A 69820-nucleotide genomic window follows, 5' to 3' on the forward strand; every position below is an offset into this window, starting at 1 on the left:
TGACTTGAGCTGTAAGGAAGAAATGAAGATTCAGGACATTTACAATCTATGTCGATTGATCGGATTATCAAACAACTCTTAAATGAATAGCTCCCAAAATTAATGCTTGTCGATTGATCAATTCATTGTTCTTCCAGGGTATTTACTCTTTAATACCACAAACTCTTGTCCATAGATCATTTTCAGAATCATCACTGAATAGATCTTCCAATGTCTTTATTTTATTTTTATGCTTCCAATATATCATGAAATATTGACGTGCTTGATTTGTAGCTCATGATCCAGAAGAACAGTACATTGTGTATGTTCATTAATGTTTCCAAACTCATTCACATCACTTACTTAATCCTTAGTGCTTGAGGTTGCTTAGTTCATTTAGCATTCAAGTCTATTCCAGTTACTTCGGGATTTTCCAGAGTAATTTCGTACGTTTCTGAATTTCAGATACATATTGTACTTCCGTTCAGTTCAGTTCGGTCTTCGTGGTTGATTTGTCGAACAATTATCCAATTCTTAGTACCGAATGCAATCTAGAGTTGAGCTGAGCTGAATACTTCCAAAATTTATCATCGAGCCAAACTTGAGAAGACGAACACATGTTCCAGTAATATCTATTCCATTCAGATATTGACATAGCTTTAGGGTTGATCTACTCACTTAAATTATTTTCCATTACCTTTAAAGGTAGTCCAATACCTATGCTTACTTGGATTCCTTAATTAATCCAAGACATTTACTTAGTTTAGACCATAAGTTTATTTTGGTATTCAGTTTTGTTCCATTCATTTCAGAGCTAGAGGATATCCAATCATACATGAGCTTGGTGATATTCTTGGGTCATTTCCATTATAGGGGTATTTTGGTCATTTTACAGATCTACGGTATTTCAATCTTTTCCTTCCATCCGGTCTTATTATTTAATTCAATCTTATCATTTACTTTAGTCATTTCGAACAATTCTGACAGCAGAATACCCCCGATAAATTACTCTTCTAGTATTTACTCATCATTCGAATATTTTCGGGTCAAGTGTCTTCTCAGATTTTACAAATAGAATGTCATGAATTTTTCTGTACAAAGACAGGATCTTAACAATTAAATTCATACTTAATCGAGATAAGTACAAATCCTCAAAGTACTTTCTCATTCAAGGTCAATTCAGACTATTTTATATCTCAAGGGTATTTTCGTAATTTCTTAACCAGATAATTTCGATATTAGCTCTTAACGAAAATAATTAATTTAGAGATCCTATGATTATTTGCTTTCCCGAACATTCTCTTATCTTAAAATGATTCCTTAACAGACTTCTAGTATCTTGCACAAAACCCTCTTGGGTTAAAAACCGGTTATCCAAATTTTCCAAGCAAAACTAGCATTTCTATGCACATCAGTAGTTTCATCAAATCAATATGTCTTTACAACTTCTTATCCAACTTTCATAGTCAATTCTTGTCTTTTTACAACATAAGGGTATTTTCGTAATTTTATCCTATCGGAGTATTCTCATATTTTCTCATCCAAGTACCTTTAACATTTAACCTTTGATGAAATAAATTATAAGTTACAAATCGAGGGATGATTTCTTTATCATTAATCACAAACTTGTAATTTAATTCTAATAACTCCTCAATCTCTTATATTAATCATTTGATCCGTATTCAGTTACAGAATTTCTATCACATTCATATCGAGTGTATAAATTATTCAATTCCACAAAAGTGACCAACATTATATTATTCATGCATTTATCAATATCAACATGTTCCAAAAAGCATAAAGAGGTAGTAAAGTATTACCTCGATTTTCGTGCGATACTGATCGACCATAAAAATTCCATTCGAATGCCTTTGATCTTCAATTCAACTTCCAATAATTCCTCAGATACATATCAACATAAATTATATCAGAAACGAAGCTTGATTGCGATAAACGGATCGAATCGGGTGATAAATCAATGAAAGACGGCTTACCGGGTTCGAATTTGGCGAAACGGACTTCGGATTCGGATTCAGGACGTCCAAAGAATAAAATATGACTTTTCGAAAATTTGGAATTTTCGGTCAAAATCAAAGTCAACGGGTTTGACCGGCAATTTTAAGGCCTTCGGGTTCGAATTTCGAAAAACGGACAGCGAAATCGGATTTGGAACGTCGAAAAATGTCAGGATAGGTATACTCGGTCGAAGTCAAAGGTCGTTTAATACCCGGTCAAAGCTGGTCAAAGTTTTGGTCAACAGTGGTCAACGCCGGTCAACGGGTCGGGTCAACGGGTCGGGTCGGGTTATGACCGGTCAAACCGGTCATCTATACACCAAAACCGGTCAAACCGGTCATTTGGACCATCCCCACGCGCAGTGGCGGTGCGTGGGGGTGCGTGAACAGTGCCCTGATATCGAAAAATTCTCGAAAAAATTCCTAAAAATTATTTTAAGCGATTTCGAGATACTTACAAAGCTTGGTTCAAATTTTTGAACGGCGGAGAGCTTGATTTCAATGAATCAGAAACTTTGACCACTTCACTTCCTCACGCGCCGCTATCGACGGAGACCAAGGATGACACCGGCGAACTCGGAACGATGCAACGAACACGATGGTGCGGGAGGTGTCGTAAACTGATGACCCGATAGTCGTGAATCGATGAAAAACCAACTAAAATCGAGTTATTACCGACGATACTTCTGACTGAAATTAACGACGAACGACGATGATTCACGACGAAAGGTTTGAGGGGTTTTGTTCCTCGGTTGACAATGAACATGATGGTGGTTTCGGCTCGTCGATCGGAGGTCGGACGGCGAGTAGATCGGAGTTGAAAGTTGGTTGATCGGAGAGGGAAAATCTGGAAAATTTTCCAGAAAACATACGGGAATGGGGGATTTATAATTCAACTCATAATAAAAATGGGTAAACCATGAGTTTAGTCACTGAACTTCATGCACTTCTTAAAACGGTCTGTCAACTTTGAAATGTTACAATTTAATCCCCAATTCTTTCCAAAAATACCAATTAAATTCACCAATTTATATTTTCTTAAATTTAGCCCCCAAAATTTGGGTGTTACAAAAATCTCTTTATGGTTTGAAGCAAGCTTCACGACAGTGGAATTTGAAGCTTATTGAAGCATTGGTAGCATCATGATATCAACAGAGTAAGTTTGATTACTCGATGTTCACAAAAAAGGAGGGTGAAAGATTGGTGGTAATACTCATTTATGTAGATGATCTTCTATTAACTTGCAATGATTTAGTCTTGATCAATGAGTTGAAAGACATGCTAAATTGCAGTTTTAAGATGAAAGATTTAGGGGAATTGAAATACTTCTTAGGACTTGAGGTCTTAAGGTTAGAAGAAGGAATTGTGTTAAACCAGAGGAAGTATGCTTTGGAATTGTTAAAGGAGACTGGTCTTGAAGGAGTCAAACCAACCTTGACCCATTTATAGCAAAATTTGAAACTCACCTCCACAGAATATGATAAACATTTGCAGCAAAAGGAAGATGAAGTGTTGGTTGAAGAAAAGTTTTCAAAGGTTAATTGGAAGACTAATATACTTAACATATACTCGGCCATATATTACATTTGCAGTTCATCATCTCAGTCAGTTTATGCAACAACCGAAGAAAACACATTTAGAGGCATCATTGAGAATTGTCAGGTATTTGAAGAAGGAACCATGTCAGGGGATATTGTTGAAGAAAACAGGCAATAGTCAGCTGTCAGCATATTGTGATTCAGACTGGACTTCATGCCCTATGTCACGAAAATCAGTTACTGGTTTTTGCATAAAGTTAGGTGATTCTTTGATATCCTGGAAATCAAAGAAACAAAATACAATGGCAAGATCATCAACAGAAGCTGAATATCGAAGTATGGCAATGGTTGCAGCTGAAATAGTGTGGTTAAGTGGCATTTTGAAGGAACTGCGATATGATATTTTGAGGCCAGCAAAGCTGTTCAGTGATAGCAAAGTAGCATTACAAATTTCAGCAAATCCAATATTTCATGAACAGAAGAAGCACATTGACATAGATTGTCATTTTGTCAGAGAAAAGATACAAGAAGGGTTAATCAAAGCTGAGTATGTATCATCTGCAAAACAACTTGTTGATATTTTAACTAAAACATTTGGGATACCACATCACAACTATTTGGTGGGCAAGTTAAGATGAAAAATGTTTTAATCTCTCAACTTGAGGGGAGTGTAGAAAACGGTTGTAGGAGATTATTTCTGTTTGTCTAGTTAGAGAATTAGTTAATCTGTTTTGGTTAGTTTACAAATTGGTTAGCTGCCTAGTTTTTATATAAATACACTGGTCGTATAATCTTATAATGCAGAGAAATAAACTGAACTTTCCGGTATCCTTGAATTGGCATTTTAACACAACATCGTATAAATGTTGTTTGGTTTGGATGGGCGTGCCCTCTTTCTCTGTTTTTAGAGGCCTCTTGTGTTCGTCCTTCATTTTTCTTCTCCCATTCGCAAGCTCCCCTCGTACTTCGAACCCTAACACAGGAGAAGATAACAAAAGGTTATCTTCACGGAAACCCGATTAGTTTTCCCTTGAAAATCGCCGGGTAAAATGCAGCACCCGAGGCTGAAGCAACAGGCCCTGATGCAACAAGCTCTCCTCCAGAAACAGTCTCTCTATCACCCTAGCTTTTTGGCACCTCCTCAGGTTTTCAACTCTTTCTTTTTTTGTTTTATTATCTTTTAAGTTTTTCTTCAATTTCTGTTTTCATCGAGCTTCTGATAGTTGTTGATCCGGTTTTCAGAAATGATCTGTTGGATATATTTTTATTTTTGAAATCGTGTTTGGTTTATTGTTTTTGAATTGGTGGAGATTGGGCTAGTTTGATATTTGATGTTTTTATATCTGATATTTGAAACATAAGCTTTTACCATGAGTTTTGCTTGAATTCAATCGACTTTGTTCCTATTTTGTTACTATTTCTTAATTTATGGTTGGAGAAAATTTTTCGGATTTGGTTTTGAGAAATGAGAAAAGCTAATGACTTAAAATACGCTCATTGTTTTGAGAATTTTTTTCGGACTTGAACTGAAGCTCATTGTTTTGAGAATTTTTTTTTTCGGATTTGAACTGAGGCTCATTGTTTTGGGTTTGAAATTTGACCAAAGACTGAAGTTCAAATATTCTTATTCCTCTTAGACAGAGTTCAATGGGAAAGCTACTATGTTCTTTGTTGTTTCTTCTTTCTCATTTACCGTGTTTCTTTCTTGATTGGTTAGTCTTTGTTTTGTTTCTCAAATTTTGAGAAATGATTGAGTGTATTCGAATAATGTTTAGTTTCCACCTATCTGGAACACATGCACAATCAATCAGTCTTTTGTCCATGTTTATATTTGTCTATCTTTATCTCTAATTTGGAAATATTCTGTGAAATGTGCAACTTATCTGTTTCTTCTTTCCAATCGAAGTGTAAAACATGGCTTCTGCATTTGATTTTGGGAATCTTTACATTTATAGGGCTGAATATAACAACACGGAGCTAATTTATAAAGTATATGGTGCTTTTAATCTATCTGCATTATTTCTTTGTTACATGTCCAGCAGTTCTTTCTGTTTGAATTGTGCAGAAATATATTTATTTTCACTTAGGAGGAGGGAGTAGAAAGGAACTTTGAGCATCCTTATTCTTGATTACACTGATCTGTGAACTATGGTTCTGCTAAAGTATGTCTTATCTAGATGCGGCTGAATTAATTTTGATTTGGTCGGCACTGAAAAAAAATAAAAGGGGGCTATGTGATAATTGAGTTGAGTTGAGTGGGAAGTGACTTTTTTGTACACCGTTTTTTTCATTTCCCCTCTTTTATTTTTCACTTTTTTATTCTGCAGATAGAGCCAATCCCAAGTGGAAATCTGCCTCCTGGTTTTGATCCATGTACTTGCCGCAGTGTGTGAGTGTTTGCCTAGATTTTTTTTTCCTTTCTCCATTTTGCTTCTTGTGCATACCATGCACCACTTGTTTCCCCTTCTTGCTTAAGCAACTACCCTAGCCACTTGTGTGCTAATAACCATATACATCGGAGGTGCTTTCCTTTATGAGTCTGGTGATTGAATATGTTGCTACGACCCTTCGTGCAAAATTCTAAGCAAATTGCTCCTTGATTTGATAGTTAAGATTTTTGGAGTGTGATAGTTTGGTAGATACTTAAATGTTCTTGCATCTTTTTGACAATTTATAAAGTTACTTATATAGTCTTTTGTCTCTTCTTTTTTTCAAACTTCTAGTTTTTTTTTTTTATTTTTGAGAAACTGCAGGTATGCGGGAAACGTCCATTCACAAGTGACTGAACCTCTACTCCAAGAGGTTTTTGCAAGTACTGGTCCTGTTGAAGGTTGCAAGCTTATTAGAAAGAAAAAGGTATTTGCCCTCTTCTTCTTTTTTAACCATTATAAAGCTAAAAGTTTTGAGGGTTCTCTAATCGTGCAATGGTTAACTTTCTTGACTTGGTTTTTTCTCCCTTTTACTTTCTCATGTCGCCAAATGATTGACATATTGTTTTTCCTCCAACTGGAACAGTCATCATAAGGGTTCATCCACTACTTCGATTGTAGATCAGCTGCTCTTGGTAGCAGCTGCTATATTTTCTCTAAATGGAAGGCATTTGTAAGCATTAATTTTAGTTTTTTCCTCTTATTTTGCCTTGGGTTAGCTTTGATATCGTATCATATAATCTGCAGATTTGGACAGCCTATCAAGGTTAATTGGGCATATGCTAGTGGTCAGAGAGAGGATACATCAGGTTTTTCTCATTTTTTTGTTTGTTTGGAAATTTTGCTCGAAACATTATGATCCGCAGGAAATTTCTTTCTTGTTTTACTGTTTGATGCTATCAAAATCAGTGCAGGTCACTTTAATATTTTTGTTGGGGATCTCAGTCCCGAGGTTACTGATGCAATGCTGTATGCATGGTTTTCTGTCTATCAGAGTTGTTCGTAACTGTGTTTTTGTCAATTTGATCTTGATTTAAATGAATGCATTGGCTCTAATATAACTTATTAAAAGTAAAGGCCCAAACTATCAGTAGTGATTTATTGGTGGTGACATGAATAACAACTTTGATATCTTAACTGATTTAGAGATGCGGGAGTTATGTGGGATCAGAAAACTGGGCGCTCAAGAGGATTTGGGTTTGTTTCATTCCGCAATCAGCAGGTACTGTTGCTTGGTCAAGTTTCTGGCGCCCCTATCTCTTCCATTATATTTCATCTATTGGTGTTGACCCTTTTTCCCTCTGTTCAGGATGCACAAAGTGCAATTAATGACTTAAGTGGTAAGATTGATGCTTTTACTCTACACAGATTTTTTTCATCTTCATTTGTTTGCATTGTTAGCTCATCGAATGAAGCATTTAGCTTCAAAAGTTTTATTTCATATCTTTTGTGCTTTGGAGTGTTCTTAATATGTTTATGAAATATTAGTACAAAATGCCTTCCCTTTTCTTTGTCCTCTGTTATTCTTTCATGTTTTTTTCCTGTAAAATCACCATGTGTAGAGGACCAATTCGTTAAAATATTGTGGCTGATCTGTTATAAATGTATTAGTACTATTTTTAGACAAATTACATGGATGAATAACTGTTATTCAAATTGCCGTAAAAGTTCAAATGTGCTTCTGATTTATTCTTTTAGGAAAGTGGCTTGGCACTCGGCAAATCCGTTGTAACTGGGCAACAAAGGGTGTTAGTAGCAACGATGACAAGCAAAGCTCTGATGCTAAAAGTGTGATTGAACTAACCAATGGTTCATCAGGTATGTTTGCTTCTACAGCAGGGTTCTTTTAAATCATTAACATTAATATTACTTTGTTCAATGCTTAAATAAAAAAAACTTTTATATATCTTTAAAATTTGTACCTATTTGGGAAATAAATTTACATTTGTTACCTTGGTATGCAGAGGATGGTAAAGAGACCACCAATGAGGCTCCCGAGAATAATCCTCAATATACTACTGTTTATGTGGGCAATCTTGCACCAGAGGCAAGTAATAACATGCAAGAGATCTTCTAGTTATTGTTTTTAGGCATTAAAGTTAGTGCTGAAATCGTGTTACCAAGCATTACGAGCTTACTTTACATAGATAAAGTAAAACAGGCATTTTTACCACTTTTAGCAACTCTTATATTTCCATATGCATGCAGAATACTCTAATTTTACAATAGTTTTATCATCTTTTTGAAACTCATCTGAAATGAAAAAAATTGATCTTTTACCCATCAATGCAGGCATCCTGTCGTGTATGAACCGTTAAAACATCCATCTTTTAATAAAGTTTTTACTGCATGTGAGAGATAGACTAGTGTTCTGAAAGTTCACTGTATTTTAAAAAGGAACTTTTTAAGTTGTCCAATTAAACTATTCCTTTTAATCCTGCAGGTCACTCAACATGAACTCCATTGTCACTTCCATGCTCTTGGTGCTGGGGTGATTGAGGAGGTTTGGGTCCAGCGTGACAAAGGTTTTGGCTTTGTGAGATACAGAACTCTTGCTGGGGCTGCTTTGGCTATTCAGATGGGGAACATTCAGTCATTTCTATGTGGCAAGCAAATTAAGGTTCGTCCTCTGTGTTTTAGCCAGAATGTGGCTACTGTTTTTGAGAAATATAAATATAGAAACATTGATGTGTAGTTTTTAAAGTCTTTGGAGGATGATTTGGAAAATCCGTGCATAACTTGGTATATTAATTGAATCATTGATTATTAAATATCCAAAAAATAGTTGGATGACTCTTATATACGGTAAACATTCTTTAGATTCAATCTTGCTCGTCTGTAATCTCATAGTTACTCTACCAACTTTCATTTAAAAATAAAATCTTTGGTCCTTGGATAATGAGAAATTGACAAGTGTAATTTGTTTGATTAGTGCTCCTGGGGCAGCAAGCCTACACCACCGGGGACAAATTCAAATCCACTTCACCCACCTACAGCTGCACCTTCACTGGGCCTTTCAGCAATTGACCTTTCAGCTTATGAAATGCAATTGGCTATGAGCAAAATGGGTGGCGTTCATGCCCTAATGCACCCTCTCAAGCAGGCAGCAATGGGATTGGGTGCTGCCGGGGGAAGCCAAACCATATATGATGGTGGGTTCCAGAATGTTGCTGTTGCTCAGCAGCTATTGTACTATCAGTAGTACCAATAGAGTTCGTGTGATAATATCCTTAATTCCTGCATTGGCAGGGATTTGCTTGAGTTCTAAACATAAGATTTAGGTGCCTTTTTTCTATAGCAAATTGTTTGCCTATTGTATCCTTTTACTTATTTCGAGCTTTTATCGAGTTCTAAACACGGCTAGGAAACTTTTTAGTGTATTTTATCTTATATATCATACAGTACAGCCTGTTCCATTGATATATATATATAAAGCTTTCTCTGCAGTCTACTTCTACGTACCTGATATTTCCTTTTTCTTGTTGTATATGTAAGGGTTCTTTAGAAGAAACACGATCGGAAACAATTTCATCCGAGGCAGTGAAGATTGATTTATGATGCGTTGTTTGAAATGGGGGTTCATAACTTTGGAGGGAGCATAGAATTAAAATGCAACATCCATCAAAATCATTGTTGAACTCACAAATTCATTTAAAGGCGATAGACCTGGTAATGCAGCTTCATCGGCCTGACGAATTTTCCGGCTTTCTCGAGGTTTCAGAGCTCAGTGTAGTGGTCGGCAATTGCTCCATGAGAGCATAAAACAGTTCTGGAAATCGCTTTCCCTCTGGTATTTGGCAATGTAGTAAGTAGTCTTAACAGCTGATGAATCTCAGTTTCCATTAACATCTTCAAAGGATTGTCCAAAGTCCCCTACTTTACTTGTAAAAAGGTGCTAGCTTCCCTGGTTCAACCATCAAAATTAACTCCAAGATTATTATACAACGATAGTTTCTTTTCCACCATGAACTCGATCACCCACCGTGTCTCATATTACAACTAATTCATATGAATAGTTCTGAAGTAGAGGTGTGCTAGAATTCGACAATTGAGGATTTGAGGTTGGGGTTTTGACCTCCCAAAACTTTACATTAAACACTGTTTGGCTGCATCAAAATAACTTATTACTAACATTTATATTATTTCACAGATAAATTATAAATTTAATTCTTAAAGTTTAAATTTTCATTATTTTTAATTAATATGATTTTTTTAATTTCGTTTAATTTGATTCTTAAACTTTTTAATGTTTTTAATAGAACCATCGATTATAACATTAAATTTATAATTGCGCTGACATGATAATATGTACTAATAATTTCTATGTAATTTATATTTATTTTTTATTTTTAAAATTTTAGAATAATTTATATTTTTATTATAATTTTTAATTTATTTATTGATATAATGTATAAAACAAATAATATCAAATTAATATAAAGTAAATTATACGGTTAAATTAACACTGTTAAAATTTTAATATTTTAATAAACACTTTTTTTTAAAAAAATCATTCCATCCTTTATAAAATATAAAATTAAGTTTACTAAAAAATATTAAAATTAAATTTACACAATGTATAAATGTTGATAATCAAATATATGGTTAATTCCTTTTATTTTTCAATCGTTTTTCAATGTTTTCCTTTCTCTGTCCTGATCGAGACAAAACCCATTAAATCTCAGCTTCTCATGGTTTGATTCTGGTAAAGCAGAAAAGAGTTTGACATGGGTGTTTCGTTTAAGGTATCAAAAATCGGTTCTAGGTACAAGCCCAACCCTTTTTTTCAATCCGAGGATTCAGTTGATGTTGTCTCTGAGAATTCTAGAGAGAGCTCACGGTCAAGAAAGCTCCAGGTAAATTTTATATATACCCATTTTCCCTTTGCGTTGCTGATAAAAAAACTATTGTTAAAAAAGAGAAATTGTTGGTGGAAGGAAATTATGTGTCTGTTTCGTTAAGCAGATCCCGCAGCTTGTACTTTCAAATTTTAGATATACTCATTATAAGTGTATTTTTATTCTATAGAACTAGATTTTTTGTTTATTGGTTGCTGATAGAATTTAGAGATAATTGAATTGCTGAATTTTTTTTTTTTTGTATTTTTTTATAGTTCTCTATTCATTTAAAACTTTACAGTCAAGTTTTAAGCTAAAGCATGAGCTTGATTTCATGAATTGCCCTGCTTTATTAAAATAGGTACTATAGGTAAGGGGATTTTTTACAGTTTTAATTTCCTTAATAACTGATATAAGTTCTGATTCGGTACACGTTCTCTCTTTATTTGATTCATAGTCCATAATTAAGAGAAGAGGAATGACGAAAGTAAATTAGTTTTTATGGTTTTTTTCATTTTTGTAATAGTCTTATTATTTGATTTTTGTGTGTTTGTGTTGATCCAGGGTGATATTGTTGAAGGCATTGAGCGTGTTCCTGGGGTGTCTCAATCAATAATTTCTGATGCAATGCATCGTGTTCCTGCAGGTTAGAGTCAGTCAAGCTTCAAAACCATTACTGTGTTTTTGTTTTATTTTCCCCTCTCCTGATTGTCGATAATGTTCGAATTGTGAGCATTTTTGTTTGTTCTTTCTTGTTTTTGCAGACCATGAAATTTCCTTCACCTTGAATCTTTACCCAGATGGCTATTCTATTGGAAAGCCCCAAGAGGTTCATTCAAGACAACATTGACGATACTATTTCCTCTGGAAAATGTTTACTAAAATGAAAGATTCTTTTGTTTCTATCTTTTAAGTCATTTTAAAGTTAAAGCAATTGTTGAATTTTCAGGAAGCTTTGCATACTGTTCCGGATGCTCCAAAGTTGCATCCATATGATAGGTCATCTGAAACTCTCTTTTCAGTAAGTGTTTAACAAAACATATTTATTTTTCTGCTTTCAGTTTTTGTCTATTTAAGATCAACTTTCATCTTCATGGTTATTTCTACACCTTTGTAAATTTTTGTCTTCTACATCAATTTTTTTGGAGTACGCATTGGGGAAGTTAGTTGTTGGATAGTGAAAAATATAAATCTTCAATTTCAATGGCTTGATTAACCGAGGCCTTCAGTGCTGTTAGCAAAAAAATTCTCACACTCATTAGCCTTGGTGGATGGGATAGCGTGATCTCTGTTTTCCATTTTATAGCTTATTCTTTGCATTAATTGTCTGTAAATGTTGACTAGCAGTGTGTCTGATGACATTGTTCATGTTTTAATGATCTGAGGAAACGTTGTCCAAAGATACCTGGCCATAATTCTATGTTGCCTGGTAATTTGACTTAATCTTCCTCTATTTTGGCTTGGGAGTTGGGATTAGCTAATTCATTAATATTCTTTGAAAGGTGGGAGAAATTGAACTTTGATCAATGTAATTTCGTTCTTAATTTTGCTACATTGAAACAATTGCTCTTTATCTACAAGAAAACTATATTTTCAGGGGGGAAAAGACCTCCAAGAAAACTTAGAAGCATGATTGTGGAATTTTTTGCAACATTGTAGCCATTTATTCATGTTTAATCAACTATAATTTTGGTTTTTACTATTTACCTTTTTTTTAGAGAACCCCAATTTTTTAATTTTTATCAAAACACAAGTTTTTTTAGTTTTAAAAAACAAGTACTAATAGTTACATCCAATTCAGCATCTGTGATTTTGAGTGGTTTGCTGGTGGAGTTAACCCACTCATCTCTTGGAACATGGTTTGAGAAATGAAGTCATTGGGGTATCAGGAATAATTTTGTCTTAATTTAATGAGGCTATTACTTAATATTTCATTTAAACTGCAGCATTATTATTACTCTAAATTTCTTTTTACCAAGTTTTTTCCTATGTAAGCTCTACTTATAATTTATCTCCTCGTTTGTTTCTGAACGCACTTGCAGGCAATTGAATCTGGCCGGTTGCCAAGCGATATTTTGGATGATATACCTTGCAGATATGTTGATGGGACACTCATATGTGAGGTGAGTTATAACTTATCATAATTATCCTTTCATCTAATAAGTCAATCATATTCTAGGCTGTTCCCTTGAATCTGTGTTATATCCTTTCAGTTACCAATTGTTTTGAGTGTTTACAAAAGCAAGTCTCAACTCACTTGAACTAGCCTTGAACCCAGCTCTATACTGCAGTTTATGTACAATCACTCGCAGGAGCACCATCTCTGCTTTCCTTTTCTTTTTCCCTCTAATTCCCCCCGTGCAATTGTGGTCAAATAACTTTTGACTTCTTTTTCGGTGTATCTGAGAAGGGAGCTTAGGGTGTATCAGTTTTTTCTTACTTAATTGCTACCAACTTCTATTATAGCACGAATAATGTTAATGTGCGTTTAATGTAATATAATTTTGCTTAAAATTCATGTTTTCTTTTTAAGGTGCGTGATTATCGGAAAGTTGCACCTCATCAAGGATCTAACACCCCACCAATTGATGGAGCCCCTATCATCAATAAAGTGCGTCTTAAGATGTCTTTGGAGAATGTAGTGAAGGATATTCCATTTATCTCAGATAATTCATGGACGTATGGTGATTTGATGGTACATATTGACAGCTCTCCCATCCTTTGTATATGGCCGCTGTACATGTTGCAAATCTGTTATATGTTTAATTCCTTTTGACTGCAGGAAGCAGAGTCTCGGATATTGAAAGCCTTGCAACCACAACTTTGTTTAGATCCCACTCCCAAATTGGACAGACTCTGTACTAACCCTGTTCCAACTAAGGTGATGAGTTCACAAAGTAATGCCTGTTTCGTCTTCTTTGAGAATCCAGTTTTGTCTTTCTTAACCATGTCCAAATTGCAGCTTGACCTTGCTTCATGCAGCTTGAGGAGAAAGAGATTGAGGCAGACTCCAGAAGTTACAGTCACCTCTACTAGTAAGATCCATGGGAAGAAGGTTTATATAGATAGAGTGACAGAAAGCTCTAATGGCAGGTTGGGAGAGGCTGGAATTGTTACAGGGAGTTTGATGCTACAACAGGAAAATCTGATTTCTCAAAGTATTGGTTCAAGCAATTTGCTGGGATTAAGACCTAAAAGTTTTATGCAAGATTCATCCATTCCAGCACTACCCATGGCAACACAGTCACCAAGGTATCGGATGGGGCTTGCGAATGCTAGGAGCATGCAGGATCATGGGTCTAGCTCTTTTATCACCGCATCAGCTGCCTCCCTTGTTGGGCAGGACGTGACAATGTCGTACACTGACAACATAAACTCTGGTGCTTCTCTTCTTGGGAAGAGGGAGAACCTAGATGGTCCAATGTCACCTTTGTCTGGCCTTAATAAAAGAACTAGACTTAATGCTGTTGGCGCAGACGGGGTGCAACAGCAACAAGTTGGGCCACATATGGATGGCCTGCATGGACAGGATATGAGCTGGAAGAATATGTTACTTCCCCAGCAAGCAATTGCGAGAGGAATTCAGTGTGCCAATACGAGCATGCAGAGGCACCCTCAGCAGGTTTTTGAAGGGGTTCTGAATCAGGAGGCTGGTGCAATGCCATTTGCTACAGGACATCAAGCATTGAGATATGGTGCTAAGGAAGAGCCATTTGATCCTACTGACAAGTTGGATGGCTCTGAGCTGAACCGGGAATCTGATGCAAACCATTTGGACCCACATCAGACACGCCTTCAACCAAGATCATTGCATGGATTTGCAAGACCTGGTTTTCCTCAAACAACTTGGAACAACATTAATCAGCATGTCGAGAAAGATGCGAGAAAGGAAGAATTCCAAAAATGGAAATCAGTGCAAAGCCCACGTTTATCAAGTGGAGCTTTGCCACAATCTCCACTATCATCAAAATCTGGGGAATTTTTAAGTGGTCCTGTAGGACATCACTTTGGAGCTGTTGCAGCAGCCTCTTCCCTTGGAGCATCTCTAAAGGAGAAAGCTGTCAACTCAGTTCCTGCTGTTGGCGGTACTCCATCTTTGACTTCAAGTGCAAATGATTCTATGCAACGGCAACACCAGGCTCAAGCTGCTGCTAAGAGAAGATCAAATTCCCTCCCCAAAACCCCTGTAATAAACACAGTTGGATCTCCCGCAAGTGTTAGCAATATGAGTGTTCCATTAAATGCAAGCAGTCCTTCCGTTGGTACCCCACCTTTGGGTGATCAAACAATGCTTGAAAGGTTCTCCAAGATTGAAATTGTAACTATGAGGTATGATGTCGATTGAATTATTTCTGCATTAGAGTTTTGTGATTGATTTCGAGCCATTGATTAAATACAATTGTGTTTCCATTCTGTATATAGTGTTATCATCATCTTTGTGAAACTTAACAGGGCGCGCTAGAGCCTCTTATTTACATGAAGCTTGTTCTACTTGCTTTTTTTTTTTTTTACTTTGTCCTGTTGAAGACCAGAATATGACCTCAGGCACTTGCTTGGTTATATGTTATTCATTGTTTTTAATAAGTAAAATTAATGTCTTGTCATTTCCTGTTAAAAGCTGTGTAGATGGTGATATTCATTTTATGGTTTTGATTGCAGGTATCAACTCAACAGAAAAAAGAACAAGGGTGAGGAGTACCATGTCCGGAAACCCAGCTCACATTCTCCTCAACTAATATCAGCCTGTCTAACAAGTCTTTCCAGTAACGAGGATTTCAAACATGAATTGAATCCACTATCAAAGTCACTTATTGGTGGCAGTATGAATACCTGCAAGAAAAGAATCTTGAATTTTGTACAGGGTGAGTGTGCTTTTCAAGGTTTTCTTTGTTGTTATATCTCAGATTCTGGTCCTTCATAAATAAATATTTATGGTTTATTTCCCTTGCCTTGACTTTGCTCTACTTTGATAGGGAATCTCGTTTCTCTAGTTCCTAGGGTAAGAACTAGAATGGTAATGTCTGAGAAACCAACTGATGGGACTGTAGCAATGTTTTCTGGAGACATAGATGATGGTGAAATTCTTAGTGCAGAGGATCATATTTCTCACCTTCCTACACTTCCTAATACTGTAAGTTTATTTACTTCCTGAAATAGGAGTATGCCTTTTAGACAAATTGGAAACTGCCTGAACTCGGGTGGCAAAAGCAAATCTCTGCCATCAATTAATTTTAGTTTTTTTAGTCTTTTGCTAGTTTCTCTCTCATACTACACTTACCTCCTATATTTTTATTGTTCTGCTTTTGGGTGCTTATTGTTGTCTTGAAAACATATTATCTTTGGTGTTCATTCAACTTAGTTTTCATTTGGACGTCTTGGAGGATGTCCTGAAGGTCTACGTCAACTAATCTAACCTCCCTGTGAATTTAGATATTTCTCACCATGTTCTTTTCAACTCATGTTCCCTTTTGGAGCCTACATTGAATTCTGTTAAACTCAGCCTCAGACTTTAAGAAAGACCATCAATTATGCCATTGTTTCGTTAAGAAAGTTTCTCTTAGGCTGGTATTTTATGTCATCCCATTCTGGGTTTACCATTAAGCTGCTACGCTGCAATTTGAAGTTTGTAAAATCAAACCTTTCTACTCTTCTTATCCATATAAGAATTCTTATGTTGTTGTTCTGACTTGTTCATCTCATGAAATCCTGCAACAGTACATGGCGGACTTATTTGCGGCGCAGTTTTGTTCACTGGTATGTCAGCTAATAGTCTCTGACATTCAGAGTTTGAGATTTTAGGTTACAATAATGATTTTGCTTGCTTTTTTTCCTCTTCTTTTTAATTTGTGGATGCAGATGCTACGTGAAGGACATCACCTTGTGGAAGATAATGTTCAGGCAAAACCAACTCGTGTGCTTATGGCCTCAAGCAGTCAACCAAATCCTGCTGTAGCTTTTCCCAACAATTCTGCTGCCGATATGCAGCATACTATGCAGCAGTATGCTGAAGCTGTTCCAGGTCAGGCAATCAATGAGGTGGCAAAGCAGAATAGCGGTAATAATATTTCTATAAATCCTTCTTCGAGTGCTCTAGGAAACAGTAGGATGTTGCCTCCTGGAAACTCTCAGGCCTTACAGATGTCCCAAGGACTACTATCTGGGGCTTCAATGCCTGCAAGGCCATCACAACTTGATCCACAACCACAACAACCGCAACAGCAGCAGCAAAGTCAACAGCACACTTTGCTTCAACAACAGCATCAGCAATTCCAGATATCACCAATGATGCTTACATCAAATCCTCTCACACATTTGAATGCCATTGGGCAGAATTCAAACATGCAGTTGGGTAATCAAATGGTCAACAAATCTTCAGCTCTCCAACTTCAGATGATACAGCAGCAACAGCAGCAGCAATTGCAACAACAGCAGCAGCAGCAGCAGCAGCCACCGCAGCAGCAGGTACAAATGCAGAGGAAAATGATGGGACTAGGTGCAGCTGTAGGTATGGGAAATTTGGTCAGGATTGGAGGCCTGGGCAATACAGCTGGAATTGGAGGGGCAAGTGGGATTGGTGGAACAGGAATATCAGCTCCAATGACTGCTATTTCTGGCATGGGAAATGTGGGCCAAAACCCAATGAATCTTACAGGTGCAAATATAACCAATGTGATAACCCAGCAGCTTCGATCTGGTGCACTAACGTCACCACTACAGGCTGTCGTATCACCTACACAGGTAGGCTCACCATCAACCATTGGAATTTTACAAACGAATCAGCCACCTCAACAACAGCAGGCCCAGCAACAGGCCAGCCCACAGCAAATGAATCAAAGGACTCCCATGAGTCCCCAACTGAGCTCAGGTGCTATTCATGCACTAAGTGCGTGTAACCCAGATGCCTGTCCACCCAGTCCCCAGTTGAACTCTCAGACCCTGGGCTCAGTTAGTAGCATCGCAAATTCTCCTATGGAGCTAGGTGGGAACAAGAGCAACTCTGGTGGAAATACATAACATGTTCTGTGCAGTATCATCTTAATACTAAATTCTAGCCGCATCAGTGCCAAGCTATCCCCCTCCTGGAAGAACCTTTAAAGCTAATTTTGCAGACAGATCAGCATCAGTCGATGAAAGCAGTTTGATTTGTTGAAAAGGAAACGGTTGATGTTTGTTCCAATACTCTAGCCGCCTTGGTGCCTATATATAACAGACTATTTACAACGATGGGTCGCTTTTCCTTCTCGTCCTAGGATTTCTCGTTTTATGTATAACAAGGTATAGCACTAGACTAGTTGGCGTGCCTATTTGTTATTTAAAGTTATGGGTTTGAAATTGAATACCTTCTTGCCAAAATAATACATTTCATAGGTTTTATGTAGTACTTGCACCTCTCATTAATTTTATCAGTTCTTACAATTGCAGTCTGAACAAACTTTGCTAATCTCGATTTCACCAAAATACTTCAATTTCTTCTCTGTGGTTTGAATCCATAATTTATTTTGAAGGAATTAAATGTCATAGAGAGGCAGTCTCTTTTGTCACTAAAATGTCCTAATAATTGCCGCCACAAATCACATAATGTGATGACTGGATGAACTAAAGTGGCTAAACCCGCGTTTCCTTTGGCATTTTAGTTCGCTATAGGACCTTTGAACTTTTTGATATGTACATCTATGAAGCAGTTGAAGACGGATAATTTTTAGCCTTCATATAAGGGAATAGCACAGGACTATGATGAGTTTCAATCTGATCTTATAGAGTCGTTTTATTTTATTTTTATAAATTTGACTCAGATTTTGGTTTATGGTAAAAATTAAAAGTCTACTTGAGAGAATAATGTAATTGTTCCTTACACATTTAAGAATATATATATATATATATATATATATATATATATATATATATATTTTCAATTGAATTCTTATTTTACCTTTTTGATCAGGTGGAATCTTTCAAAATTTAGGTCAGATAAGTTTCAAGTGGAGTAGGTATTTTTTTTCAAAACGGGTTAACCTGAAACCCGACCCATCCTACTTCAGATACCAGGGAAAGGGACGCTTCATAATATTGAGAAAACATTGACAAATGCAAGAGCAGCCTCAATCTTAATGCAAAAATTACAAATTATAACTAGCTCATTTTGGCTTTAATCAATTGACCAGCCACACCTGAAGGGAGCTACAGATGATGTTGAAGCTATTGCAGCAATTAAGTTGGTCAATCCAGCAAGCAAATTAGCAATTAAGGAAACATAAATCTGGGCTTTTCTTCTCAAATATAGGCAACACAAACAGGCATGAGTTACTGCTGTAGATTAAGCCAGTGAGCACAAACTTGTGGTGACTCAGTAAGTAAATTAGCAAACAAAAACTTGGACAGTGAAACACTAGAATAAGTTAATAATACTTTTCAAGTTTACTATTTGGATGTTGTATTCTGGCTTTCAATATAGAAAGATTAGTTTTGTTTTGAACATATGCTCTACAGCTATGGTCTCTCTTTCACAATTCCAGATTACAAATTTGTACCTACGACTTCGCAGAAAATTGTGTGATGAAGAAAAACCAGAATTCGCTCCAATGTTTGGTCTCTGGGTGTGGCAAGAAGCTGCTCAAAGCAACAGGGAAGCCCAACGAATTCTGATGAGTTCTTAACGCTATGGAGCATAGTTGAATCACCATAACTTTGTTTTCACCCAGAAGAGGAGGAAGACAACTCCCAACACAATGGCAACAGGAGCCCACTTACGAATCAAAGCCTACATGCAAAAGGAAACAAATATAACCAAGTATCGAACTTTGTTCAAGGGGGAAACACATATAAAGAACATAACTAATCTATCAATCAACTATGTTTTCCACCAAGAACATAACTTCGCAGTACAGCTTTAGTACCTTGAACAAAGTCAAAGGCAAAACCTAACATCTAACAGAAAAACAGTTAGAGAATGAGAGGGAGAGAGATGCACCATATAAAGAAAACTAACCTGCCTATTTAAATCTCTTGCCTTGTCAGCATACATACGAGATTCTGATGTCAAACGACTGGACATTTGGCTGACCTCTGTGTCATCCGCATAAAAGAAAAAGTTAAATACATATATAAACAAAGATACAAATCTATCAGCCAGTGAAAAAAAGATGGAGGTAGTACGACATTAAACCATATAACCATAATTAACTCTATCATCCAGTTATCAATCCATGTTCATACGTGTATTACCAATTAAGGGTAATTTACGAAATTTAAAGCATGCAGGCAGAAACAGATACAGAGCAACAGTTCGTCCGCCCCCCCTTTTTTTAGTAGATGCAATACAAAAAAGATGCACCGAGTCTAAAATCAATTGTAAAACCAGTAAATCACAGTTACCTAGGTTATGATAGTAAAATTTAGCATTCATCATGGTTCATTGATTCAAACAAAAAGCTTAATTAATTAGCATATATACTATAATATAATATTATAGCCTAGCATAATCCTGAACTTACGGTCCAACTTTTCACCAACACCAAGAACTTCTTGTACATTACGAGTCATTATTTGATGAACTTCATAGAGTTCATCATTCAACTTTGCAATATTACGTTGAGTACGAGTGTCCAGATACAATTTCTTCGTCTTCTGTATGAATGTATCTTAAAGACAAAAAAAGAAGAAGATAAAATCAAGCCTAGCAAGAGGAGCCGCAAAACGAAGTAGAAGAAATATTAGTTGCCCAGATGGATAAAAAAGAAAAGAAAGTCCAAACAATACAGAAATGGGGGTTACCAAATTTAATAAAGGCATAAGGCCTGGCAGCTGTTTCAATTTGTGATCCATTGACACGCTCAAATTCATTCTTGAGGTCTTCCAGATATTGAAAGGCAAGCTTCTTAGGATAAGCACGGTCACACATTGTCAAGTAACAAACACGTCCTTCAATGATATAGCTAGGAAATTAGGTCAAAGGTAACAATAAAAGTTTGATGCATTTGCATATAATACCAAAAACCATGCAAAAACAAGCCTATTGAATAACTCAAAACATGTCCAAAAAATTGACACCACCAAAGGGATACTGGAACACATATGGTCCGGTTTCAATAGACATCCTTGAAGCTTCATTATGCCCTTTGGACAGATTCTTAAATAAGGCCTTAACTTGTTGTTTGTACATTTCAGCATCTGCCAGATCACGACCATCATCAAGTCCCTCAGCCAGAGGAAGACCATCAGTAACACGAGCAATCATTGTCATCTTTACCATCTTTGCTCCCCTATTTCTAAGATACAAAAAAATCTGTTCAAACTAATATAGAAGCAAAATTAACACCCTTATTAGACATTAAAATAAAAAATTTAACTCAAAACTAAACCCAAATTCCATAATATAATATTCAGATTTCTTTAAAACAAACATATACAGATGCAGCAAATACCAATTGCCTATATTTTGATAATTTGGTTCACAAATCTTAATAGTACAAACAACCGATCATCACAATGATGACAATACAACATCTTCCAGTCCCACAAATATCATTTCAATCCATGAACATTAATCAAATAAAAGACATAACTTGATTCTTGTAATTCTTAATACAATAATCCCAAAATTCATCGAACTCCCGTAATCGATCAAAAGCAAGGTAAAGCCAATTTTCCTTTTTCTAATAAAAAAGGACATTAACGTGACCAAAGACAACCTATCAAATCAATACCGTCACAATCTAACAAACAAATACCATTCTTTCTGAAATTCCAAAAAAAAATCTACAAATTAAGTTGAATATTAAAAAAATCATATTCTGAAGAATTTTCACACCAATGCAAACAAAGCGACCGGTTTCGTTCAAAAAAGTCATAATCATATTCAGGAATGGATTAACAAAAGGTATTGGAGTTGCAGAAGGAGTACCTGATTATATAGAATATGAATCTATGGATTTCTTCTCGATTTCAACGATATGAGGCAGAGAGAACGGCCTATGACCCGACCAGTCTTTAAGAGGGGAAAATGAAAGGAGAGAGGTAAAATATGTTGGGTAAAGTTTAAAAATGGCCACTCAACTATCTAAAAATATTTTTCTAGGCAATAAATTTTCAAAATTTATAAAATGAATATCAAATTTTAGATTTTATTATAAAATAACATTGAATGTTAGATTTTGTTACAGGATTATAAATTTAACAAAAGCTAAAGAATTCTCCCCCAACCAAGCGACTTTGATAGTAAAGAAATTATTATTATTTCTTGTGATCCTCGGGTTCAATCAAAATGAATGTTAGGATATGAACGTTTAATGTCAAATGATTAAAAGTTATCTCTGAAGAAATATTGTCTTGTACTCATCCCAATTAAAAAAAACTAATGAATTCTAAAAAAACACTATAATTTTTTAAAAGTATAATCTGTATTATTCAAAAAAAATTACTTTAAAATAATTTAGTGACATTTTTAAAGCTACTCAAATTGTTTAATATGCTAGCAGAGGTTTAATCCAATGGTATTGAGGTTAAAAAAGGTTTCATTTTTGTTCTTTTGAATGGTAAATAATTGGATATGGGGAATTCACAGCCTTCATTGATAACCTCAGCAAACGAATTTCTTGAAGAACGTTATGAGAGCTTTTCAGCCATTATGGGAAGGTGTCCAGAGGTCAATCGTCGCCCAAAATACAAAATGTCAACGTTTGCGTTCGACCCCATTCCGATCCCTGAAAGACTTGGATTATGCTCTCAGCAAGCTCAATAACTCTATCATCGATGGCTATCATCAACGGTCATACGGTGGCAGTTTCCAGGGCTCGGTTCCCAGCTCCTACATGTCGATTTTCAAAGGCTGCTTTCCAACGAAGCCCAAGCAAAAGTTCCTAATGACCATACTAGGGATATTTCTAAGAGCTCGGATGAGCCGGCAGCCGCCCAGTGTAATATCAGAGATGCAAGGTCATATAAAGAGGTCTTGATATGCCACCCAAAGGATAAGTGTGGTGGCCAAAGTTTTAACTTCGTTGTATGCAACTTAATTGGTTGTTAAACAAGAATGGACAGTTTTGGGAGCAGGGCTCCAAGAAATATAATAATTCATGGCTACAAAAATAAAAAGGTGGATTTTACTTGACTCCGCATTGTCAATTAACTCTTGATTAACAAAGAGTTCAATGTTTGATATACAAGGAAATAGCAAATTAATAAGAACAAAAAGAATGCCTCTGGCTCTGGACTACCAAAATCACAATGACTATGCCAGAGGGGCGAAACCAATATACAACATAGCTCAACACAACAATACAAAACATACTAGATTATGAAGAAAGCTTCATGACTCTATGAAAATTTACAAGTCCCATTGTAGGTGTATATACCTCAAGGATCTGTATCTTTATATATATATATATATATATATATATATATATATATTCCCTTATACCCTACTGTTTATGATGATTCCAAGCAATTGTTCTGGACTTTCCTTGATATGGGATTTATCTAGGCTTGTTCTCGCTACCCTTGCTTCGGAATGATGATAGTGAAAAGAATGAAAGTGGTGCTGCAAAAGTATGCTCCAGTTTAAGTATGTCATTACAAGTATATACCATGAATTCAACATGTGTCAAGGAACAAATCAAAAGCATCTTCCAGATATGCAGAACAGATTGTTCAATATGTTAGCAGAGGCTTAATCCAACGGTATTGACGTTCAAAAAGGTTTTGATATAACTATATAAATAGTGTTAGCTTCATTTCATATGAGCTTTTCGGGAAATAGATTCACAGCGACAACAAGAGGGTTGGCAATTGTTCGACATTAATTACTTCCAAGAAAGAAATATCGGACAACTAGATTAACATTGATAAGGTGTCACCTTTTATGGAGCTTCCTGACATATGATCGTCTCTTATTCTGAAGTCCGCAGGTGCTGCTGGAATGGAGGTACATAAGGATTGAACTGCAAGGTACCATTAATGATTCTACTTTATTGGGTTCGTATATGCAACAAAGAAACAGGGAAATAGCAACAAGGAAAAGAAACAAGCACCATCAAGCTATACTATATAAGTAGAAAATCCGGAGCAATTTTGAGTCAAACTCAATTTTGATAAAAGTAACTTCTACAATTTGATTTCATAATAAGTTAAAACAATTGTGCGTTCATCAATTCGACACTTTCCTACAGTTGAAGAGGGTATAAAAACATAAACTATAGCTTTACAAGAAAGGGAAGATATTCTATAAAAGTAGAAAGTCTGAAGTGATCTTTTATTAGAATAATAATTATGGAAACATGCATGCAATCAATGGATATTCAAAATACTTAACAGATAAAGTAAAATTATGAATACGTTAAGTAGAACAAGGTAACTACCGTATAAGAGAAAAATGGGAATTACCTTGATCATTGAACAATTCACCTTCATTGAAGACATCATCGGAAGGGTGACCCTGAGGAAATCCCATTTTTGATTTCCTCAAGTCTTCAGATGATCGACTGGCAAGATCTCTGCCATCCTCTGTGTCATCATCTCCTTCAGAAGTTGTAGCAGATATCCAATCCACCAAGCTGTCTGTCCCACGGCTTTTTCGTCCAAATTTCAACAACCTTTTGAACCCTTTTGTCACATCCTTACGTGGCTGATTATTGGTTGAATTAGCAACAAGAAATGGTTTCTGGGCACTTCCCCATTTCTTCCTCATTCGAGCAGCATCCACTCCTGTTTGAGCAAGTGAGTGAGAATTCCCAGATGCAGGGCTCCCAATCGGGGAATCCATGGAGGCATCAATATCTGAAGTCTCATGGGGATAAGAATACAGATGGCGCATGCGAGAATTCCAGGACACAGGATTTTCTCCAGGTGACTTCTGCAAGAACACTGCACTATGGAATGTAGTGAGCACTGCAGCGGGCAGTTCAGCAACAGATTTAGGGTTCACCTGAGAAAGAGACCTGATGGAATCACCATTCTCGGATCCAGAGTTATCCAGTTTGTCAGATGCCTGGCTCAGTCTTGATCTTCCATTTTCCATGATGGCAGAATCAACAGCCATAGTTTCAAGCTCATCCTCCTCATCTTCTTTGGTTATATCCATTGAATCATCCGCTTCAAATGCTAGTTCATTAGACTCTTCACCATTTGGAATCTCAGATGCCTCTGTTGCTCTGAAGTTTTCAAAATGAACTCCAGCACCAGGACCTATACCATTACCTTTCCATAGGAAAGGCTTTGCTTCCACATTCTTAAAGGATTTTTCATTGAAGCTCTGCCAGGTCTGTTCTTTATCAAATTTCTTAGGTTCCAAAGCAACATCAACAGAATTCAAGTCAGGCACATCTGAAAATTCCAAATGACCAGCAGAGCTTTTCCTATTGGACTGAGACCGTCGAGACTGTTCATCCTTGCCAAGTGATATCTCTTCATTGTTACTCTTGCTCGGAGCATATTTTCTCACTTGTATATGGCTGTTCATCTTTCCAGCTCCAGAAGTGGGCTTTGTATTTTCTTTTCTGAGATCAGAGAAGTTGGGAACTGATTGTGCAAGAGGATTTTCAGGTTGCGTTCTTTGTCTTCCAGAACAGGAATTTGAAACTTTGGCTGCTGAACGTGGAACTGTAACTGCTGGGGTGCGAGGAGTGGATAAAGACACATTTCTATTAGGCAAAACCTTCTTAGAGTTGGAGCTCCTAGAAGAATCATCGAATAAAGACGCCTCATTATATGATCTATCCTGGCCATAGTACTGATGATCAGGAAACTCAGAAAGATCTTCATCTTCTTCGCTCTGGATTGAACTTATTGGATGCTGCCAAATGCATAACCTTATCAAAATTAGTAACAAATATTCAATCAAAAGTTTTTTCTGATTTTCAAAACTTAAAAAGAAAGTTCCATCTACAAGTTATGAATTTTAGCATTTATTTCCCGAAAACATAACTGCAACAGGAGATACCTGCAATTGTAGATTGAATGACCTCCCTTTCTCGGCTTGTCGACGAGCACTAGAAATAGAAGCCTGTCTATCAGAACCAGAAAACTTGGCCTTCATCTCAGTTCTGTTTTGCTCAAGGATATCCTGCATAGCCTTCAATTTGGCTTCCTTCTCATCCCTTTTAGAACTCCATTCTTCCCTCAGCTTTGCATCTCTCTTTTGCATATACCTTTCATAAAATTTTCCTCTAGAATCAACTGAAAAGCTGACACTATAGAAATTCCGCCTCAAACCATCAGCGTAGTCCTCGTTATCGATCATCTTTGTAGGAGTACAAAATTTAGCAATATTACCCATACTCTCCATCGGTTCAGATATCGAGTTTTTGTCAGTCATCTGTGCAGGAGATGAATCTAAGGCCACAGACTTCTTGTACTGTGAGCTTCCCCCTTGTTCAATCTGCTCGTCAGAAGGCTTGCTTCTCCTTGCAGAACTGAATTGATCACCAGGAGCCCGAAGTTTGTGCTCTGCAAAAAGCTTTTCGAGTTCATTTGCCTTCATTTTTAACTCATCATTCAGCTCCTGATTTACCCTAATCTGCCTTAACCTCGGAGTTTGATCTACTAAAACCACTGGGGCACTTAACCTCTCTTCACTCTCAGGAACCTTTCTACCAGGAACAGACTTGTTATTTGCACTACCCTGCGACTTCTTGCTTGGTTCAGAACCTACTGGAGCATGTTTCTTGAACTTAATTTTATGTACTCCAGAATCCTCAATTTTGCTCATTTGCTTCTCAGATGATGCCAAGTCTTCCATTCCCACTTCCTCAACTTCCCCAACTTCCCCATTAAAAGATTTCCACTGTGGCTGAGTGAACTGATAACCTTCACTGCCTTTATACTGACCCTCCTTCATTTTTAGTCCAATACCACCTTCAAACTGCCCCAAAAATGTTTGGGAGTGGACTGGAGCCCTAAGACGCACTTGTGCTGCTGATTCGTCTTTACCTTGAACCTCCATTCTATTCTTTAACCCCTCAGGTGTGGCATCCCCCACTCCAACCAGCAAATGATTAGTAGGTTGGTTTATAAACCCATCAATCACAGCTTTATTAGGAAAAACTCCAGACTGCACCTCCAAACCTCCCCTCTCACCTGTTATGGGACCACTAACCTTCTCTTGAGAAACTACTTGATCACCCAACTCACCCTGTTCAGACTTACCTGTAAAAGACTGATATTGGATGTTCTGTGATCCCAATTGATCCTTCTGACTTATCCACCCCTTCAACCCCACACCCTCTTCTTTCTCTGAAAGGCTACTGACCTGTGATTGCACTTCTCCCTGATCTTTCAACCCAGAATCATCAGCTTTATTAGGAGCATTCCTAGGTTTAACTTCAATTGAACTAGCCTTGTCGGTCAAACCCTTCATGTCTTTTTGTTCCTTATCATCGGATAAACCTTGATACACTAAAGATGAGGAGGATGCGCTCAGAGGGCTATCAGTGTTACCATCCTTCTTATCATTACCCAAGTCGATGCTCATGTCACTTGCACCACTCCATCTTCTTAGCACCGCCTTTTCAGCAACTGCTGGCACAGACGAAACATCAGATGAACGTCTTCTCAGTTCAACAGATTTGCCAACAGCGATGGGTTTGCCTCCAGAACATGAGGTGTCCTTCTGTTTGTTCTCAAAGAGGTTGATTCTGTCCTGCACGCTAAGCCGCCTAGACGGTTGACTGATTTGACTAGGTGATGACTCAATCACCCCTTCCTCTTTCTTCTCTTCTTCCTTGTTTTCAAATAGGGAACGCTGTTGTGAGGTACTAGGAGGCTTTGGTTGTTGAGATGTGGCTAGTTTTGATTGATCGATATGGTGTTGGGTCTGCATAGTGTTTGGTTGTATCAGTTCTTGGTACTTATTTTGGCAAGGTTGGTGGAGCCTGCTATTGACATGGGACACATTTTGATCTTCATTGGGGTCATCGATTGACATGTCAGATCCCCACGAGGCTCGAACCACCTGATCATTAACACCTGGCTGAATCAGTTCTGGTCTTCTCTGGCACAATGATATGAAATTGGTGCAAGCCTCACTGCACAAGTATTAAAATTATTCACATGAGAATTATTATTACCAAAAAAAGAAAAGATACTGACATATGTAGCTAAGTTCCAATGCCTAGTTTGTCATTAACAATAAGGAAAATAGGACAAACTTAATAGCTAAATATCAGACAGCTTGTGAAGATATTGAGAGAAACTTGGCCAGCCCTTTTTACCATGAGGGGCCCTATACAAGAGTGCCATCTTTTAACAATTCAATCACTTTCGGTCCTTTACCCAAGTAGGGTTTTCACAAAATAATCCACTTGTGCAGGGAACTCAATGCTCTCAAACACAGTATTCAAAAGAAAACAAATAATCAAGAGAAATTTGACTAATTTTACAGTGGAAATCATTATCTGTTGGCAATAAAACATGACTACTATTTGGACCTTCCATGCCCAACAAACTGAAGACAATCATCTTTAAATTAATCCTATATGTGAGAATCTCCTACTTAGACCAGCTGAAAAAATAAAGATAATAATAATAATAATACAAAAAAGATATCATTTTAGGACACCAAAATAGGTTCAAGGTTACCTTCAACTAAGAACAAGGTAATATTTCATTTTCAAAATAGCTTGGCAGTTAGATGATGCTTTAACTAGATACTATTTCATTTTCACGTAACTTTTCAACCTCTAAACTACTAATAGCATAGCTAGCCCCACAACAAGGAGAGTAAAACTAAGCTACCATGAAAAACATAAAATAAAAATGAAAACCTTAACAGATTGAATCTATCATGGTTGATGCTTAAAACACGTATCAACTCAGATTTAGCAGTGAAATGGTACAAGAGAAGGAAAATTTGAACCGACATTTAATTCTACATCAAGCAGCTCATTTTCGCTCCTATTCAGAACACGGACAGAAGGCTCATGCTGTGTGTAATTTCAATACTTGAATGGAAAATGTATGAACACCATTAAATCCTTTACACTATGTTTCAAAGGAACTGAAAAAAATTGTTTGATCTAATGGCAAGGATTGTCCACCTCATTTCTTATATTTCAGGCTAGTCAATAGATAACACAGTTTCCCATCTACTTTTCCTTCTTAATGACCAAAATCCAGCAGATAACACAAAGGCACTAAAAAATTGAGCAAACCAAAAGAAACATTGTCCCATCTCACATTGTTCTCATGCCAGACTTGAAAAATCAAGAATCAGTTTCCCAGTTCAACTTTAGTGATATGCAGTACAAACTAGCAAATGATGGCATTTACCCTAAAGGACATAGCGGCATGAAGACAAGAGTCTCACCCTATCTAAGAGCCAATAAACTATAGGTACCCTAGGTAACATGAAAATAGCATACTCGAGAGGCAGACAAATATAAGCACAGGATCTCACTGAAAAGGATTTCTAGAGTACTTACTTCAAGCAATGAGCACCAAACTGATCTGCAAATTGTTGGAGTTCGAATAAAGTGTCAGGATTAAAACCAGCTGCAGATGAATGAGCAAAAGCTGTTGCCAAATCCTGCTGAACTGCAATAAGGCGTACATCAATAGCCCTTAAAAGCTCCTTCCTGTGTAAATAGGAAATACAACCACCAAATCAGAAAGCAATGGTGATGAAGCCAATGAAATATCCAATTGTAGCAATATAAGCTGCTTTTGTATGAAATATTTTTGGACAATCCAAGCAACTCTATTTCCACAAGTAACAAATGCAATAACACATGTAATATCAAATACTGTTTACTTTCGGCACAGATAAAATTCATTGATTGTTGGAGGAACTAATCCCTTGATTCCTCTCCATGCCTAAAGCAGGGGAAATCTGGTAGCAGGCATAAAGTTTCAACAGAAATCAACCTACCAGGTTCAAAAGAATGTACATGCAGCAGTATATGATGTCAAAATCATCCAAAGTTTAAATTAATCAAAATTTAGCCAAAAAATAATGCCATCACAGATCCGAAAAAATCTAAAATGACAAACAGAATTACTTTGTCGCATCAGCAGCAGCTATCATTCCTGCATTGTCCCCACCTGTCACAAATTATCCAAAAACTCAGTCAGTTTTAAACAATGACTTGCGACAGCGATACAACCCTATCTAACAAGATCTCATGCATGAGATTTTACCTAACCAAAAAATGCATTAGTATTTATGAACAAACAAATAAATAAACTTAATATTCAGCGGCTGAACTCAGTAACTCACCCTCATTTATTGTGGGGGGTGGGATTTAAAAAAAATCTGAAGTTATGAGGACCAAGCATATATATTCTAAAGAATTTTTTAATATTTTGTAGGGAAGGCCCCCCCTACCGGTCCTTTAATAGTTCCGCTACTGTGAATATTGTATAGATGTAAAAAACCAATAATTTTTCTGCATCCACATGGTTAATGCATTTGGTGATATGATACACTTTAAACTTGTCCACAATTTAATAACTTTCCTTGATTTGCTTAAAAAAGAATACAAAGAAGGGAGTCACAAATACAAACAGCTTGATTCTACATTGAAAACAGAAAAGAGCAATGAAACTATTAAAAGGAAACCATTTATGATGTAAAGAAAAAAAAAAACTCACCTAATGCACCAGGAGGCTGCTCTCCCACCCCCTGAAACATAAGGGTTCCCAGATTCAGTATATTATAAAGTAAATTGCACCAAAATAACAAAGCAAACCTTCTCCTATATATTATAGATAAAGGGCATTAATACCTGAGAATATATTCTTCGAGCTGCTTCCAACTGAGACATCTCTGCATCCAACGTGTTCACCAACTCCAACACCTCCGGTTCGAGCTGCTTCCAACTGAGACATCTCTGCATCCAACGTGTTCACCAACTCCAACACCTCCGGTGTACTAACAAACCGCACAAACCTGGAAACAAGTGCCAATCATATCAAAATTCAAAGCCAAAAATCCTCATATGAATTGACAAGAAAAGCTACAGTCGTAGAACATCTCTAACCTCTCGATTGTTCCTTTTGTGAACCAAGTCTTGGCATTTTTATGTTTTTCAACTTCAAGCTTAATTGATTGAAGTGACAGTGCAACCTGTTCTTCTGCCACCTTTAAATGAGTAACAAAAGGCTTTACTAACCCAGAAGCAAGCTTTTCTGTGTTTCCATTGCTTGAAACAAACAATTCACATCTGCCCATAGAGAGAAACATAGCATAGTTCTAAATAAGAATAAAATTAGGAAAAATATACAAAGTCAAGATCAATTTCCTCACCTTGAACGCTTTGGTGACAATTGGAATACCGCATAATCAATAAGCCTATCAGATTTCATCTTTTCTCGATCAAAATTCCCAAGTCTAACACTTCATATAGGCAAATATACTTCTGCGGACAAGAAGTAGCCAATGAGTTATAAATAACAGAAATTCAATTTGTAAGACTTCAAAGCACAAAGCAACAGTGCAGATTCTGGAGTAGAAAAACATAAAAAATAAAAAAAATATGAATACCATAAATCCTTAAAAATGCTAAATAAGATCATATTATCTAATAATTTCAGTTACATTTAAAATTTGAACTTATTAACCCTACATGTGCAAATCAAGCAACGAAACCAATACCTTAATGATTAAAGTTTGAAATGAAAAACATACATTTACACTAACTACAAAATTGGAGTAAAGATAGTTAAAAACCCCGAAAAACTTCAAGGAAAGAAACATACGGACTAATTTTAGATCAAAACTTAGCAAAAAATAAATAATGAATCTCAATCCAGAAACTCAGATGAAAACCAGAAATGCACCTGGGAAAACATAAACTCTTGAGGCCAATAGAGAAATCCATTCTTCACAAATATAAATCATCAGATATGACCCAGATCTGATTCCACCTAAAAAGCTCCAACTTTAAGTACAAAATAAAATGCAACATATTGCCCAAAAACCCAAGTTAAAAAAATTCCAAATGCAGGCACAAAGAAAATCAAAACAAAAACCACCCACTTAGACAAAAACATAAACTGCGGACAAATTGCATGGTAAAAATGAAAAACTCAAGAAATAACTAAACTTCATGTGAAGTGAGAAAGGGAGTGTTGGATCGGTTGATAAACAAAGAGTTACCTTTTACAAGGAGAAAGGAAGATAGACGGTGAGATCTTGGAGTAGTAATCGGATCCCAAGAATCAAGACTCAAATGGGTACCAGCATTTGGAGTTTTTTCTTTTTACTTAATGTTGAAGTTCTAAATTAGGGAAGCTAAAGAATTCAACTTTAAGGGTGTCTAGATTATTTATTTAAGTTTGAAGAACAACCAAAGAAGGACAAGGATGGTTTTTGCTTTACTCATTTCTCAAATGGCAATCTTTCCTTTCTTTTTTCTATGGCGACTTTGCTGTCTCTAAGATACAGTAGAGATAGAGAGAGAGACTGCTTTGTTTCGGACAAGTTTTTGAGATTTTGAAACATTAATGATTTCTTTGATAAAATGTTTCTATATTTACAATAAAGGGCTTCGTTTTCTGTCATACCAAATTACAATATTCTCCTCCTAATGTTAGCGGGTTCATTATTTGAATTTTCTGGTTTACGATTAACGATATCTGAATTCTCTTTGTTTTTCTTTTTAAATAATTAGATTAGATCTAAAATATAAATTGTAAAAGATACCCAAAAGAGACCATTTATCCATATATAATTGTTTGTTAATACAGTTATAGATTCTACACTGATTTTATTTAAATAAAAGTATATTTAAAATATAATTTGAAATTTTTTTCTTTTTTTATTTTCAATTTTTAGGAGTACCAAGTACAGTCGAGATGCTGAAGTGCAATAAGCCTCCATACTATACCTTCTCGAAGGTGATGAAGGATATAATTGTCCAGAACAAAGGGGAAAGGGTGATTGATTGGATGGACCACTATAAAGGGCATCCACTGAGGGGATATTTGAGTCATTCAACATAATTAAGCTGTGGTCAACTGCCCGTAATATCAAATTTATGAACTGAGAGACGGGTGCTTGAGTTTGAGTAAAATCCTTAACGGTTATTTCAAAAATTATTAAAACTTTTTAAAGTGAGACTGAAATGGACGTCTCACGTATCGTGAGGTTCAAGCACTGACCGACTCCACCGGGTTTTCTCTCAAAATAAATGAATAATATATATATATATATATATATATATATATATATGGAGCGTTAGATTATGTTACGCACGTTTATAATTATTTAAATAGTAAAAAGTTTGATATCCTATAAGATCTCATATTTGAATTATTGTGTATGTATAAAATTTTCATTAAAAAATTCATCCACCAAAGTCAAATGTATGATCCGAGACGATCTAGATTAGTCCGGGTTTGGATCTGAAGGACATTCACACAAAAATTATAATTTTTATATATTTATTTTTAAAGAAATTTAGATAATGTTTGGCTTTAGAAAATATTTTCTATTTTTATTTTCTGTTTTTCTTTTGGAAAATAGTTTTTATTTTTAATTTTTTGAAAATTAGAAAAAATGTTTAGTTAATATAAATGAAAACCTAAATTCAAAAATAAAAATTGTGAAAATATATTTGGTATCTAATTTTTTAAAATAGAAATGAAAAATAGTTATTAAATAATTAAATCAAAATATAATTATTAAAATTTTTCTTTACATAAATTTTACATGGATTTATGCAAAAACAATAAAATTGATAAGAAATTTCGTAACAAAAAAATCTATTTAATTTTTTGATCAACTGAATCAAATTGTCAAAACGATTACATGAAAATTCACAAAGTTTACATGATAATCTACTATATTGATGTGCATAAGGACTATTGTCACTCTTCCATAGGGAGCAATCTCACAACCGAATCTATGGCCTCAGAGTGAGTTGATCGGGTCCGAAAGTTACATATCTTTTTTATGCAGATAATTGCTTGCTATTTTTATGCAACACAGAGGTTGAATTTACCTGAGTTTGCGATGATATTGCTTTATTTGAACCTTTCGGGACAAAAAGTAAATTTGGCAAAGTCAAGTATTTATTTTGCTCCTTCTACGCCGATGTTGTTACAATACAATCTTAGCTCTATTATGGGGATTTCATCTGTTTAGAAACCGGGTATGTAACTTGGAATGTCTCTTCTTATTGGTTGAAACAAATCTCAAGTGTTTGTATTTCTTCGTGATAAAGTGGCCTCAAGAGTTAGAGAATGGACGAACATAAAAGCAAAATAGATTTTTAGCGATGTTTTTACTTTGTTTGTGACGCAAAAAAGGTTATGTTTTTAGCGGCATTTTTTCCAAACGCCGCTATTTATCTTTTCTTTTGTGGCATTTTGTCCCAAAAATGCCGCTAGATGTTCTGACATATAGTGACATTTGTTCCAAAAAAATCGCTAAATGTTATGTCATATAGTGGTATTTGTGGATGCAAAACCCCGCTATTGACTACGTATATAATGCCATTTCTTGTATAAACGCCGTAAAAGATCTAGAACTTTAGTGGCGTTTTTCAAAAACGCCGGTATTGACTATGTATTTAGTGTTTTTTTATACAAACGCCGCAAATTAAAACTAATTTTTCAAATATTGTTTTTTATTCTTTTGTTACCCAAATTTAACCTGTAGCATTATCCAATAAACTTGACATTTATAACAACAAATTTGAAATCCATAATAAGAAACTTGAAATTCATAATAATAAATCAAAGTTTACATTAACGTAAAATATAATATAGTTCAACATTGTTAACTAAAATAAACAATAATAACACCTAAGATGGTGGACTATGGGGTTGATTTTGTCGTATTATATGCATTATAGCTTGAAGTTGATTTTGAAAGTCTTTATATTTTTTCTGATATGCTGCTTTCCTTGCTTCAATTTATAGTGGATGAATTAATAAAAATCTAGTAGGTAAAAACAAATCTTCAATGAAAAAATCTAAATTATATAATACTTTTAAATTTTTAATGAGGACCCCATCCGTACCTTCTGTCCATCTTTACTCTTACCATAAAATTATGCATACATAACGTTGGTAGCCTTTTTCCTCCACACCTGTCTCCTCTGTATGTGCGCCTATAATATCAAGATTCACGATGTGGTTGGTATGCATGTACATAAACATGCCATCATGTGACATTCATGCAGCAGAGTAGCCGACGTGACTAGAAGCAGACTCCATCAAAGAGTAGATTGAAGAGGGGGAAAAAGACATTTTTGATACCTGCTTGTGGATTTTTCCAAGACATGGGAAAGGGAGGAGAAGAGATGAACAAGAAAATAACGTGATTAAAGCCAAAGAAGGATTCATTCTGCAACTGTGACTGAAAATTTCGAAAATTTCATGCTCTAATGAATGACGCATCAAAATTTGGGTAATTTATGAACGATAACATTGGATTGGACAATGGAAAAAACAAAAGATTATACCATTTGAATGGCTGCCAAAGATGACAGTACCACCTCCATTCATCTCAGCTCGTCGAATCGCGACAACACTCGCAAATTCTATTGGATTGGACAATGGAAAAAACAAAAGATTATACCATTTGAATGGCTGCCAAAGATGACAGTACCACCTCCATTCATCTCAGCTCGTCGAATCGCGACAACACTCGCAAATTCTATGTAGGGATACATTTTTCCTTGCATGAAAATGCAGCAACACAAACACAAGAATTCTATATGTAACTGCCATGAGGAACAATACCAGTAAATTCTCCCACTTGGAGTTACTGCTAGGAGAGATATCGTAAGCACTAAGGAGTGCTTGAAAACCCGATATGGTCCTCACCTGTCCAATGTCAAAATTCACTCCTAGATACTCGTTCTCCAAAAGTCCCTATGGCAGAAACATAGGTCACATGTTTTAAAGATTCTTTTAGAAATGATAAGATTGCCTAGAATGGATTCTCTGATGCGTACGAAATCCGAGTACGAGCAAATGTATTTTGATGTAAAGAAAATAACAAGAAGCTATGAACACGCACACACCTGGATAGAGTAGGTGTGGAAAGCTATGTATGACAACGAATATGTCCACACGATTCCAGGCAACTCATTTCGGATTCTGAAATATCCCGACGCAAGCATTTGTAACACCTGAAACATGGTGCATTTTGATCACAAAATTAGCAGAGCACAGGCTTAGTAGTAAAAGCTCAAGACTGGAAATGAAAATATTTATTAATTGTCTTTCAAATAGTAAAAACTCACATGTATGGTTACAAGAGTTAACACTCCGGAAAATATTTTTCCACAAAGAAGCAACATCCAGCATCAATCCTTCATTTACTAAGAGGCACATAAAGAAATTCAGCACAAAGTACATCAACAAACCGAATTCATATCGCAATCCTATAAAGAAATAGAAGACGAGACTTTATGATATTAAGATGAGGAATAGGAAGGGAATGCTTGAGAGTAGTTTCCTAAACAGAAAGACTAAAGCTCCTGAATGTTGGTTTAACTCCTCACTTACATATATCTGTAAAAAAAAAAGATCACACAATTTCAGCACGAAAGAACAAAGGAAAAAAGGAAAGCAATCGATCATGCAACTTCAGAAATTGGTTAGGAACTCAAACTTTTTGGTTAAGTTAGTAGATGGGGTAGTCCAATTAGAGAGCTCCTTTAGAGGCAAGATGCGGCGGCTTCCATTAGGTTACCATCTTGGCCAAGAACTTCAAATAGTCATTATATTCAAGCCAAAAAAGACAATGTAATAAAGAGAATGATCACCTTGATTTCTTTCATTATCACAGGTACCCCAGCGATGCTTAAAAGTGAAGTAAATGATATAAATACAAAAATTGCAGCGACTCTCGTCTGCAATAAGAAGAGATAAAAGTGAGAAATACACCCATGTTTCATATGTGAATCAGTTACTCTTTTCATATAATAATAATGAGTGAAACAATTTCATAACACAAATCCAAAATGTCAAACTTTAAAAGCGTGATAGAGTAAGCAATCATGCATTCATCAAAGAGGAAGGACACGAATCAACATGATGAACTATTGCATATCAAAAACTACGTTTTCTATTTGCTTATCACAAAAGGTTCCTACTCTAATTTGCTACAAACATGCCCATCCAATGCATCTCTACTACATATAAGAAGGTTCAAAATCTGATATTTCGTATTTAAATTCGATATCAGCAATGAACTAATATAAGAAGGTTCAAAATTTTTAAAATCAGAAAATAAAAAACATTGGAGCAGCTCAAATCCAGGACCAAATATATAAAAAAAAATCTAAGAGAATCCATTAAAAAGCTTTTGTAAACAATAACATGTTTTTTAAAATTATATATAACAGAAATTTCAAAAAAAAATCTAAAAATGGAGGAACTCAAGAAACGAAATGCATAATTCTGTATAAAAAATTGGTTAGTGGTTCAAAAAACTGCTTCGAACCCAGTAAAGAAAAGCCAAAACTACTTGTGAAAACAATAAAGATTCAAACTTTTTAGCCAAAACAGACACGTTGTTCCAAAATCTCAGATTTTAAAACCCTAATTCACATATCAAAAACAATCCCACTTACAGATTTCATGCCTTGTTTGATCTGAGCTAAACCATGAAGACAAACAAGTAGGGGTGTTCATTCGGTTAATTCGGTGGCCGAACCGACCGAACTACCATTAACCGAATTAATCGAACTTTTTTTTTCTTTAACCGTTAACCGAACCGAACTTTTTTTCGAAAATTTTAACTGAACCGAATAAATTTCGGTTAATTCAGTTAATTTTCGAATTAACCGAAATGTTTTAAAATTTTCGAATTTAATATTTTTTTAATTAAAAGTAATGAAATTTTAAGCCTCTTTTTTTATAAGAAAAAGTAATGAAACTTATTCAACGAACACATTAGCAAAATAATGAAACAAATCTTTAAGCTTATGAATGACTTCGAGAAGTTGTGCCATATCAGATCATGTGTTGCATATAAAAGCTGAGGAAAGTATTAATAACCTTTTACCAGAGAAAGGTGGAAAAAAACAGGGTAAAAAGGATATATATATCAAGAGTTACTTGCATGACTGATCACAAGAGATGCAGATTTCAAATGTTCCACAATGCTTGAAGAAAATGTGAAGTAGTCTACAGCCAAAGATCCATCATCACCAGTAGACTACAATAAAAAAATAACCTTAGGAAAATCACAAGAATCAGAACAAAAGGAATAAATATAAAAATAGTCTTGGGTTTGATATTTACATGTGATCATAAATATAAAAATAGTTGAAGAAGAGAATAGCCATCGATTTGTACAAAAGGAAACCAACTTTCCTTTTGCTTTCTTCTAATCAAATTCCAACTCAGCTATGAGGCGAACAAGAAGACTGCATGGCTTCTACCGATGCTCTGCAAATGGCTGAAAGTTCCTATGCTGTGAAACGCGTGCTCCACCTGCCCATGCTTGTGCCATACCTTACACAAATCAAGGCATAAAATAATTGGTAACCGAGTAGCAGCCTAGCAGGAAGTGGGGGGACGCATATAGGGTGAAAAAATAATAAAAAATATTTAAGGGTTAATTCGGTTAATTAACCGATTTCGAACCGAATTAACCGTTAACCGAAATCTAAAAAAATTTACCGTTAATCAACCGAACTAATTCGGTGGCCGACCGAATTAACTGAACTAATTCGGTTCAGTCGGTTAACCGAATTAGTTCAAAATTTTGAACATCCCTACAAACAAGAGGGGTTTTAGAATGAGAAAACAAAGAGAGTTTGTAGCAGAAGGGTTTGGGTAAATGGCGGGAATGAAAAAATAAGTGAAGGGGAAAAATGAAAAAGGATTGAAGGGGTGCGGGATTTAGAAACTGTAAACTTGCTTTAGCGGCGTTTGTATGAAAACGTCACTAAAGTATGAGTCTATAGCGTGTTTATATAAAAACGCCACTAAAATACGAATCTTTAGCGACGTTTGTATACAAACGCAACTAGTGTATTGATAAATTATGGAGTTTATTCAAAAAATACCATTACAGTATGAATCTCTTATGGCGTTCTTTCAAAAATGCCATTATATATGTGTCCTCTTATGGCGTTTGTATAAAAACGCCACTAAAGTACGAGTCTATAGTGGCGTTTATAATTTAACACCACTAAAGTACAGTCTTGGCGTTTATATAAAAACACCACTAAAATACAAGTATTTAGTTGCGTTTTTGCTTAAAACGACACGAAAATTTGTTATTTTGTGGCGTTTGTTAAAAAATCGCCGCTATAAACCTATTTTGCGGAAGAATTTGATTTTTTTTGGGGGGGGGTCGTCCAGTTAATATTAAAGCTGTGGGCTAGACTTTGTCAACATATGTCATGGGCTTCCGGATGGTGCGTTAACGGATATTACAGCCTGTCTTCACACGTATTGGTGGACGGGCGACTCTAATTCTCGGGGATGGCCACTAGTGGCTTGGCAAACTCTTTGTCGCCCGAAGAGATTGGGGGGGGGGGGGCTTGGCTTCCATGTTCTTCGAATTTTCAATCTGGCAATGCTTGGCAAGCAATTGTGGCGGGTACTCCAGCAGCCACAGAGTCTTGTGGCTCGTGTTTATAAGGCGAAATACTTCCCATCTTGTGATATTTTACAGGCCTCTCTTGGGGATCACCCCTCGTTCGCGTGGAGGAGTTTATTGCATGTCATCAATGCACTACGGTATGGGTTTCATTGGCGGCTTGGAATAAATAGTGTCGTTCCCATGCACGGTGCCCGTTGGGGTGGTGTTTTTCCGGTACAGTTTGAGACCAATTATATGGATAATACCGCCCAGCCGGTGTTATGTGGGGACTTTATGATTCTGGATGCTCTTTCTTGGAATGGCCCGCTCGTTCAACAAGTCTTTACGGCTGCTGATGCGGAAGCGATACTTCAATGTGTTATCTCCCCCATCCATTCCAATGTAATTGTTTGGAGTGTCCATTCCTCAGGTACATATTCCGTCCGTTCGGGATATCGATGGCTTCTTCGGCGACAAACATCAACAATTCATGTTTCCAAGCTTTGACTATTCTTCCCGCGCTTGTACACACTTCCTCAGATTCGTATGTTTGGCTGGCGCGCTGCTCATGAGGCTCTTCCAGTTGGATGTCGACTCGCCCATGTTGATGCTTCGAAAGTCAGCTGCTGCTTATGCGGTTATCCGGATGAAACGGTCACCCATGCTCTGCGGGATTGCTCGATGGTCTCTCCAATCCTGGCAGCAGCTGGTTACGATTGCCGGTCGGACACAAGGAGTTTCTCTTCCTTTGGTGCTTGGTTAGAGAATATGATACTCAACTTGACGGTCCAACGATTCGTTTCACTATTGGTTTTGCTGTGGAAGATTTGGCACGGTCGGAATTTATATTTTCATGAAGGACGCTTATTACCTGGGTGGCAGTTAATCGCTTCGGCCGATGCTCTTCAGTCGGCTTTTTCAGCTGCGATGGTAGCGTCTTCTTCTTTGTCATCACCGTTGCATTCGGAACTCTCTTTTCAAAGATGGCAGAAACCACCGGTTGGTACCTTTAAAATTAACGTAGATGGGGCTTGTCCCCGTTTCCCAGCATCTACATCTATCGGAGTTCTTGTTCGGGACAGCGCTGGATTAGTCGTGGCGGGTGAAGCTTTACCAGTTGAGGCGACACGTTCGGCTGGAGTTGTTGAAGCTTTGGCGCTTTGGCAATGGACTTAGAGCTTCCCTCGGTGGTGCTCAAAAGTGATTCCATGAGTGTTGTGCAGCAACTACAGGATCCGGTAAATGACCGATCTACTATTCGGTTCTACCTGCTTGAAGCACGACAGCTGTTGGATGCTAACCCCAACATCTCTTGTCGATTTATTCGGCGCGAAGCAAATGGGGCCGCGCACGCTATAGCAAATTATGCAGCTTCATCGATTATGCCTATTTCCTTTTCCTCTGTAATTCCAAACTGGTTATATGTTGTTGTTTGTGCTGATTTAACGTTTGCTTAATGAATGGTTAACTTCAAAAAAAAATATCACATCATGAATCTGCCCAATACGGGTACAATTAAACAGAGTACAACAATGTTGACTTAGATTGCGAGTATGTTTATCCTGTAAAAATGAATTGAGTGATACTGATGATAGTTTAAACCGCAAGAATGGCTTTGGGTACGTAGGCAGCCCACGGTGTCTGATCCATAACTTGGCGGGCGCTAGCTTTTCTGGCTCTCGGGGGTTGTTTGCCTCTACATAAAACACGGAGACAAAACATTAGTTAATTCACTGTGAAAATGTGACTCTTTATCAACTTTGATTCAAGTAGTAAGTAGTTTGATATCCTTATCTTTTAAGTTAAGTGTGAGACTTGAGTTTATCCGAATTATTCAACACAAAACTTTGATAACCGGGAGGCAAAAAAAAGTATCCCCTTGCTTTTTTAATCAGGGCAGTTACTACCGTATTAGCATCAGTCGCATTGAAGCGTTGTCTTTTTAGTGTAATAAAGATGAAATTACATGATTTACACACCATGGTGGAAGAAAACCAAATTTTCACTGCAGATTCGTATGGCTACTAAAATAACATAAAATTCAAGTCCATATCTGCCAACAATACTGGTAAAAGAAGCAGCCTCTAGAAAATTGCCTGTTAATGTTGGCATATACTTACATATAACTCATCAAAAGATTCTATTTATGAGCAAATCTTTTTCGAGATTTGGTTTTACGGGGGACCAAATAAATAAATAAATAAAAACCCAAGGACATGGACTTGTCCTAAATGGGCAAAACTTTCCTCACCAATCGCCATAACCATCTACCCAATACTATAACAATTCTTCAATGCGAGCTTGATTCAAACCCCACTTGGGTGAAATTTTCAGCACAAAGCGGCATTCAATCCTTTTCAGTACAATTGGACTGTCACCAAAACTAGCTAGCTTTTGGCATAATTATTTATTTAGGGTTCCATGACACTGAAAGTAACATGCATGTTAACAATGAAAATGACAAAAGGAAAGAGTCAAGAAGATGGAATAAAAGCCAAATTAATTTTCATTTCTCAACCATTTTGGTTTGTAATTATATCAAACGGAAGACTAAAAAACAAGAAGAGAAGAAAGGTGTCTTCCCAGTGAAGTTGCAGTAATATCAAATGGGGTTAATCAATAATCCTCATCTTTCTCAAAAGAAACACACAAATCAACTTACTAAACTAAGATTTTACAACTTTTGACAAAAGCTTGAAAGCTTTGTTTTTTTTTCTGTTGGTTAACAAGTGTAGAAATCCACCAGCTCTTCCATGGACCCCAACTGAGCCCCGTCGTTCTCAAGCATCCAAAGCAAGTGTTCAAACAAAACAACCTCGCAACAAACCACAACTTCATGACCACCACCATTATTATCATTATCATCGACATCATCATCACCATCTTCATGATCATCATCATCCATACTACCAGCACTAGAGGAGCGATCGATCAGCTCTTGCAACAGTGGATGACAGATGACGTCGGAACCCACCAGGTACCTCCGCCGCGATTTCCCGACGTACACTGCGTGAAGACCCTTCGGAACCGGCTTGTCTTGGGATTCGGCAGCCGCTATAGAGCTGCTGCTACGGGTCAGCTTGGTTAAAGATGGCCATCTTTTTATTACAGACTTCAGCTTCGTTAGCTTCCCAAATTTTGCCATGGGCTCTACCTGTATCTTTGTTATTGGGTTTTCGGAGTGTAAAAAGAGAGGAGACTACTGAAGAAGAAGAAAAGGGTTTTCTTTGGTGAGGATTAGGGGGGGGTGAAGGTGGTTCGTATATAAAAGAAGGGATGAGGACGACTTAGCCAGCTGACCAGACAAGGACAAGGACCGGGAGGTGTGAGAAAAACATTGCATATAGCAAATACGAGACTGGCCCACTGTCTCATCTTCTATTTCACCAGCTAAGAGCGAGATATCTGATGCAAAAACCAGTTGCCACTTTTTGGCTTTTGCTGTGATGTGGAACCTAATATATATCTAAAATAAAAATAACTAAAAATACATTTTAGATGTAAAAAGATGCGAATATGTGAAGGACTTGGAATAGGTTATTGGGATGTAATATATTATTTTATCAGATTATCAATAATTTAAAACTCAGTTGTAATATAATTAAGTTTATTGCATATATATCGGTAAATGATAATTGATATTATTTCAGTTTTGGTTGATATTATATTTTCAATTCTACTTTAGATAACTTTTTATATATTATATATAAAAAAGCACAATTAATGTAACAAAATAATGCCAAATCGATTTAGTTTTTCAATATGAAAATTTCTGAACTTCTTTTTCTATCTTTTGTTCTATTCCTATTTTCATGTGATTTTTCATCATAGATGAATAAGAATATATGATTTTTTTAATTTTTAAATAATTTTCATCCAAATAGAAGGGTAAAGAAATTTTAATTCTAATAAATATTGAATATATATTTTCAATATATAATAAATATATATATATATATATATATATATAATATATATATATCTATCTATATATATATATATCTATATCAACTAAACTTTTAATCATCAATTCTAAAAATTATTAACGTAAGAACATATGATTTAGGTTCTAAATTTTGGATTTTACTTGGTAAATTGACCTGAATTTAGTCAAATTGAAAGAATTCGAACCGAAAGTAATCCGAACCGAAAACAACCGAACCGAAAATAACCCGAACCGAAAGTAACCCGAATTTAATTTACCCAAACACAATCTGAACCAAACATTGACCCGACTTTAACCCAAAAATAACTTATTTTTACAATATAAAAGATATCTATTTTTATTTATAATTTATAATTTAAATATTATCAATATATAATAATATAATATCATTTATAAATATATTTAAAATAATATTTATTCAAACATAAATATTATATCATTATTACTTTTATATTTAATAAAATATTATATTTATAATTGATTGTTAAGCATCTAATTTAAAATTTTAATTGATAATAAAATTTATAATTAAAATTTTTATTTTTTTAACCAAATAGATCTTACAACAAACTTTTCAATCCGGATCAATAAAAAATATCACAAACTCTAACATATCTTATAAGTCAAGTTTGAGTTAAACTATAATCCCTCAATGATAATTGAATTTGAATGAAATTGAACACAACTGATAAGATTAAAAAAATACATGTTTTTATAAAAATATATTAATAATTCTATATATTTGATTTAACTCATACTCAACTTAATCTGAATTGACCCAACTTCTAAAGTTGAATTAAACCTAAAATAATCGATTCGATATTAACTCGACCCGAAAATCAACTGATCCGACTTGATCTGACCCAAAATCAATTGATCTGATATTGATCCAAACTGAAAATCAATCGTTGACCTGACCTGACCTGATCTGACCCAAACCCAACCTAACTTATTATATATCTGAATAAAATCGAAACTCGAAATAACCCGACCCAACTTGAACTTAACCTAAGTTGAGTTTAAACCCAAAAAACCTGAATCGAAATAACATGAATTGAATCTAATCCGGATGACTCGTTTGCCACCTCGGAGCAACCGACTATAATTAATCCAACCTTAAAATCATATTCCATAGTTACCTTTTTATATCCTTTTGTAGATATGTTAGAAATTATTATATGACAGTTTTTTTATTGGCATTTACGAAGGGGGAAAAACAACTTTTCAGCATCCCAATAAATTAATTATTTGCTATTAACCAGTGTTGCATATATATATATATATTAAAAAATTAATCATCTGACAATAAATACTTTTATCTTTAATAAATACATGATCGAATCCAAGATTTCAAGGATAATAACAACTTATTAACCATTAAGATCGTTTGGTTCGTGCAAAAAAGTATAAATTTAAATCTTATAAATGATATTATTTTTGTTTATTTTCTAATAGTATGATGGGATAATAAGTTAATATTTGTTTAGAATTTACTTTAGTTATTAATAACGTGCATATACTCCTCGTAATATGTTTAAAATATTTTTTAGTTATTAATAATATGCATGCACTTTACAACATGATTACTAACCGGGAATATCTAGACAAAACAATATTCATTTTAATCATTAAGGTCACTTTATAAATTCAGGTAAATAATATTATAAAAATAATAATTATAAACTGTTAACTTAAATCTTATAATGGAGATAAAAATAGTATGTAATTTTTTTTTTGCAAAATGTGTATCATATTAATTAATTATAATATGAAGCATATAGTATTTAACCTTCATAAAAGAATTTCCATGAACTTTTAACGCATTGATTAATTTTCAAGTGAGTATTAACTTAAATCTCACTACTACTAGGGTGGAATCATATGAAACCGTATACTTGACGAAGACGACTTTCATATTTCACGTGATACATAAATGATGAAACATTATTAGCAAACAAACTTCTCATGTAAATGGATCAAAGACAATAATAAAACAGAAAATGGGAGAGCAATAATGTGAGAAGAATCATAGTAGGGCAATGGTGGTTTCTTTGTTCTCCATTTATCATTAATACCAACAAAATCTGTTGGTTGGTAAGCAGTCACCATTCCTCATGTGTTCAAACTCAGTGTCCAAGTTATTTATGGTTTCTAATTTTTTAATATTTATATTAAATAATATTTAAATATATTTATATCCAATATATATATATATATATATGTTTCTAAGTTACTTGTTCATACCTTAAAAAATAAAATTTAAATTTTGATATCATTGTTTTTTCCCCAACCAAATCCTTAGAAATAGAATAAATATCTGGAATGGATTCAACCACCGGTGATATATTCTCGAATGATTAAATAAACCACATAGGCCTGGTAATATAGCTTAGCTTCTGTACACCTGGTAAGGTTTGGCAGGTATTGGGGTTGGAAATCTGTAGGTAAACGTGAAACAAGATTCAGCATGTGCACCCATACTAATCGTTCTCATTCATATATAAAATATGTTTCAGTAACTCCATGCATTAGGATTATATGCTTGTTTAAAAGGCTATGCATGAAGAGTGTGTGAAAACTTCTTCTAATAGATGGGTAAAATCAATAAAATCTAATAGAAAAGGATTAGCAACCTAATTATGCATTAACATTTGTAAGGGAACGTATAATAAGTGAGGTATTTCTCACTATTCCTAATCTACTCCATATTTACGGTTAACGGTTAAAATATTTAGTCCAATTGGGCACAAAAAAGTTTATTTTGTGATATACGATATTATCTACAATATCCATATAGCTCGTCACATTGATGTGACTAGTTCCAATGAAAAATATATTTTATTGGACTGATTTGTCTGGTTTAATAGTTTATTATTTTTTTGGAACTTATCATGCCAACATGATAAATTTGATTATAATAATATTTATTTTTGAGTTTAGACCTTTTTTCGTAATTTAAAAAAATCATGGAACTCGTGATGTTGAGGTGACGAGTTCTATTGGTTTAAATAACTAGTCGTTTATAGCCGTTGGCCAACAACATGATTTTGAAATTATGGAACTTGTCATGTGGGCGTGATGAGTTTCAACAATCATTTTGATAAATTTTGATTATAAATAGGAGTGTGGTGAGTTGATAGAGTTTATATGAAAATCAAATCATGCATTTGTGGGAAGAATATTACGAAAAAAAATTTCGAATGGTCTATTTGGGTCTGATTAGTCAGACTTCGATGATTCGGATTTAAGCCCCACTTCATATGAGGAGTGGGTAAGCGAGCCAATAAAATCAGCGCTTAATCAACATAAGGAGAGAAGGAAACTTGGAGAAAAGAATAAGGTGAAGAAAATCGAGAAGAAAAATAAGAAGTATGAAGACTTACCAATCCGACGTAGCAAATGACTTGTAGAGAATGATGAAAAGAAAAATAATAGTTTATAAATTGAGGAGGAGAAGAAGACGAAAAGTTGATTTTTTATGTTGAAAAAATATTTTAAATATATGTATAATCTGTGTTTTGTTAAAAGTTATTTTATGAATAGTTTGCAATTATATATAAAAAGTTAAAAATAAAGATGGTTAATGACAGTGGCGGATCCATAAATATTTTTTAGGGAAGTAATAAAAAAAATTTGGATTTTAGTGTCCACCCTAAACTATATGTGGCTTCGCCACTGGTTAATGATGTTCATAAATTATCCAAAAAAAAGGTACAACAAACAACATGGAAACATAATTACAAATGTTTTATCGGCCCAGTCGATATTTATGAAGATGTGAACAATGATTCCTGTTGTGGCATTCACCTCTACAATGTCCACAAAGCTTTGGTAGACTTTGCTCTCATTGAGAATCATCCATAACAATATGAATTCGATTAAATTCATGTCGACTCTTCAACTTCCTTCGTAATTATGGATTTAGAAACCATTATTCAATAAGCATCGTTTGAGACATACTTAAACTCACAATTATATATGTTGTGTATGGTATGCATGTTATAACAATCATCAGTATAAGAGCATGGGTCTACATTAACATGCATACATGCAGCAACAACTGAACGCATAGGTATCTAAAAGCTTAAAATCGACCGCAATCACATCTTCTATTGAGATTATCGGTGTATGTGACAAATTTTTCACCATCATGTGATCGAATAAGTGCTTGGACAATTAATCAGAATCAAGTCTGGCTAAATTATGAACATACATTGATGTTGCATGTGTTTATTTTTATTTATTGCATTCTCCAAATCTTGAGCCCAACTTTTGCAATTGTTGATCATTGTCTTTATTTGTGCACCTTTCTCTACCCAAACTTTATCCAATCTGAAGTAAGTCTTCTTAATCATACTTTTTAATTTGTGGGTAACTTAATATTTTGTATTTAATAAAAATTATAATATGACCGTTGAAACTCATCACATAAACATGATAGTTCCATGATTTTTAAAACATTGTTTTTAATGGAACATTATTAAAAAATATTATTTTAATGAAACTTATCACGCCAACATGATGAGTTTTTTTAATAATATTAAAATATTAGACCCAACGTCTAAGTCTAATAAAATATATTTTTGTAGAACTTATCATGTCATCTTGGCAAGTTCTACAATCACTAATATTTTCTTAGATCCCTAAATAATATTTTCCCAACGATTTATGGCTAATATTTTAGCCTCTTTGCGCTAATGGGCCAAAAAAAACCTCATATTATTCGTAGACGTTGTTAGTTTCGAGTTTTGAACTTATTTATTAGGGTAAACTATACGAAGGGCCATTAAAGTTTGAATAAATTTTCGTTTTCTCTACTGAATTGTTAAAAGTTACAAATTAATCACTAACGTTATCGATTTGTTATAAATGATAACTCGACGTTGCCGGCGTTAATCTCAGTGACAAGAAACTGACAAAAAAATTGAATTGGACTGTTAAATGCTTACATGGCTTGTTGACGGCTTACCTGTAGCATTCACTATGAAAAACAAAAAACAAATTATTTTCCATCCCCAAGAGAGAGAAATGGAAGAAAAAACGTTGTGGAGAATCTCAATGAAACTCGAAGGCTCAAACTTTTTGCAAAGCTCTCTTCTTTATGCACTGAATCATTTTCCTTGTGCTTGAAGAAGGAAAGAAAGGAGGTAAAAACAACTCTTTTATTCAAATATTTGTGCTTTCATTTTTGTTTGTTGATTATTGAGATAGATTAGGTATTTCCATGTGAATAAAAGATAGTAAATTTGTGTATATATTTGAAGAAGAAAGTGAAGGAAAACTTACAGTATGGTATATTAATGATTATACAAAAAAATTTGTGGTATTAAGGTTGTAGAAAGGTTCAAAAAGCACTCAAGTTCATGCCTTAAATCTACCTGATTCCGCTGTTGTTAACAATATGTAGAAAATGTTAAATGATTTTAAGTTGTGTTACATATGCTGTTAGTTTGTTAAGTTTGTTAGATATTAGTTATTGAGTTAGTTACAGGAAATTGTTTATATAAAGGACCTATTTGTTCTAATTGAATATGTGTGGAATAAAGTATAATTCTGCCCAGATTTCAGTTTCTTAACATGGTATCAGTTTAACCCAGGCTATTCTTGGGCCGTCCTCACTCTTCCTTCAACCCATAACCCTCTTGATTAGGTCTTTGATTTGTGCGATTTCCCTTGACGAGATGAACACCTCTGAAACCACCGCCGTTCTTGATTTCAGTCATCCCTTATTTCTACATCCGTCTGATACACCCGGGGTCGTTCTCGTTTCTCATCGCCTGGTTGGAATCGACAATTACAACATCTGGAGCCGCTCTATGAGGATTGCGTTACTGGCAAAGAACAAATTAGGTTTTGTTGATGGCACCTGCTGCAAAGAGACCTATGATGAGTTCTTGCACTCTCAGTGGGAACGCTGTAATGCGTTCGTCCTTTCCTGGATTCTCAATACGGTCAACAGTGATCTCTCGGCTGGGATCGTATTTGCTTCAAGCGCTGCTCATGTCTGGACAGATCTGAAAGAACGGTTTGACAAAGTCGATGGATCCAAAATCTTCTCCTTGCATCGAGAAATTGTTACTTCAAGTCAAGGTGATTCTACTGTATCGGTATATTTTATGCGACTAAAACTTTTGTGGGATGAATATCATGCCCTAGTCCCCCTTTCAGCCTGTAATTGCGAGGCTTCTCAACAAAATTCCAAGCATCTTGCACAGCAGCAACTGTTGCAATTCCTTATGGGGCTTAATGATACGTACTCCGCTATTCGCAGTCAAATCCTCATTATGCAACCTCTTCCAAGCGTGAATCAAGTATACTCTATGATTGTGCAAGAAGAGGCACAACGAGCTCAGTTGCCTCTTGCTTCGGGAGTCACGGCTATGTACTCCAATACGTCTGCTAACTCTGATCGAAGGCGTTTCACTGGTGTTTGTGACTTCTGCAAGATCAAAGGCCATAAGCGTGACAATTGTTATCGCTTAATCGGATTCCCTTCTGATTTTAAGTTCACAAAAAAGAGGAATCCTCAAGCCGCTCTTGCTACCAATCCCTCATTACCTGAATCGAATCATGAAGCACAATCTGGTGGTTTCAGTACAGTTCAGTCTGCTCCAGTATTCACAACAGCTCAATATCACCAAATACTTGAGCTCTTAAATAAACCACCATCGGTTGATGCTGCAGTCAACCTAGCAGGTATTACTTCTAAATGCTTACCTGCTTCTGCTGATTCATTTTATTGGATACTTGATACAGGGGCTACTGACCACATGGTGTCTGACATCCATTGTTTACAATCTCTTAATTCGTGTAAGCCTAGTTTTGTCCATCTGCCTAATGGTAAAACAATCCCCATTACTCACACTGGTAACTTTCACTTTAACTCAACTGATATCATCTGAAATGTCCTGTATGTTCCTGATTTCCATCATAACCTGCTGTCAGTGTCAAAATTAACCAAAGACCTCAATTGCAGTATCATTTTTTACCCTCATTTTTGCATTTTGTAGGATCTCTTCTCTGGGAAGATGAGGGGGATTGGTAGGCAGGATCATGGTCTCTACATGTTTAATTCCAAGGACCTTGTTTCTGGTTTGTCATCTACAAATTCTAGTTTTGTTTTGTCACCATCAAAATACAAGACTGATTCTGATTGTATGACTGTTTTTTCTTCTAATAATACAATGCTTTGGTATGCACGTTTAGGGCATGCCACTTCTGTTAAAATGCATAAGACTCCTTTTTTGAGTACTCTTCCTTTGAATGAAAACACTGTTAAACAATGTTCTGTGTGTCCCCTTGCAAAACAGTCAAGATTGCCTTTTCCCATTAGCGTATCTAGATCATTCAGACCTTTTGATTTAATTCATGTTGACTTGTGGGGTCCCTATAGAATCTCAACACATAGTGGTCATAGATTCTTTTTAACAATTGTAGATGATCACACTAGACTATCTTGGGTTTACCTGTTGAGACTTAAGATTGATGCTATTTTATTTCTTAAACAATTCTTTGCTCTTGTCCAAAACCACCATTCTGCTTCAGTTAAATATATTCGTAGTGACAATGGTGGTGAGTTTTTTAGTGATAATTGTTCTCAACTTTTTTCATCTCTTGGCATTATTCACCAAAGCTCCTGTGTTCACACACCCCAACAAAATGGGGTTGCTGAACGAAAACACAAACATCTTTTGGAAGTAGCCCGTGCTCTTCGTTTCCATTCCCATGTGCCTGTTAAATTTTGGGGTGAGTGTGTTCTAACTGCCTGTTATATTATTAATAGGCTTCCTACTGCCATTCTAAACTGGAAAAGTCCATTTGAGACCTTTTATCACAAGTCACCTAACCTTTCTCATATGAGAGTGTTTGGTTGTCTCTGCTATGCAACCAAAGTTAACTATAAAGACAAATTCTCTCCAAAAGTTATTCCTTCTGTTTTTATGGGTTATTCATCAACCCAAAAGGGCTATCTTCTTTTTGATCTTCATACACGATCTTTTTTTGTCAATCGTGATGTGGTCTTTCATGAAAATGTATTCCCCTTCTCCTTTCCATTAAACAAACCCTCTCCTTTTTTCCCTACTCAACCTCACATTGTTGATTCTGATTTTCTTACCATTAAAATTTCTGCCTCATCTAGTCCAAATTCTGTTTTACCTAATATGTCCTCTTCTTCTTCTGCATCACCTCAAGTTTCAACTGGTTTACCCATTCACTCACCAAATCCACGTTCTAGTTCAGTTGCTCCACCTGAAAATCAGTGTCCACCTCAGAGGAGGTCCACTAGGGCTGTCAAACCTCCTAATTGGCTACATGACTATGTTCACCCCTACCAATCTTCATCTCTTCCAAGTAAGTATCCTATTTCCAATTTCATTTCTTATTCTCATTTACCCTCTAAAACTCAAGTTTTCTTGTCTTCCACTTCTCATTTAAGTGAACCAAAAACATATTATGAAGCCATTACCAACCCTCTTTGGATCCAAGTCATGAAGGAAGAGATTGATGCTTTGGAGTCAAACAACACTTGGTCTATAGTCACCCTGCCTTCAGGGAAATTTCCAATAGGTTGTAAGTGGGTCTACAGAATCAAGTACAAGGCTAATGGAGATGTTGAACGTTTCAAAGCTCGCCTTGTTGCTAAAGGATTCAATCAAAGAGAAGGGATTGACTTTATGGATACCTTCTCCCCAGTTGCTAAATTGGTCACTGTTCGAACTGTCCTCGCTATTGCATCAGTTTTTTCTTGGCCTCTTTACCAAATGGATGTCTACAATGCGTTCTTACAAGGTGACCTTATTGAGGAAGTCTATATGACACTACCTGATGGTTTTTGCAGCCAGGGGGAGTCTAAGGTGTGTAGGCTGCATAAATCACTTTATGGGCTAAAACAAGCCTCTAGGCAATGGAATTTGAAGCTAACAGAAGCTTTACTTATAGCTGGTTACGTGCAGAGCAAATATGATTACTCAATGTTCACAAAGCAACAAGGTAGTGATATAGTTGTTTTGTTAGTATATGTTGATGATCTTTTAATTACTGGAAGTAATGAAGTATTGATAACAGAACTAAAGTATATTTTGAATAAGAATTTCAAAATGAAGGATCTTGGAGAGTTGAAATACTTTCTAGGATTAGAAGTTCTAAGGTCAAAAGCAGGGATTGTGTTGAATCAAAGGAAATATGCCTTAGAGTGGATTGAAGAAACTGGAGTAGGGGGAGCCAAACCAGCCATGACTCCTCTAGAGCAAAACAAGAAGTTTACTACAGTTGAGTATGATGAAGCTGTTTGTAGCAGTGAACAACTGTTGCAAGACAAAACTGTTTTTCAGAGACTTATAGGTAGACTAATATATTTGACTCACACAAGGCCAGATATTGTCTATGCTGTTCATTTCCTCAGTCAATTTATGCATAAACCAAAACAATCACATCTTGAAGCTGCATTGAGAGTGGTAAAATACATTAAGAAAAATCCAGGACAGGGGATTTTATTAAGTGCTACGAGTGAGTGCAGATTGATTGCCTATTGTGACTCTGATTGGGCTGCTTGCCCCATGACTAGAAGATCTATAACTGGTTTCTGCATTAAGCTTGGAATGTCTCCAATTTCTTGGAAGTCTAAGAAACAAAACACTGTTGCGCGTTCCTCTGCAGAAGCAGAATATAGAAGCATGGCAGGGACAGCTGCAGAAATAGTATGGCTGAAGGGTTTGTTGACAGAATTAGGCTTGAAAAACATAGCACCAGCGAAGCTGAAGTGTGACAATAAAGCAGCCTTGCAAATAGCAGCTAATCCAGTTTTCCATGAGAGAACTAAACACATTGAGATAGACTGTCACTTTGTCAGAGAGAAGATTCAAGAAGGCTTGATACAAACAGAGCACATCAAGACAGGAGAGCAACAAGCAGATTTGATGACCAAAGCCTTGAGTGTACATCAATATGAATACCTAGTTTCCAAGTTGGGGTTTAAAGACCTCTTTACAACTACCAACTTGAGGGGGAGTGTAGAAAATGTTAACTGATTTTAAGTTGTGTTACATATGCTGTTAGTTTGTTAAGTTTGTTAGATATTAGTTATTGAGTTAGTTACAGGAAATTGTTTATATAAAGGACCTATTTGTTGTAATTGAATATGTGTGGAATAAAGTATAATTCTGCCCAGATTTCAGTTTCTTAACACAATACTGCCTCTTCTTCTACATCCAGTAAGCTTGGTAACCATAGGATCGACTTTATAGGGTCAAAACTCAAATTCAATATGGTCTGCTATGTCTCAAGAGCTAAAACATTGCTTCCTTTCGGACTCCGACCTTATTGAACCACCCATATAACCTCACTTGAAACCCAGTCAGTTGATAGAAACGTTAGCCGACCTTTACTGTCGGTTTAAGTCTTGTTCAGAATCGGGGAAATCTTTGATATGCATTGAGCAATACTCGATTTTGAGTAGCCTAGATTGTTTGGTTTGCAACTGGAACTGAGCCGGACTCTGGGGAAGAAGAAGGGGAAGGGAAGAAGAAGCGTTTTGCATTAAAGGTCAACAACCATCAATTAGTGACTGGTCAACGCTCCATGTAAGCCGTTAACGGACCATGTAAGCATTTAACAATCCAGCTCAGCTTTTTGTCATCGAGATTTACAGCGGTTAACGTCTGGTTACCATTTTATAACAAATCGATCACATTAGTGACTGATTTATAACTTTTTAAAGTTTAGTGGCAAAACGAAAATTTACTCAAAATTTAGTGATTACTATATTTATTACGGCGATGATTATTGAAGCCCGAAACCTATGATTAGAGAAAAGAGAGAGAAGCCCAAATAAAGAGGAATGGATCAACCAACCCAAAGCAAGAAATTGGGAAGGAAACGATAACTTAAGCAGGTTACGTGGCAGCATCTGATCACGACATCACATTCACTGGGTGACGCGTGTAAGCAAACAAGAAGGTTCCAAATTATTTGAGATTTATCCAGAGTTTTCTTCAACTTCTATATACTTTGCTTCCTCCCCGATTTTTCTCACTACACCGGCAGAAAGCTGCACACTTTTGAGGTATTTTTGTATTGACACTAAACATTTACTCTTCTTATTTCTCCCTGCAACGTCGTCCAAAAAAATGAGCGCAGTTGCACACCCAATCGCTCATTGGTTTAATTTCCCAGAAAACATCGAAAAAATAATGTTGCCTTCACGGGCTCACGACAGTCGTGAGAACGGGAACAAAGGAATTAGTAGCATACTGGCCGACATTTTGGACACTCCTAAGGAGATCATTTTCTATTTAGATGTTCCGGGCTTGTCCAAGTCTGATATCCAGGTAATACATGTGAAACCAAAACAGCCATCATCAGGGTGTTTTGATTTTTTTCTCTTTTTTTGGCCGACATTGATTCTTTTTGGCCTGATTTTAAGGTTACTGTCGAAGATGAGAATACTCTGGTGATCAAAAGCGGTGGGAAGAGGAAACGTGAGGAAGTAGAAGAGGAAGGGTGTAAATACATAAGACTCGAGAGGAAGGCAGCCCAAAAGCTTATGAGGAAGTTCCGGTTGCCTGAGAATGCTAACTTGTCGGCTATTACGGCTAAATGTGAGAATGGGGTTTTGACTGTGGTGGTCGAGAAGCTTCCTCCGCCACCAAAGCCTAAAACAGTTGCAATTGCTTAAGATGATGATGAATGCGTGAGGGTGGTGGCCCATGGTTTTTGTTGAACAAAACAAGTTATTCTACGGAAACAGCAATAGGAGGATGGATAGGTTTAGGTGTTGAAGGTTTTGAGGTTTCTCAACTTTGGGAACTGGAGGAATCAAACCATGTTTGTCGTCTTTAGATGTTGATCTGTGTACGTTCTTTTGTTTGCAATGTAAGGGTAATCGGGTAGATTTGCGCCTTTTATCGGATACATTATTTATTTATTTATCCACCTTCAGTAGTTATCTTTCAATGAGGCATGACCACTTTATCCATACAGATTCAAGGATTCTGTAAGATACTGCTCCAATGTTGAGTTCCATAATGTTTCAATATACAATAAATTGATCATACTTTATGAATGGTCTAGAATTAGTAGACAATTTTTAGTATATAATATGTGGAGCTTGTACAGTCAGTGAGATACGTTGACATTGGTATTCCTGCTAAATAAAAGAGGAAAGCACATATTGTTCTTCAGCTTCGCGGTTTACGTGATGGTAAAGAGAGGTACCCATTGGCTTTATGGGTATAACCCACCCAATTATAGTTTTTTTTATATATTTTTTTTACTAATCAGATTATTTAATTATTTAAATGTATTTAATGAAATTATTAATTATTAATATTTAATGAAAATGATGATATAATAGTTAATAAAATTAATATAATTATATATTTAGTTATTATTTTTTATATATTTTATTAATTTGATTTTAATTTTAATAAAATTAATAAAATTATATATTTATTTATATATTCTATTAATTTAGTTTAAATCAGATCATGTTATGTATTATTAATGTCAAATATCATAACATGTATCACTTTTTAAGTGAATATAAATTACATGCCCTAAATAGGGGCCCGTAGGAACTCAAACCAATAGGTTTGTAAATGAACTGAACGTTCAGTGAACTGTTCATGAACCGTGCGGCGAGAAGTTCGTTTATGTGCGTTTATTTATTAAATGAACGAACATGAACAAGATTTTGTGTTCGTTTAATTAAATGAACGAACATGAACATAGGTCTCGTTCGTTCATTTACGTTCGTGAACGTTCAGTTATGTTCGTTTATGTTCGTTCGGTTATGTTCGTTTATGTTAATTCATTTATGTTTAATCCAATCTTCTTAAATCAATTTTGGTGACCAATTTGTAAGTATCATAAAATATAAATTAATCTGATATTCTGATGATCAACTCATAAATTAACCCAATTTTATTTGGAGATTAAATTCAATATGTTAACTCGTGAGGCACCTCACACTTATATTCATTTTTCCCCTTTTTTCTCCTTTTTTCTCAAACCCTAGTGTTCACCGGAGAGTGGAGACGATCGCTAAAAGCTTCAAAACAAGTTATATTATAGTGCAATCTGAAGTTTTACATATATGTTTTCATCTCTTTCTCTGTTTTATTTGGCTTAATAGTTGATATGTAAAGTTATTGCGGGTATCTTCACATCTAAAACTCAAGAAAAAATCATACTTCTTTTTAGAAATAGATGAGAAGATAAAAGTAACAATCGGAAGTATATGAGCTTAAGTAAAGAGAAAAATATATAGAATTTGCTAGAAAATAAAACAAAGGTTTCTATGTAATTTTTGAAAAAGAGCGTAATAGCGGAAGTAATGGGTTTTCCAGGAAAACCCATTAATAAGTAGAAAATACACTTTGACAATGAACTTTTGTTTTCATAGTTCTTGTATGACCTTCAGTTGTGGAGTAGAATTTAGGTACGTTAAAATTTTGAATGGAGGTTTAGCAATAATATCAGTTACAATATGTATCATCGAATGGATTTCGGATCTATGTTATTGCCTTGTAGTCTAATTTGTATCATTCGAAATCTTTATGCTGTTAAATTTTCTACTCTGCCAACGGAAAGGACCGTTATTAACAAACCTCACTAAAGTCTGACATTGATGTCACAAAACTTTTAGCCAGCGAATTTATTAGAATAACGTAGTGAAAAATGATTGTTCATATGTAATCATGGACCATTAAGATAAATGTTATAGCGTTAAATTAAAGTCGTGTGAATCATTTAATATCTTTAAAAGATCGATCGAAATATTTGATATCTTCAAACATTTCATCACTCCTAATCAGCTCTTACACTATTTATCACTGTAGATTTGATTGATTTGCATTATCGACTATTTTTTATGAAAGAACAATGGAAGGTAGGGTCTCCAACGTTTATGTTCGTTTATGTTCGTGTTCATTTATGTTCGTGTTCGTTTATGTTCGTGTTCGTTTATGTTAGTTTATTTATTAAATGAACGAACATGAACAAATTATATTATTTAATAAACGAACATGAACAAAAAAATTGTTCGTTTATGTTCGTGTTCGTTTATTTTTTAAATGAACGAACATGAATATACCTCCGTTCATGTGTGTTCGGTTCGTTTACAGGCCTACAAACCAACAATGATTGGGAGAGAAACCAATGACTCAGTAGTTGGGTAAAGTTTAATTTTTGGTTTAAAATTAATTATATAAAGTATGTAACTCTTAATATTAAATATATCTTAACTTAAAATTACATGTTAACATTAAAAGTATATTTTATTTTTATCTTAATTTATTGAATATATTTTATTATTATTTTAATTAAAAATATATTTTAATTTTATCTTAACTTATAAATTATTAAATTATTAAATATATTATATTTTTACCTTGAATTATTAAATATTATTTATTCTTATATTAACTTAAATATATATTTTATTTTAATTTAAAATTTATATTTTAATCTTATTTTAATTTAAGAAAAATACTTTATTTTTATCTTAACTATAATTTTTTTTATCTTAATATTAAAATATTATAAAAATAAAATATAAATATTTAAGTTAAGGTAAAATATATATATATATTTTAAGTTTAAAAAAGACTAAAATATTTTTTATTTTAGTTAAGAATAAAATATATATTCAATTTTATTAGATGTGAATTTAAGTTAAGATATATATAATATTATAAAATTAAAACTAAATTAAGATACAAGTTATATATTACATGTAGTTCACTTTAAGGCAAAGAATCAACTTTGTCCTAGTAGTTGATGCTATTCTTTGCCACCCACACAACCCAAGGTTGAATTCCATTACCCTCATTTGGTGTTTTTAATTTTCATTCACTCAGAATGTGATACATGTCATCCTTTGATTAGTGGAAACTAAATATTTAAATTAAAATAAATTAAACCCTTTAATCACGTGACCACAATATCATGATCTGATTCGAAGAATAAATTTATTTTAATTTTTTTTAAATTATGATCAAATTAATATAATATATAAGTAACAGTGATCAAATGTATAATTATATCAATTTTATTAACTACATCAATATTTCCGTTAACTGTTAACGACTAGTTGTCTGATTGAATGTATTTAAATAATTAGGTGATCTGATTGACAAAAATTTAAAAATGGGACGATCTCTGATATAGTTTACCCTAGCTTTATTGTAATTTCCAATTGGATGTTTCGTACTTGAATATGCGCAGGACGAACAACGAATGAGATTAATTTCTACAAATTTTTATTAGAAAATATATGATTTTTTTCATATCAAATTTTCAATAGTAAACGGTTAAACATTAAGTAATTGATCCATCCCTAAATACAGGGCTCCTGCTAGATTAAGGTTCATCTATTCTTCTTCTATTCGTTCCATGTAGAGTATAACTCGTTCAGGTATTCGTGTGTTTCTACTACAGCCTGCATTTTCCCTCAATATAACCAAAAATAGGTTATTCCCTTACCTTCGAAAAACTCTCGAGGAGAATCTTAGGGTTGTTAGTCACATACCAATTGGGCCATCTATGGCTTTCGCCAACTGCTGCTGCCAGATTATGAAGTCTACAACACGGGGATAAAATTTGAAAGCAGTTACGGTACTTCAGTATTTTTACCCAAAAAAGTTAATAACGTATACAAGCATGCCAAAAATGTCGAAAGAAGGAATCATCTATTTAAGAATATTGAAGTATTTACAGGGAGAAACCTGTGCCTTTTAACGTTTACAGTCTTTTGCAGACTGAGTTGGTCAAAGATCCAAAAGAAATCACAGCAATGTACCAGTTCTGCTTCCTTCAAAACCTATCCCCGGCCTGCTTGATTGCCATCCCTGGTTGAAATTTACCATGCTGTTCTGGTATCCCTAGTTGAAACCTACTTTTTTCATCGGAAGAAGCCACAACTCTTTTCTTCTCAGGGCAGCCTCACTTGCGTTAACCTCAACGCAAGTCACCACAACTCTCACTTCTTTCACAGTTTAATCTCACAATTTTTTACTTTAAACTGAAATGAACTCACATCCTTTGGATGAGTTCGATTTGGTTGGGAAATGTTTTTTTATCTTGAAGCTACTTCGATGTCAAATTTAAAGGAGTAAGCATATCTCCATGAGTTACCCAATTCACAAAGCCCTCTGGAAATTCATCCAGAATACTGAGTTCAGATGCAGTTCGGTACCCTCCCTAAACATATAAAGCAGGCTTGTCAACCAATGGCGTAGGCAAATATCACATGGATATATAGGAGACCTAGAAGCCTATGAATAAATTAAAAAATATTGCTTTCGCTTGTAGATAATTTGTATCATGTGTGATATATATATGATGAGCCTCTCTTGGGCATTATTGCAAACGCCCAGCAACTCAATTCATACAAGTGATGGTTGTTAATCAAATTATAGAAGTGTTAGTACCGACCTTTATGCTTGAACCGGACTCACTTGGAGATGTAGTCATACCAACATTTAGTTCAGCACCAATATTTTCAGAGGATAACCTCGTTGTAAACCTGTGAGCAATAATACAGATTCATGTGAATTCAAAAGTCGAACGAAATTTTTTCAAATGCAAGTAAATTTGGAATATATTTCAAAAAAATCAGAGTAAATTTGGAAAGGTGCCAGACAGCGGCAAGTGTAGGTAGACATAGAAATCCAGAGGGACATGTTGAAAAGTGTTTCAGATTTTATATTCTGGTCTAAATGCTTACATATTTGTAGCAATTTTCATTTTCTGAAAGAAATTTTCCATCTCTGGTCGAGATATCTAAAATAGTTTTTTTGTTTCTATTCAAGTTTAAACACTTGGAATAAATGTGTTCATTCAAGAAGTTAAAGCAACAATTATTCGACAAATGTACAAGTATAAGCACCTAAAAGAAAGTAAATAAGAAAGTTCTCCTATGTCATTAGCCTACAGCATAATGACAAAATGTTAATCTACCTCCCTTTGTTAAATAATCAACAGAGAGAAGTAGATGGCTTTTGCTCAAATTAATGGTGCGGTGTTAGCCGTGAAAAGAAAGAACATATAATTTGACTGGCTGGTATTATTGATTTCAGAGAAAAAAGATGTCATCTGAAAAGCATCCTGCATTTTTAAAGTAATAAAATTGAAGATGAATTTGTTTACCTGTCAAAAATATCCTCATCACATGAATTTCCTGATGATGAAAGCCATTCCAGATCGAAATTAGTGCAATTACATTCATTACCATTTTCATCATAATATACCTGGTCCTCTTCTCCGAAAAGTTGCCTGCAAGACATTCTTGGAGTTAAATTATTTTAATGATGATCTGTCATCATAATTCCTAGGTACAGGCACCAATAAATTTCTAAATTTTATATGTTGACACCTTTAGATGTAACATTTATATAAATCTATGCAATAACTATAGTCACAGAAGAAATTACAAGTCAAGAGCTTCTGTTTCATTATATCAACAGACAATCAGTAAGATACTCTACATGGAACAAAATATATATACACAATCGCACCTGGAATAAGAAATTTCAGACATTGTGATCGCTGGCGTGGACTCAGAAAGACCACGCAAAGTTTCTCTATTTTCAGACAAAGGCTGATGGTGTCCAATATTTGAATCACCCAAGGGAGAGTCCGTTTCAGTGACAATGTTGCCATCTGACAGTGATCTTTTAAAAGATGGCCTATATATTTGAAAATGATCTTATTAACTGCTTTTGCAAGGTAGGTTAGGTTAGGATACTAAACGGGGGCATTAAAACAGCAAGTCAAAACTATATTTTACCGATCTATAACAAACAGATGAAAGAATATTGGTATCGCCAAAAACTTGTACCGTTTAAAGAAAATGCAGTTTTCAAAACAATCATTGTGGTAAAACCATAAAACCTAAAAGATTTATAAAATACAACATCATAAACATAAAACCATCAGCATGTTGCTAAACCTCTGCAGATTATGTCTAGAACTAGAATTATTTGGCAGCATATAGTCTAAAAAGGAAAATTGGAAAACAAGGTATTCACAATTCAGAGTAGATTTACAAATACAAGATTGTATATAAAAATATTAAAATATAGCTGAAAACATGCATATTGTATCTAGAACTAGAATTATAGCAGCATGTAGTTTAAAGAAATCTTTGGAATCTGAAATTTGGTATAAGTAGCATTTGCAGTTCAGAGATTAGATTTACAGACAACTTTCATCATAGAACATTAAAATATTGGAAGACGTCCTCATATTATATCTAGAACTAAAATTATATGGTGGCATATAGTCTAAAAGGAATACATGGCAGAGGAAATTTGGTATAAAAGGTATTTGGAATTCAGACTCAATATCCCTAGCATTCTCATTACAAAGATTAGGATCATGCCTTCCCACACAGTAGTGTTGGTCTGAATCCAACTCCCAGAGCGCTGGTTTATCCTCTTGTTGCTGAAAGTTACCCAAGAACCTGCATGGGCTAATAGTTAACCATCACAATCATTAAGTATAACAGTATTTGATAGCAATGAGGTTGTGCAGAGGGGGGACTCCCATCGTGCTGGAACTTCTATGCCTACCAAACACACCCTATGTATCATATGTGAAGAACTACAAAATGAAGAATGAGGGTTGCTTTTATCTTACAAATTGATGGCACTTTGCTTCTCCGCATCCATATATGCATTGTTATAGTAACGTTGCAAAGTTCTAAGGAATTCCTGGGATTGAGTTGTTGCTTTCCATTGGCCTCTCCTTTGGCAAAATATCTGTTTAACATGAAAATGAAGATTAAGAAATCGTACTCAGGGCCTTATACCAAAGGTTTCAGTGCAAGCACTCTGACACCCGACTAGTAAGCATTATTGTCATGGTACTGGTCCAGCCACTCCAAATTCTTAACACAAGTTCCAAAGTTTACTCTGCCATCTTAAAACCCTAAAAGTTAATTTTTTAACCATGTATGGGACATTTACTCAATATGAAAATCATATTGTGTTTATCATCATCATTTTATTTTAGAATGATAACAAAAGCTCCTTAAATCTGTTGGATACCTTGTTGTGAGCTGCAGAACCACCGTACTGTAAAGCAAGTGTGTCACCCATTGTTTCATAAACTCCCATTAAATCCTCAGTCAAAGGAATATTTTGATCAATAGTTCGGGATTCAGTCAAGCCCATGGCATGAAGCTGGCGTCCAAGAGCAACCAATCCATAGGCATATTGAGCAACATTAGTGCGATCGAGACAGTCAATGCAGTTGGTTCTGAGTACTCCAGTTTGAAACATGGGATGTTTTACGGTCTCACTACATTTCTCATTGTCATTAGCAACATCTGTTTCAAACTTATCAATATCATCAGTTTTGTCAGACGAAGACTTGGCAGGGGACTCATAATTTTGCCTGTGGAGTAGAATAAATAGTTAACATGAATGATCAGGAAAACAAATAATTAGAAAAAAGAATTTTCATATGTTTATATTGTAGGAATTATAGAAATATATGATTCTGTAAATATCCTTTAATTAAGGGATTCTGTAAATATTCTACAATCCCTTATTTTAAGGGATCATATCTCCTAGGATTAGTATCTTTCCTTTCTTAGAGTTTCCTACTTTAGAGAGATGATTTGTATATAAATATGTAATTTGTCTTATTGAAAAGAATAAGAAATTACAGAGAATTATTCTACATGGTATCAGCTTAGGTTACGGTTTCTTTCCAACCTAGACGATGTCCACAACTTCTTCTCCTACTCCGGAGATCACTTCGAATCCAGAAAATTTTTCTGGTTCTGCTGCTCAATCAGAAGGTAATCTGGTCATGAAAGAACCAGAAGGTAAACCTCATGCTAAAGTTTTTTTCTCCTCCCAGTCGACCCCTAATTGGATCCACGATTCTGGTGCTACGGATCATATGACTGGTAATAAGGATTTGTTTTGCAATTTTTTTCCAAACTTTGGTAAAGCTGTCAAAACGGCTGATGGTTCTTTGTGCAAAATAGAAGGACATGGCACTGTTATTCTCAATGACCATATTGTACTTAAAAATGTCCTCTTCATACCAAATCTGGCTTGCAATCTCGTTTCCGTTAGTAAACTTTCCACCGACTTGCACTGCTCTGCAATTTTTAATGATATTGATTGTACTTTACAAACACTGAACTCGAAGAAGATGATTGATAAGGCCAGCTTGCAGAATGGTCTCTACATTCTTTCTGCCTCTACTAAAACCGAAATCTCGAAATCTTTCACCGCTTTAGAAAAAGTTGATAATGTTAAGTTATGGCACTATCGTTTAGGTCATCCTAGTTTTCACTATCTTGCAAAAGTTTTTCTTGCTCTATTCATTCATAAAAGGCCAAATTCTTTTTCTTGCAAAGTTTGTTCTCTTGCCAAACATACTAAATCAACTTATTCTCCTTCTACATATAAGCCTTCTCACCCTTTTGCTTTGATCCACAGTGATATTTGGGGCACTTCTCGGGTGAAGAATGCTGATAATTGTAAGTGGTTTATCACTTTCATTGATGATCACAGTAGAATAACTTGGACTTATTTGCTAAAAGATAAATCTGAAACTGCTGGTGTTTTTACCCAATTTTATAACATGGTTCTCACTCAATTTGGGTCTAAAATTCAGCTCTTTAAATCTGATAATGGCAGTGAATTTTTTGCTAAGTCTTTGGGTGCGTTTTTTAGGGAAAAGGGCATAGTTCAGATCAATTCTTGTGTTGACACCCCACAACAAAACGGTATTGCCGAAAGAAAAAATAGACACCTCCTTGAAATTACTCGTTCTCTTCTATTTATCACTAATGTTCCAAAATATTTGTGGGGGAAAGCCTTATTAACTGTCACATATTTAATCAATCGAATGCCTAGTAAGGTTTTACAATTTCAAACACCTCAATCTATATTTTTGCAATACTTTCCCCATTTTAAACCTATCTCCTCCATTCTTCCACTTAAAATATTTGGTTGTACTGTTTTTATCCAAAACATTGCTCCTAATAAGTCCAAGTTAGATCCTAAATCATTAAAGTGTGTACTGGTTGGGTATTCTTCACTTAAGAAGAGTTATAAATGTTATCATCCTCCTTTAAAACGATTTTTTACCACTATGGATATAACATTTTATGAGCAGGATCCCTATTTCACTCAAGCTGAAATTCAGGGGGAGACATGGAAGGATTTTCAGCCACATCAAGTATCTCCTCCTACTCTTCATTCTCAACCTTCAGAATTGCCACCAATTTTGTCATTACCTACAGATTTATCACCTGTAACTACTCCCATTGATCCACCGGTAGTACTTATTACTACTTCACCCATACCCACTTTAAATACCCTTCCTGAAAATACACATACTCTCATTCAAAATATTCCACAAACAACACCAATCAAACAGCTCTGTTTCTATACAAGGAAAAGAAAACATATTCCTGAGGTTGTTTTGCAATCTGATGCTTGCCGAGAATTGGATTTAGGTCCAACTGCCGAAATAGAAGAAGAAATCAGTAAGTCCACTTCCCTTACTCTAGATGACTTCCCTATTGCTATTAGAAAAGGGGTTAGAAAGTGCACCAAGCATCCTATTGAAAAATTTGCTGGTTATAATTCATTGATGCCGTCTTTTCAAGCATTTACAGCAAACTTGGATAAAGAATAGGTTCCCACAAGCATAGTTGAAGCTCTAAAGGATTCAAAATGAAGAAGGGATGTTGAATAGGAAATTTGTGCACTAGAGAAAAATGCTACTTGGACCGTTACGGACCTTCCTTAAGGAAAAAAGGTTGTTGGCTGTAAATGGATCTTTACTGTAAAGTATAATTCCAATGGTAGCATCCAACGATACAAAGCGACACTAGTGGCCAGAGGCTTTACACAAACATATGGGATAGATTTCACAGAAACTTTTGCACCTGTGGCGAAGCTGAATACTGTTCGAGTACTCCCAAGTTTGGCTGTAAATTGCGATAGAAATTACACCAACTTGATGTAAAAAACGCTTTTCTTAATGGCAAACTAGAAGAAGAAGTCTATATAAAGTTGCCACCTAGCTTAAAGTCTGTTGAAGGAAGTAACAAGGTGTGCAAGCTCAACAAGTCTCTATACGGGTTAAAACAATCACCCAAAGCTTGGTTCGAGAGGTTCACTAAAGTCATCCTAAAAAACGGCTACAAGCAGTCCCTCGCCGATCATACTCTTTTCATCAAGGTAACTTCTACAAATAAGAAAGTTATCCTTATTGTGTACGTGGACGACATAATTCTTACCGGAGATGATGAAAAAGAGATTTGCAATTTGAAGAAGTTGTTAAATAAGGAATTCGAAACCAAGGACTTGGGAAAGCTAAGGTATTTCCTAGGAATGGAGGTGGCAAGGTCAAAGGAAGGACTTGTGATCAACCAAAGAAAACATGTACTTGATTTACTCAAAGAAACTGGTTTTCTTGGTTGTAAGCCGAATGATACACCAATGGAGGCAATCTTGAAATTTAACAAAGAAGATGGGTCCTTAGTAGACAAAGAGAAATTTCAAAGATTAGTTGGGAAACTAATTTATTTATCCTTGACAAGGCCAGATATAACATTTCCTGTAAATGTGATAAGTTAACACATGACTAATCCTACTGAAGAGCATATGGCAGCAACAAATAGAATTCTCAAGTACTTGAAGAAAACTCCAGGACACGGTTTAATGTTTAAGAAGACACAAGACAGAACTGTTAAGATCTTTACAGATTCTAGTTGGGCTGGAGACCTTACTGAAAGGAGATCCACTAGTGGCTACTGCACCTTTGTTTGGGGAAACCTTACAACTTGGAGAAGTAAGAAACAATCTGTTGTTTCAAGAAGTAGTGCTGAAGCTGAATTCAGAGCACTAGCATTGGGAATATGCGAAGGAATTTGGCTACTTAAACTACTGAAAGAACTTGTCACTAATCAAGAGGATCACTTTGAAGTTTTGTGTGATAATCAATATGCTATTCAAACTTCCAAGAACCCAGTTCAACATGATCGGACAAAGCATGTTGAGATTAATAGACATTTTATTGCTGATCAAGTTAACAAATAGACAACCACACTTTCATACATTCCTTCAGAAGAACAAGTTACAGACATTCTTACTAAGGCTTTGCCAAAGTCTGTTTTCAATAAATTCCTATTCAAGCTGGGATTATACAATGTATATTCTCCTGCTTGAGGGGAAGTGTAGGAATTATAGAAATATATGATTCTGTAAATATCCTTTAATTAAGGGATTCTGTAAATATTCTACAATCCCTTATTTTAAGGGATCATATCTCCTAGGATTAGTATCTTTCCTTTCTTAGAGTTTCCTACTTTAGAGAGATGGTTTGTATATAAATATGTAATTTGCCTTATTGAAAAGAATAAGAAATTACAGAGAATTACTCTGATTTCTACATATATTTATAAAATATAGTTTAGCCAAACTGCATTTAATGGAACTTACACTGAGCAAGACAAAGTCAACAACCCATCTTGTGTACAATTTGGTGTTACTTGACAGTAAAATATGCCCGTTAAGTTTAATGCATAATCAGCCACTCTGCCTAGAAGTGCCAGTACATTTGTAGCTCTGCATAAAAACGTCAACCTATATTAAGTGAACAAACCTTGAAAAGATTAGTAAGAAAGAATTTTGCTTAGAAATGGGAATATGGGGCATTGAACTACTTTCTGGAGTGTCTGTTTAGGTCCCAGTGAAGGAACCTCAGACGGTTCTCTTTGAATAAGCTTTTATTAATAAGTCTGATGGCTGTTGCAAACTCCGTGCGAAGAATAGTTTCGCGAGGTTTCTTCTCACTCCCCTGTTAATCACAAGAGTATAAAGCAGAATGAATCAGGAAACCATTGCAGATAGAGGAACGTCACAAAGTTTATGGAAACTAGAAAATGATCAGTGCAAAGCTACCTTTATCAAATTCAAGATGATTATTGGATTTCCGTATCTCATATCAAGATCTTCGAAATGTAGTCTTGTGGCCTCATAATTAGGATCCTTCTTTGATACTAGAAGCAAAAGGCAAAAGTAGAAAAATCTGCAATAGTTGCTATGTGGAAATGCATATTTATTTCTCTGTGTGCTTTTATTTAACGAGAAAGAATTAATACATATAATGTCAGGTTTCAAGTTCAAGCGTGAAGTTTCCTGAGACCAGAAAAGTGGGATAGAACCTCTATTCTGCACAACAGAACTTATTTTTGAAGGGCACCCTTCATTAACATCTTCAAACACAATTTGTTCTGTCTCAACATCATTTGCCACTCTACCTTTCTCATTTACTCCACGTTTCAGGTATCTATGCAATTGATGAGAAATAATAAAAGTTAGAGTGTCAATCAAAATAAACAACAAGAGTATGTGAGAAAACAATTTATTTATTATCTCACAGGAGCAACACAAACTGGAGCTTAAAATAAGCAAAAAAAAAAAAAACAAAAAACAAAATAAAACCAAAACCAAAGTGAAACCACAAAGACAAACGAAACCGACACGATGCTAATACTCCAGATGTACTGTAAGCCAAATGAAATAGTGAAGAGAACTTCAAATAAATCCATCAGGCATTTCAATCAGTAGCTGTAAAGCATCTAACCTTGTCCCAGCATAATGACGAGAACGTCTAGCAATTAGAGTCAAGAAAAAACTCTTGCCAGAGACAAAAAGTCTCACCTGGATATCAAAGTAGGGAAACAACAAACATTAGATCTAAACTTTAGCAACAAATGGAAACAATTTCTAGTGAGCTCGTGGAGCAAAAGGTTGAGACAGAACAATGCTAGTTCATCTTTAGTTACCACATTGATGGTAGCTGAAGTTATAAGAGAACCTGATAAATGATCAATTATGGTCCTTAAGAGTATTGAGAAAGAAACTCCATTAATAAAAGAAATTGAAAATTTGATGGTTGCTCCCAATACGAGGATTAAAATAAATAAATAGCATCTAGATTTCTCTAAAGCAACATCTTTTAAGCGAAAAATAGACATAGAAACTGAAAGAAAATAATATAATTACAAGAACTTAATAACCTTCCAGCAAATCTTACTTCCATTATCATTTATCACAAAAATAAATGAATAGAAAAAGTCTAAAGTGTATCATACCTGCTTGAAGAAGCCATATACCAATGCGACAGTCCATAGAGTGTTCTTGAGAGTATTGCGAATCCCTCGAGTTAAGAACTCATTCCAAACAAACATTGATTCATAGTGTAGAAGCCCTGTTTCATTCCTGCGTAAATTTCTTTGAAGACTATGCATGACATTGTAGGTGTAGCTGAAAAAGAAGTCCTTTGTGAGATCCACTGTTGAAAGGAGCTTCTTGTACCTACGTCAACAGGGACAAAGGAAAAAAGAAAAAAAAGACGGAACACGTTAATACATTTAATATTTGATGAATTGAGAAAGAATAGATATAAAGACAACCACTTAAAATTTAAAAATGAAATAAAAGCAAGAGATTGCAATTTCCCCCAGAAACCCCGATGATACCTTGTCTCATCAACATGTTATATTAACATTAGACAGCAATGAAGTTTTCACCTGTAGATATGCAGAAAATGAAATTGCAGTAGCCTCTACAAATGATATTAATCAAGATGATGCAACATTAAGCCGGGGAAAGCTGATATAACCATTCCAACATGAAATAAAAAATAAAAAATTGGAAGATACTTACCAAAAAAGTGCTTCAATTGCACAGGGCCATGTCAATGGTATAGCATTAAGGGTGTATCAACAAAAATGGTATAGTGATTACTTCCACACCATGGAACTCTTCTACTTTTAAAATAGAACTCCAGAACTCAAATTATTGTCCCGGAAAACATAATTAATTGAATAGGTAAATAATCACCACATAGAACCATCCCATCTAAATACAAATGGAAAATGAATACTCTCAGTGATAATCTCAGGTCCCCTTCTAAGTACCAAGGACATATTACATTTACATGCAGAATTGACAAAAGACCTTTTTTCATTCTTAGAATAAGCCATATTGGATTGGATAGGAAATTTTGAAATTGGAATCATCTCGCTCTTGGAGATGGCATAGATAGTATGGCCACAAATTGCACCAATCTTCTTCCTTTTGGTGATCAGCATCATGGAATAAGATTCCAAAAATTTCACAAACCCTGAATTAAAAAGGGAGAAATTAATTAGCTTATACCACGAATGAAAGAGAGGGAAGGTGTAGATCCTGATAGGTACTGCATACCAACGATTCCATAACAAGCTGTCACAAATTTAAGTCCACCCGAGGACCTGTTTCCCTCGTGTATCCTTCTTAACAGATCACAGCATTCAATTTCCGAGTATGCCGTAGAATCTTCAACAACAGTTAATTCGGAAGGGTTCGATCGATCAATCTTTAGTACCCTCCAAAGAGTTCTATTCTTGTCTCTTCCAATCATATAGAAATTCTGTTGCACAGAAGGAATTCATGAACGTTGAATCCATATTTTGAAATTGAGATGGAAACCACATACTATCAGCCCAAAGAAATTTAAGAGCAAAAGGAAAAGGTAGCTGTATTCCTCCTATCAGCAATATAGCGG

General features: G+C 35.2%; 8 protein-coding genes and 1 long non-coding RNA gene across 16 annotated transcripts in view; 4 read left to right on the top strand and 5 right to left on the bottom strand.

The window, feature by feature from the left end:
- Window positions 1-4526: 4526 nt before the first annotated feature.
- LOC120195010 (oligouridylate-binding protein 1B-like) lies at window positions 4527-28617 on the top strand. The gene is made up of 14 exons (XM_039197156.1): window positions 4527-4677; window positions 5860-5921; window positions 6286-6459; window positions 6548-6634; window positions 6709-6770; window positions 6876-6963; window positions 7108-7183; window positions 7271-7301; window positions 7660-7779; window positions 7926-8008; window positions 8405-8581; window positions 8894-9242; window positions 27549-27560; window positions 28605-28617. The coding sequence occupies exons 1-12, from the start codon at window positions 4582-4584 to the stop codon at window positions 9161-9163; spliced, it is 1326 nt and encodes a 441-aa protein (XP_039053087.1). The 5' UTR covers window positions 4527-4581; the 3' UTR covers window positions 9164-9242; window positions 27549-27560; window positions 28605-28617.
- Window positions 10595-18020, top strand: LOC120195009 (protein PHYTOCHROME-DEPENDENT LATE-FLOWERING-like). 2 transcript variants are annotated; one of them, XM_039197155.1, is made up of 13 exons: window positions 10595-10817; window positions 11364-11445; window positions 11564-11628; window positions 11749-11820; window positions 12842-12922; window positions 13333-13494; window positions 13582-13680; window positions 13762-14734; window positions 14786-15128; window positions 15459-15661; window positions 15773-15930; window positions 16515-16553; window positions 16656-18020. In XM_039197155.1, exons 1-13 carry the CDS (start codon window positions 10689-10691, stop codon window positions 17811-17813), a joined length of 3564 nt encoding a protein of 1187 aa, XP_039053086.1. In that variant the 5' UTR covers window positions 10595-10688; the 3' UTR covers window positions 17814-18020. The 2 variants fall into 2 exon arrangements, with proteins under 2 accessions (XP_039053086.1, XP_039053085.1); XM_039197154.1 differs by having other exon boundaries at window positions 13762-15128.
- Window positions 19183-21769, bottom strand: LOC120195011 (25.3 kDa vesicle transport protein). Of its 2 annotated transcripts, XM_039197158.1 has the most exons (6): window positions 21700-21769; window positions 20861-21064; window positions 20571-20731; window positions 20291-20437; window positions 19786-19862; window positions 19183-19557 (listed from the first exon to the last, which is right to left on the bottom strand). In XM_039197158.1, exons 2-6 carry the CDS (start codon window positions 21046-21048, stop codon window positions 19474-19476), a joined length of 657 nt encoding a protein of 218 aa, XP_039053089.1. In that variant the 5' UTR covers window positions 21049-21064; window positions 21700-21769; the 3' UTR covers window positions 19183-19473. The 2 variants fall into 2 exon arrangements, with proteins under 2 accessions (XP_039053089.1, XP_039053090.1); XM_039197159.1 differs by lacking the exon at window positions 21700-21769 and having other exon boundaries at window positions 20861-21080.
- On the bottom strand, window positions 22884-32198 carry LOC120195007. 4 transcript variants are annotated; one of them, XM_039197151.1, is made up of 12 exons: window positions 31885-32198; window positions 31033-31144; window positions 30767-30949; window positions 30648-30675; window positions 30512-30583; window positions 30378-30408; window positions 29786-29828; window positions 29210-29362; window positions 25732-27814; window positions 24177-25584; window positions 23651-23734; window positions 22884-23334 (listed from the first exon to the last, which is right to left on the bottom strand). In XM_039197151.1, the coding sequence occupies exons 2-12, from the start codon at window positions 31089-31091 to the stop codon at window positions 23270-23272; spliced, it is 4209 nt and encodes a 1402-aa protein (XP_039053082.1). In that variant the 5' UTR covers window positions 31092-31144; window positions 31885-32198; the 3' UTR covers window positions 22884-23269. The 4 variants fall into 4 exon arrangements, with proteins under 4 accessions (XP_039053082.1, XP_039053081.1, XP_039053083.1 ...); XM_039197150.1 differs by having other exon boundaries at window positions 25717-27814; XM_039197152.1 differs by lacking the exon at window positions 23651-23734 and having other exon boundaries at window positions 25717-27814.
- Window positions 32199-35283: 3085 nt separating this feature from the next.
- Window positions 35284-35857, bottom strand: LOC120194952. The gene is made up of 2 exons (XR_005523020.1): window positions 35762-35857; window positions 35284-35609 (listed from the first exon to the last, which is right to left on the bottom strand). It is a non-coding gene; the product is annotated as an uncharacterized LOC120194952 (long non-coding RNA).
- Window positions 35858-39276: 3419 nt separating this feature from the next.
- On the top strand, window positions 39277-40458 carry LOC120195038. The gene is made up of 2 exons (XM_039197174.1): window positions 39277-39684; window positions 39823-40458. The coding sequence occupies exons 1-2, from the start codon at window positions 39277-39279 to the stop codon at window positions 40456-40458; spliced, it is 1044 nt and encodes a 347-aa protein (XP_039053105.1).
- Window positions 40459-41949: 1491 nt separating this feature from the next.
- LOC120194903 (auxin-responsive protein SAUR78-like) lies at window positions 41950-42535 on the bottom strand. Its single transcript, XM_039197075.1, has one exon. It carries the CDS (start codon window positions 42425-42427, stop codon window positions 42005-42007), a length of 423 nt encoding a protein of 140 aa, XP_039053006.1. The 5' UTR covers window positions 42428-42535; the 3' UTR covers window positions 41950-42004.
- An 11747-nt stretch (window positions 42536-54282) lies between these two features.
- LOC120194908 (17.4 kDa class III heat shock protein-like) lies at window positions 54283-55134 on the top strand. Its single transcript, XM_039197081.1, has 2 exons — window positions 54283-54555; window positions 54651-55134. The coding sequence occupies exons 1-2, from the start codon at window positions 54355-54357 to the stop codon at window positions 54900-54902; spliced, it is 453 nt and encodes a 150-aa protein (XP_039053012.1). The 5' UTR covers window positions 54283-54354; the 3' UTR covers window positions 54903-55134.
- Window positions 55135-58946: 3812 nt separating this feature from the next.
- Window positions 58947-69820, bottom strand: part of LOC120195131 (phosphoinositide phosphatase SAC2-like) — a 12046-nt gene continuing 1172 nt past the window's right edge. Inside the window, exons 2-16 of one of the 3 annotated variants that reach the window (XM_039197234.1) lie at window positions 69481-69685; window positions 69232-69397; window positions 68364-68586; window positions 67853-67929; window positions 67368-67555; window positions 67168-67265; window positions 66930-67063; window positions 66706-66831; window positions 62278-62626; window positions 61868-61989; window positions 61611-61691; window positions 60745-60915; window positions 60377-60514; window positions 59663-59753; window positions 58947-59428 (exon numbers count right to left, since the gene is read on the bottom strand). In XM_039197234.1, coding sequence (XP_039053165.1) covers window positions 59315-59428; window positions 59663-59753; window positions 60377-60514; window positions 60745-60915; window positions 61611-61691; window positions 61868-61989; window positions 62278-62626; window positions 66706-66831; window positions 66930-67063; window positions 67168-67265; window positions 67368-67555; window positions 67853-67929; window positions 68364-68586; window positions 69232-69397; window positions 69481-69685 — 2283 coding nt within the window. In that variant the 3' untranslated portion in view covers window positions 58947-59314. Of the gene's footprint in view, window positions 59429-59662; window positions 59754-60376; window positions 60515-60744; window positions 60916-61577; window positions 61692-61867; window positions 61990-62277; window positions 62627-66705; window positions 66832-66929; window positions 67064-67167; window positions 67266-67367; window positions 67556-67852; window positions 67930-68363; window positions 68587-69231; window positions 69398-69480; window positions 69686-69820 lie in introns of all 3 variants that reach the window. The other 2 variants (XM_039197232.1, XM_039197233.1) reach the window with 2 other exon arrangements.

The sequence above is a fragment of the Hibiscus syriacus genome, unplaced genomic scaffold (assembly GCF_006381635.1).
Source record: "Hibiscus syriacus cultivar Baekdansim isolate YM2019G1 unplaced genomic scaffold, ASM638163v2 tig00117005_pilon, whole genome shotgun sequence".
Classification (NCBI taxonomy): domain Eukaryota; kingdom Viridiplantae; phylum Streptophyta; class Magnoliopsida; order Malvales; family Malvaceae; genus Hibiscus; species Hibiscus syriacus.

Excerpts from the sequence above, each read along its gene's own strand:
- LOC120195010 (XM_039197156.1), top strand. The coding sequence starts at position 4,582 with ATGCAGCACCCGAGGCTGAAGCAACAGGCCCTGATGCAACAAGCTCTC. Across the intron at positions 4,678-5,859 it reads GCTTTTTGGCACCTCCTCAG|ATAGAGCCAATCCCAAGTGG; the intron begins GTTTTCAACTCT and ends TTTATTCTGCAG. Across the intron at positions 6,771-6,875 it reads TCAGAGAGAGGATACATCAG|GTCACTTTAATATTTTTGTT; the intron begins GTTTTTCTCATT and ends AAATCAGTGCAG.
- LOC120195009 (XM_039197154.1), top strand. The coding sequence starts at position 10,689 with ATGGGTGTTTCGTTTAAGGTATCAAAAATCGGTTCTAGGTACAAGCCC. Across the intron at positions 11,821-12,841 it reads CATCTGAAACTCTCTTTTCA|GCAATTGAATCTGGCCGGTT; the intron begins GTAAGTGTTTAA and ends ACGCACTTGCAG. Across the intron at positions 16,554-16,655 it reads CGGCGCAGTTTTGTTCACTG|ATGCTACGTGAAGGACATCA; the intron begins GTATGTCAGCTA and ends TTGTGGATGCAG.
- LOC120195011 (XM_039197158.1), bottom strand. The coding sequence starts at position 21,048 with ATGGTAAAGATGACAATGATTGCTCGTGTTACTGATGGTCTTCCTCTG. Across the intron at positions 19,863-20,290 it reads TGTTGGTGAAAAGTTGGACC|AGGTCAGCCAAATGTCCAGT; the intron begins GTAAGTTCAGGA and ends CGGATGACACAG. Across the intron at positions 19,558-19,785 it reads CAAGAGATTTAAATAGGCAG|GCTTTGATTCGTAAGTGGGC; the intron begins GTTAGTTTTCTT and ends TTTTGCATGTAG.
- LOC120195007 (XM_039197150.1), bottom strand. The coding sequence starts at position 31,091 with ATGAAATCTGATAGGCTTATTGATTATGCGGTATTCCAATTGTCACCA. Across the intron at positions 30,584-30,647 it reads GGTTTGTTAGTACACCGGAG|GTGTTGGAGTTGGTGAACAC; the intron begins GTGTTGGAGTTG and ends CTCGAACCGGAG. Across the intron at positions 29,829-30,377 it reads GCAGCCTCCTGGTGCATTAG|GTGGGGACAATGCAGGAATG; the intron begins GTGAGTTTTTTT and ends AATTTGTGACAG.
- LOC120195038 (XM_039197174.1), top strand. The coding sequence starts at position 39,277 with ATGCTTGGCAAGCAATTGTGGCGGGTACTCCAGCAGCCACAGAGTCTT. Across the intron at positions 39,685-39,822 it reads TCTCCCCCATCCATTCCAAT|ATTCGTATGTTTGGCTGGCG; the intron begins GTAATTGTTTGG and ends ACACTTCCTCAG.
- LOC120194903 (XM_039197075.1), bottom strand. The coding sequence starts at position 42,427 with ATGGCAAAATTTGGGAAGCTAACGAAGCTGAAGTCTGTAATAAAAAGA.
- LOC120194908 (XM_039197081.1), top strand. The coding sequence starts at position 54,355 with ATGAGCGCAGTTGCACACCCAATCGCTCATTGGTTTAATTTCCCAGAA. Across the intron at positions 54,556-54,650 it reads TGTCCAAGTCTGATATCCAG|GTTACTGTCGAAGATGAGAA; the intron begins GTAATACATGTG and ends CCTGATTTTAAG.